At 40.3% G+C, this 71,730-nt stretch overlaps 1 protein-coding gene across 2 annotated transcripts; it reads left to right on the forward strand.

Annotated features, from left to right (window-relative positions):
- Positions 1–2,730: 2,730 nt before the first annotated feature.
- On the forward strand, positions 2,731–33,705 carry PDCD6IP (programmed cell death 6 interacting protein). Of its 2 annotated transcripts, none has more exons than XM_084215012.1 (18): positions 2,731–3,011; positions 8,975–9,029; positions 10,778–10,847; positions 13,878–14,005; positions 14,565–14,718; positions 17,845–17,945; positions 19,570–19,701; positions 21,257–21,479; positions 22,210–22,333; positions 22,965–23,142; positions 23,554–23,665; positions 24,750–24,919; positions 25,659–25,907; positions 27,170–27,304; positions 28,174–28,268; positions 29,572–29,704; positions 30,072–30,271; positions 31,136–33,705. In XM_084215012.1, exons 1-18 carry the CDS (start codon positions 2,806–2,808, stop codon positions 31,299–31,301), a joined length of 2,631 nt encoding a protein of 876 aa, XP_084071138.1. In that variant the 5' UTR covers positions 2,731–2,805; the 3' UTR covers positions 31,302–33,705. The 2 variants fall into 2 exon arrangements, with proteins under 2 accessions (XP_084071138.1, XP_084071139.1); XM_084215013.1 differs by having other exon boundaries at positions 19,585–19,701.
- The last annotated feature ends 38,025 nt before the right edge of the window (positions 33,706–71,730 follow it).

The raw sequence follows: 71,730 nt of genomic DNA on the forward strand, positions 1-71,730 counted from the left end.
GTGACTGTGGCTTCTTCATCTTTCAATTGGGAAATAGTACTTAGCTAGGTAACATGGAGACAAGTCATTACTACTTATAACATTGTAATTGTAATAATCAGAATAAAGCCTTCCGGAGTACTGATTTATTAAGAGATCTGTGGGAAAGAAACAAATCACTTGTTTGAAGTTCTGGAAACTTGTTCTAAGTGAAGTTCCTCTGCTGTGTTGATGGATGTTCAGGAATGCAAAGTACTAGTCATTCCCTTCATTAAGCAACAGCCATCTAAAGGTCACTGGGGCTCTAAAGTAGAACTATGATCTCATATCTGCAGTTTTTGCCCTTCCTTGGTCACACCCTTTCTGTGTTTGAGTGCTATGCTGGAAGGTATTGATGGCTTCCATCTTCCATATATAGGCAGCCATGTATCTTGTAATGAATGATGTGTAGGTAACTATACTCCAAAAAGTCTTGATAATGGAAACTGTCCAAAGTTAAGAGTATATCTTAAGACTCATCAGAATGCGAGCTTACAAGGGAGGAGGTTTTCCCTGAACCGGAAAGTGTGGCCAGTGCAAGGCTAACTTAAACTAAGAGATCAAAATACTTGCAAGTGTATGTGGGCAATAAAGCCTTGAGGGAAAACAAGCTCTGAGGAACTCATGCACCCAGGTGGGAGTATGGCACAACTGCCTACTTTTTGCATTCACTGTAGGATAAAAATACCCTTTTTTAATGTAAAATTAAGTAAATTATAACTTGGTTTTGATTGAGCAGGGGGGTTCAATCGGTGCAGGGGTGCTAGAAACTGTTAACATATAGTTGTATAAACTATAGACTATATAACATATAGTCACATTTTGTGACTACCGCAATCTGGCAGAGCTCCAAGGGCACCCACTTGGGCATCACTGAAGGTGACTGGATGCTGCAGAATGAGGCCAAACTCCATAATCTCCCTCCCTATGCCTGTCCCTGGGAAGGCCTGGCTGCTGTTGCCACAGCATCTTTGGATTGCATACAGGAACGTTTAATACTGGACAAGCTGCCCCTCCCAGTGGTGACAGGAGTGGTTAAGACTGATTTCTCAGGCTCTACCCTTTTCCTCTTACGCACCACCACTTTAGACATTTATGACAAGGACAGCTCTAATTAGTACAGAACACTTTCAGAATGGAGTGATCTGCTTTACAGCAAAACTCGTAGTTTGCTACAACATGAGAACAAATACGTAATTTTAAAAGCACTTTTACCATTCCTTTTATGGTGTCATCACCTAGTAGCTTATAAAAATATCAGGCTTGGAGACTTATCTCCTCCTTTCTTCTGCCCCTTGTTCCTGATAGCTGGAACACAGAGCACAAGGGCTGAATATTCCCTTTTGGTCCCCAGACCAGTGAGCCTGGCAGGCTGAGTGCCTGTTTTACTCCTCTGAGCCATGCTGGGCTGAGTCAGCAGAAAACAGGAGTGATGTGAACAGCTGATCCATGATTACACAGCATAGAATCCATTCCTTTTGCTGCCAATAGAGACATTTCAACTTTTGCTACAGAGAAGCCCTGTTTCACTTTAATTCAAGGCAGCAACCCTTAGGGTGGGTTGAGAAAGGACCCTGTGAGGCATTACATGCCTGTCTTCTGCACCACCTTTTTCAAGGCCATTATTGTCACTGCCATGTCACAGCTTGTGTTCCCAGCTGGTGAGATTTTCCCTTGCCACAGCCAAGCTCCACAGTCACATCTCACATGCTGGAGGTCACTGTCTTCCTGGGTTCCCACTGGATTGCTGGGCCTCTTACAGCCGGGGGTTATTTGGGGAGGGAGCACTATGCCCTTCAGGCAGCTGCCCCAGGGATACCAAACCTTGCATCTCATAGTCTAAAATAGTCTTAAATGAGGGGATGATACTGAGCCCATCAAGTTTTGAGTCCCTCCAGGTTTTAATTAAATTTTGTACCTTTTTTGAAATTGTTAATCACTAGCTGTAGCTGGACAGGTATGATTAAGTAATTGCATAGTGAGCATCAAATGGTGCCAGACTCTTTTCGGTGGTGCCCAGCAACAGGGGGAGGAGCAATTGCTATAAACTAAAACACAAGAAGTTTCACATCAACAGGAAGAACTTCACATTCAGGGTGGTGGAGTACTGGAACAGGGTGCCCAGGGCAAATGTCTGGGGACATTCCAAACTGACCTGGACATGTTGCTATGTCACCTGCTCTAGGTGACCCTGCCTTGGCAGGAGTGCTGGACTAGATGATCTCCCTTCCAACCCTAAGGATCCGGTTGTTCTGTCTGCTTGCACGCTTGGCTAAGCTTTTGTTTTGAGAATAAAAATAATCCCAAAATGTTCTGTCTGGACAAGAGCCACTACGAGTGAGGATGCCAGAACTCAGCAGACCCCAGACTCAAACTGAAGGAACAATTGCGCCTGCAGATTAATTAGCACCACAAGCGACAGATATAACCAGCAAATAGGAACTTGATTACTAATTAATAAGAAAGTTATTCAATTTAGAACCAGTAAATGCTGATGCCTTTGTTTCTTAATATGTGTAGACAGCATAAAGTTTTGATGACGGGTGAGCCCGCCTTTCGCGGGTCACCACCCGCCCCCTTGCTTGGCGTAGATCGCGGCGGGGTGTTCCCCTCAGGAGCGGCTCCCCTCAGGAGCCTCTCGCTCCGGCAGCGGCGCCGGAGGCGGGAGAGAGCGCGCGCATGCGCGGCGCTCCCGGAAGCGCGACGGCGCCGGACCGGGAAGGGGAGCCCGAGGCTGCGGCGAGGAGCGGCGGTGTCGGTGGCGGCTCTGCCCGCCCGGCGTCGGCCATGACGAACTTCATCTCGGTGCAGCTGAAGAAGGCCTCGGAGGTGGACCTGGCCAAGCCGCTGTGCAAGTTCATTCAGCAGAGCTACCCGGGCGCCGAGGCGCAGGCCGAGCACTGCCGCGCCGCCGAGGAGCTCAGCAGGCTCCGCAAGAGCGCGCTCGGCCGCCCGCTCGACAAGCACGAGAGTTCGCTGGAGACCCTCCTCAGGTAGGGACCCTCTACCACTGTTATCTCCCAGTTCCTCCGTCTCCCCGAGCTCTGATTCCCTGCGGGACCCCGGCGGCAGCTCCGGGCCCTGGGCGTGGCGGAGCCGGAGCCAGGTGCGGGCGGGCCCAGGCGTGGGCGGCCTTTCGTGCCGGCAGGAAGTGGCCGGGGCTGCCGGGCCGGCTCCGGCGGCCTGTGCGATGCAGGCGCCCTGGCGCCCGGCTGTCTTCCAGAATCCTGGTGTCCTCGGCCCTTGCCGCGCCGCTCGAGTGTCGTGGGGTGTCACATGATGACAGCACAGGGAGGGGAAGGCTTGTCCCCATCATTATCCCCTTCCCAGTGTCGTGCCAGTAGCTCTTAGATGTACGTAGAAATTGTAAAACTAGAGAACGTTAAGGGTTTGGAAGAGAGTTTAAAGATCATCTAGTCCAAACCCCCGCAGCCGCCATGGGTATGGACACCTCTGCTTAGACCAGGTTGCTCAAGGCCTTACATCCAGCTTGGCCGTGAACAGTGTCAGGGCTGGGGCATCCACAACCTCCCTGGGGAAATCCCTCTGCCAGTTCATCACCTCCCTCACAGTAGGAAGTTTCTTCGAATGTAAATTTCCGCTCTTCCAATTTGTGCCTATGACAGACTGTTTTGCTTTCCATATAGGGTTGGTGTTTCTTTCTCTTCAGTGTTACCTTTTGCTTTAGCTTTTTTTTCACTTCTTGTTCAGTTCTGTGCATGCATATGTTTCTGTATTTTGTTACCAGCATGATTTCCTTTTGTTTTCTATGTTTAGCAGCTTCTTAATGTATTTGTGAAGTCACATCCTTTCTTTCTTTCTGGTTAACACAGTTAGTTTGTTGTCAGGAAGTTTAATAGAGTTTCTGTGGTGCTGGAGTTACCACAGGTTAGATGTGCAAAAGATTAATCTGTGCCTTCTGCCTGGTGAAGTGCATAAAGCCTGCATTATGACTAACTGCTCCATTGTCCTATCTCTCTAAAACACTTAGGGATTGCAGTGTTGAGAAGAAAGAGAAGGAGCTACTGGAGAGGGTCCAGAGGAGTGCCACAAAGATGATTAGGGGTTTGGTGTATCTCTCTTACAAGGAGCTGGGCCTGTTTAATCTGGAGAAGATTGGAAAGGATCGCATGGGTGTAGAGAAATATCTCAGGCGAGTTTTAAGAGGATGGTTCTGGTCCCTTCTCAGTGGTGCCCAGTGACAGGATGAGGAGCAGTGGCCATAAGTTAAGGCACAAGAAGTTCTACTTCAACATGAGGAAAAAATTATGTTAAAGGTGACAGAGTATGGGAAGAGGTTGTCCAGGGAGAATGTGGAATCTATCTCTGGAGATGTTCAAAACCCACTTAACAAGTGCCTTGCCAAAAAGAAGGCAAGTTTTGTGAAATAAGTTACTGATGATTATCAACCCTTCACTGGGTATTTGGGCTGTAAAAGCTCTGACTCCACTGATTGTGTTTTACAGTAGCTTTGTAGTTCCCTGTTCTATTTCTGTCTACTGTTTTGTATGCTTTTGAAGGTACTTGAGTTTATGCCTTTGAAGGTTAGGGAAATTGTGAGCATCTGTGAACTGAAAGAGGAACTTTGCTACCCAAATTGAAAAGCATATTATGTTCCCTTGGACTTGAGCTTCCTTTTCTGAAGGTGCCAGTCAGGTTTGTTGTTAGTCTCTGTCTGAAATGCCTGTTTGGCCCAGCCACATTGTGCGACTTCACCCAAACAGTTGCTCTGCAGAAGCAAAAGACGGCAGCCCACTTTTCAATTCTAATCCTTACACCTTTTCTGGAAGGCAGAATGTATGCATGGCATTCTGAGTAACTTGAATGAGTTCACTGGAGGGTCAGATAAACATCAGAGATGGTGCAAAAATAAATAAAAGTAGTGTTTTGGAAAGCCAAGAGGCTGAGCAGGACCTCCCTCTTTCAGAGCCAGCCAATTAAATGAAGTTATCTGTACTGTGTGACTTCACCTCAGGTTTTCCCTCTGAATAATCAAGGGAAACCACTTACAATTGCATAATTACCAGCTGTGAGTCAATTCCATTTGCAGTGATCTGTTCTCTCTGCTGGTGATCGGTGATCAGCAGATGATTTTAGCTGCCCCAGATGCTGTTGCAGTAGACTGGAGCTGTTGGATGTAGCTCTGAACTGATGTAAACATGAAGTGATATCCCTCCCATGCTGAAGTTCCTCTCTTAAAACATCTGCATTTTTAATTGTATTGCTTGAGACTGTTTGTTCTTTTTATAGTGGAAGTGAGATAAGATGAAGGTCTAAATTAATTGTAAGTTAGTGAAGATAAAACAAGCAGATGTATATTTTCCCTTATTTCTAAGAAGTTATGCATGTTTGGTCCATGTCTGACCATTTATACTCTTTACAGTTGCTAGAAAATAATTTTGCTCTTACTCTGTAAGAGCATTCTGACATATATTCTCTTAATTATTCTGTAAGGCAGTTATTTTAAACTGTCTGCACATCCAAGAGTTTGAAGTATCCAGCTGAGATACACAAGTGCCTAAATGCCTTGTGTTTCCTCTGAAAATCTCCTTGCCTCTCCAACTTCCAGAGTTTTCCTGTTCTTATTTAAGAGCAACACTCAGTCTTAATGTTTAATTTCATTGGAGTTTAAAACTTCGTTGGTGAAGTAAGGTTAGAAGAACTAATTAGAACATTGCATACCATTTGCATAGTTTTACTTCCTTGTGGCTTTTTGTAGACCTTAATACCTAGTAGAGCATTGTAGACCATTTAGCTGTTAAGAAATGAGGGCTTAGGCTTCTGCCAACTAATCTAGGATTTGCCGATGGTTTTGTAATTTCTAGAAGCCTTGTTTTGCTGAGTAGTCACTACAGGCTTTTTTTTTCTTTTATGAAAGAAATGAGCCTTGTTGTAGCCACATTTCCTAGACAAGCATTGACCAATGAAGCTTGAAAGCATATGGTGTGCTGTTGTTCAGCTGCTGAATGCAAATACTTCTCTTGGAGAAGCATTTGAGATAGATGGTGCCCCTTTTCACTGGGTAACTGGGAAAGACCTCAGCCTGCTTCCAAGCCTGCTTTGTTTTGTGAGAATTGGAGTGCTCTGAAGGTGATGTAGGTGAGCTTGGTACAGATGTTTCCCCTTAAATTCTGTCATAGCAGATTTGATTTAGTGGTGTTTTTCTTGTTTTTTTAGTTCTGAGTATAATTATAGCTTCAAGGTATTCCTTGTTTCCTCCAATATTAAAGATAGCCTGGATTTTATTTTCTTTTTCTGGAGACATGGAATATTGGTACAAATTTAATTGGTTTAATTTTGCTAACAACTCCTGCAATTTTTTTAAAAAAAGAAAATCGGGGAAAAAGAAGGGGGGTGGGTGGGAGGAATGCATGGTTTTATTTTGAATGCTCAAATTACCTTAGGATTGAAAGTTGCAGTTGTTGTTTCCAGCTCTGAGTTCAGAACTCTGGTTCTTGTCTTGAAGAGCAAAGACAGATCTTTGGTCTTTTTGATGTTCTTTTGAAGGAGATTTTTCTTTATGATTCTTTGGAGGAGGCACAGTGTTTGAGTTTAATGCAGTACATAAATTTTAGTTAAATTCTAATTTAAACCTTGACTTCCTACTCATTTGATGACCTTTTCTTACTAGCGCTTAGGAGTGTATAATGCCAGTTTTGATGAGAGATTGCTGTACTTTGAGCACTAGATCTGCTGACATGCACCCCCCCCCCCCTTCACTGCTGCAGTTGTGGTTCCTCACTGGCACAGCCAAACACACCACTCCTCTGTGTTGTGCCCTATGTTCTCTATATCTTGATAGTGTAAATTACTGTAAATTTAGTTTTAAATTACACCTTTGCATTTACTGTCATCTTTTGTGTGTAACTGACTTGTGCATCCATTGTGGCTTTTCCTTCTGTAGTTACTTTCTGGTTTTGTACTAATGGTTTTGTGTTGTTCTGTGGTTAACATCTACATTTACCATTTTTGTGGTTAATTTCATGCATTCTGTTACATTTATACAATTTATATTTATAAAAATAAATAATTTTTCGTGGTTGTGTTCTGGGATTCTTTTTTTGTCTGCAGAGTTTTAAAGAGCTCTTAAATCTTGAGTAGATTTTCAAGTTCTCTAATAAGAAGAAATTACATCACATACTTAAGATAGTAAAGAAAGCAGTGACATAAATTCTGAACTTGTTTAAAACTGACTGGAAAAAAAAGCCCATTTTAGGAGGAGTATACACCTCTCTGGCTTATTTTGTCTGTGGTAATGTTGACACAAAGAATAGCCTGTTTGCAGGGAGCCAAGGCTTGGGCACACCCGACTTGACAAGGACGTTTGACAAGCTGCACCTTTACTCCATCCTCATGGCAGATGAGGACAGTGTAATTGTGGAATGTGGGAGGTCAGCTTGGCTTTAGTGGCAGCTTTTGGATAACAAATTAAACTGAGTCAAGAGGAGACAGCGTGCAAAGTCTCCTTTTCTTTGTGATACTGTGTTAAAGCAAGTGTGTTGAGACCAGACCAGGGCAATGGAGGAAGTATATTTAAATATATATTCAGGGCTAGTTATTATTTTTAACTATACCTTTCGCAGAGTTGGTAAGTTGTTTAATCTTGATAAAATTGCCATCACAGTACATATTTGCAGACTTTTTTTTTGCCTTAGAAACAATTTCTTTCAATTCCTTTATTGGTGGAAGTCCTGTTGCTGTTGCAGATTATTGTAGTTTTTGACATGGCTTGGTATATTGTGTCTTAAATTGCAGTGGCTCATTTGAGGTCAGAAACCTGTAGTCTGGTATACATTGGCAGATACAATTAACTGAAGAATACACTAACACTGTTTTTATTGTATATGAGTTTTGAAAATTTTTCTTGAATTTTTAAACAAATGTTTATTGTCTGTACAACACAGGCTTTTACATGCATCTCATGCCTGTATCTGTTGTGATCAGTATTTAATAGTGAAAGGAGCTGGGAACAATGTTAGTCCTGTTTCATAGTCTGTGAAAACCATTACTGCAAGGTGTTTTGTATATTGGGAATATAAATTCTTTATAAAACAATTTGACTGTTAACAATTTAATGTTGAGCATATAGCTGTATGGGCAGTGCTACAGGAAGAGTATAGGAAACAGGCTTCATATGTTATATGTTTTTAGCAGTTTAAGGGTTTCATGTTCTGCATCTAGCCTGTCATGTTTAATAAATGGTGCAGGTGTAGGTCACCACTCAGGAAAACTTGGAATTCCTTACTGTTGCCTGGATAGACTATGTGAGAGACTGTGCTATATTCAGTATATTGTCTTTCTGGCATCCTTCCCTAAACATCTTCCACTGTGACTAGATGAAATATTGGCATATAGAAATTGTGGGCTTAATTCGCTGTGACTACTAGAATATATTCCAATGAAAATTAAGTTTACAACTAAAGAATTTTATCAATGATTGGTCTCTCCAACAGATACTGGGCAAGGCAAATGGCATCTATTTCAAATACATTGAAATTGGGTTATAATGGTAAAATCAGGAGAGTACAGTGTAGCATGTTAATATTTTGTTAAATGCTGTACTTAATTTACTTTTGCAGCATGACTTAATGTAGTCATTGTCTGCCTGTATGTATACAGGGACTCCTTTGCATGGTGTTCTTTTCTAATCCACCATCCATCAGGTAGTGATATCTGGATCAGCTTTGTCTGTGATACTGTTTTACTTCCGACTGAGACAGGGTTCCCATGTTATCTGTGAAAAACTACCTCCTGCTGAACTTACTCCTCTACTGAAAGAATCCCTTTAGACAGAAATTGTCCATCCTGCAAATTCTCCATTTCTATGAAGGAGCTTTTTAACTTACTTGTGTGTAGGATTTTTGTGCCCTTCTCCCTACTTTATATGCTAGTTTAATAAACCAGAACTATTAATTTCATTAATCTAATAGCTGTGTTTCTTTTTTTTTTTTTGTAGATACTATGATCAGCTGTGTTCAATTGAACCAAAGTTTCCATTCTCTGAAAATCAGGTAAGAAGTAACCAAACCAGTTACTGAATCATGGCACCTATGATGTGTGACTTCCAAGCCTATACCTAATCCTCTGATGAGTACTTTTATTGAACAAGACAGCTAATCTCTCTGAGCCTTATTTTCCTAATCTCTGGTTTTTTTCTCGTTGGTGCTTACATACAATCTATCCTGAAACTTCACCTCTAGTGAAGTTTTACAGATTAAGAAACATTTTGGCTTTGGCTAGGTGATCGCTGGTCTGGGGCAGAAAAGGTTGGGCTCTGCTGATTCCTCTTCAGCTCTACTTTCTAAGAAGTATATTTCATGCTATGTTCTAAAGGATTTTAAATTCATGATTTCTATGGGAAAAGCTCAAGAAGTGGATGGAATATGATCTTTGTTTTCTGAATCAGGAGAGATCTTTCCTTCACAACAGAATAATCCATTTAAGAGCTTATCACTTTATTCGTGCCTCTGCATGACATAGTTTTTATATAGTTACGATGTTCATTAAGGCGTGGGGTTTTTTTCCTGCCATATTATTTTAGAATCATGTCTCTAGAGAGAAATTCAGCTGAACTTCTCCCTAATGAAGGCTTCTTCAGGTGGAGACTGGAATAGATTTGTAGGCTCCTGTATTTTGTTGGAGAAAGGTGTGGGGTTTTCTTTCAATGTGTTTACAAATATGGCAGAATTTATATTTCTTTATCAACAAATCATACTTAAATGGTAATATTATGATTAAAAGAAGAAATTTCTTAATTTATTTCAGTCTTACAGATTATAAGTAATGTTAATTTGTTTGTAACTTCTTAGTGAGTTTTGCATGTAGCTGCATTTGCTTGCAGCCAAGAACTGCACATTGGTTTTCAGCGTGTAGATCCTTTGCTATGTTAATCTGCAAACCCTGAGACAAGGAAAACTGGGAAACTTAAGACAGCAAGATCTGCATGTCTCTAAACTGTTGCACCTAAATGTAGAAGTAGTCAGTGGAAACAACAATGCATCTGGGGACCAGAACATCCTGCACTAGCACTGCTGCTAGAGGAAAATACACTCTCAAGCAGTACTGTTGCTCTTTCTGAAATGATTCTCCCCAAGCACTTTAAACTGAGGAAGTTTGCCATCTTTTCTGGTTTGATACCGGTTGCCTATTATTTGATCAGGTGAATAAGGAATCAAACTGTGGAACAAGAAAGCAGGTTCAATGAAGTATTTGCATTGCCTCTGAGGTATATCCTGGAAGTATAAATAAAGCACACTGTTTCTGCCTCCATTCTCTTTCCTGAGGGCATTTCGCGACAATGCTGCTATTGAATTCACTCATAATAATGAGTGGATTTTGGTATTGCACAACAGATCCAAATACACGGGTAATTTGGCGCACTGGAAGCTGCCTGGTTGGGTGGTTTCCTTAAACTGTGATTATACCAACCATCAGCCTTACTGGGAGAGGCGCATCTTGTTCAGAAACAAATTTATCTGTTGCTCAGAATATGAACAGAGCTGAAAAATGATTCTGACAATATCTGTCTTGTCTACTTGAAATGTTTTGAGCAAACTAACAGGAAGGAAAAAATGTAGCATAATTTTGTTTTGAATACTTCTTCATGATTTCCTGCAACTTCCAGAATGTTTGTAATGTTCCAAAAAGTAAATGAAAGATTTTATGCAATTAGAATATAAGGGTTAAATAGATAATTTGGGGTATTTTAAGATTATGTTTGTTTTTAGAGGTAAGGATCTTTGTTTTTCTCAATTTCCAGGTCTGTGTAACATTTACATGGAAAGATGCTTTTGATAAAGGATCGCTTTTTGGAGGATCTGCCAAATTGGGTATGTGAATGTACCAAAAAAATAAGTATTAATGATACTAAAGTTTGAGAATATTTTTATGTAGTTGAATTAATGTCTTTCTAGCATTTTCAACATAGCTTTCAAGTGAATTCAACTGTATTGGTAACGAATTAATCACTTCAACATTGACAATGAACAAGTAAGCACCATGCAAAAAAGTTTTACAAAATTGAGATTTTATATTAGATTTCCAGAGGCACAAATAGATGCGCAGTCTGATAGTAGTTGTACTGTTTGCTTCTCAGATGTTTTCTGGGAACAACTCCTGTTGAAACTAATCAAAATTGTTCATGTTAACATTAAGATCCAGTAGATTTTGAGTAATGCAGTTCTGCCTGTTCTAAATGAGTAAGATGAAGGGGTGCTTAGGAGTGAGTGAGTCCACTCCAGAAGAAGAGTGATGGTAGCTGGCTTCAGTAACCTAGTCCTGATACCACATTTTTAGGAAAATAGAATTATTTCCCTGTACTCCAAAATTACTCTTCTATCACTTCTTTTTGAAATATTTTCATACAGATTTAAGCACTTGTATTTTTTTCCCCATGAACATAACAATCTGTTTAGTCATAGAGGGACAATCCTGCACACAAATTCAGGGTCATGAAATGGATTTGAGACACTTGCCAATATAGAAGTAAGACTAAATCCTTTGAGTTACTGAGGACCAGTTCAGTTGTGTGTCATCATTTTTTAGTATTTCTATTTTTACCTAAGTGTTCATCATGATCAGCACTGCAAGATGACCACTGCAATTTTGAAGTTCCAGACAAAGCTTGAAAAAGATGTTTGAACTGTACTCTGGTTTTATTTTCATTAAAGATTTTGCCTGCTTGATACAGCTCCCTGTTAGCAACTACTGGATGTCTTTCCAGTTTTCTGTGTTCTAACTGTTGTGCTTGTGTAAACTGTGTCTGTAACAATACACCTATGCATAGTCAGGTGATCCTTGCTTTCTGTTCAAACTGTTGTAAGAAGTCCTGGATAATTTGAAACCTTCCTGAAGATGCTTTGGTTTTTTTCTCAGAATTTGGCTTGTTCTTTCTTCTTTGGACCTAATATTTAATGAGGATTGAATCTATTTCTTTGTAAAGTTCAGAATGTTTAGTTATGATGTAAACATAGTCTGTAAATCACTAGAGATCTGTAATAATTGTGAGAAAAAAATCAGTAACCATAACAATTATGATTACCATAACAATTTGAATAAATGTGATGTTACTGCAGCTTGAGAAAGCTTGTTTGTCTGCAGGTTAATTACATGCTAGTCTAAATAATATCTGAGGTAGATGACCAAAAATTTATGCAGCAGTCTGTGTCAAATATCAAAGAAGTTTTTAACTGAGATATGAGTAATGCTCAGTTAACAAACAATGGGATAAGGGTAATTTTGAAACTTTAAAGCAGATCTTGGTGGAAAGAAATTAACAAATGGAGATCAGAATTGGTGGTGAGGTTTCTCAGTGTAAAGTGAAGCTATCAGAAATCAAGAAAATTTCTTGTGACTTCTAAGAGGAGTTTCCAGATAGAAATTCAGCATAAAACTCCTGAGATATCCATTGCAACAAGATGCAGGGATGCTACTGGAGTGTTCTGGCTCTTCCTGGGGTGCTGAACTGTTTGCTTCCCACCTTCCCCTGGATCCCAAGTCTGTATCACAGTGGTAGCTGACAGACACTGTGACTGCTTGAAAAGTGACTGAGTTCACAGTGTGACACATAATCTGAAATATATTGACTTAAGTTAATACGTAGTGCTGTAAAGAGATGAGTCTGTGGAAAATCTGTGTTGCTATAGGAAATTCACACTTGTGGTGTAGTCCAGAGTGTAAAGTAGTTCTGCACTTCAGAAACTTTCAAGCCATATTTTCTGTCCTGTCTTGAGTTTTAGTCTTTTCCAAGTCTAAACAACTTTTGTCTGAGTTCAAGACCTTATTCTTAGAAAAATTCTGGAAAATAAACTTAGAGAAGGGAGATGATCTAGGTAAAATAATAACTGTGACCGTGTAACTCACCTGGAAACAAGGGGGGAATATGGTGCCTCAGATTTAGCCTTGCTTGCTGAAAACTTGGTGCAGGTTCCTGAGCACTAACATAGAAGCTTCAGAGAGGTGTTAGATAAATATGTAGCTGTTTAAGGAGGCTGGATGTCAGTGAAATGAAACAAATGTACATCTTGACTACCTTCATGTTTTAATAACTGCCTGGGTTTGTGAAATTGAAAATTCACTAGTTGTCACTCCTGTATTCTCCAAGGGACTGTCTAGATAATTTTTGACGCTGGTAGGAACTAATATCTAGTATTTGTTTTTTTCAAGTACTTGTGTAGGGCAACTAACCTTCTGAAAGCAATTAATATTCAAAATGGTTCCTGTTCAGGTATTTCGAGTTTCAGAAGTGTGGGCTCCATCTTCTGGGCCTATGAAGTACTGCAGGAGTCACTTCTGGACAGTCTACACTGTTGTCTAGTGAGATCAAGTTTTAATTAATAAATCCTTAACTGTTTCAGTACATGCATAAAGAAGAGATTTTTCAGCATTTTCAGCCTGAAACAATAGGTTTAAAAGTGAAAATTTCCTTACATTTAAGTAGATAGAAAACAGAACATGTCTTTGTAATTGGTCAGTTATTGCAAAGTGATTAATGTGTGGAAGTTCATATTTCAGATGACCACTTGGTTTTGCTTCAAGAGCCAAAAAGCTGCACTCTAGTTAGAAAGACTTTGAAATTATTTTGTATACATTTTCATGCTTCTGCTTTTATGTTTTGTGTTGCTTTCTGTAGTTGCTCACATGGAAACATTTTGTGGTAGTACGAAATTAGACTTTGTTAAGTCTTCAGATTGAAGATGACTTAATCTTGAAAAGTTCAGTAAGATTGGGGTTTTGTTTGTTTTTACTTGAAACTGTTGATACCTTTACTGATAAGAGTAGTGCTGGCCTCATGTGTAGGATGCTAGAGAACTGAAGTTTATTTTCTTAACACTCTGGTTAACTGCCTGTCTTGCCTGCAGCTCTGGCAAATTTGGGATATGAGAAGACCTGTGTTTTGTTCAACTGCGGAGCATTGGCAAGCCAGATTGCAGCAGAACAGAATCTGGATAACGATGAAGGACTAAAAGCTGCAGCTAAGCACTATCAGGTACAGAGGCTCCCTGCTTCTGCTTATGAATTCAGAATTTGTATTGTTAAAACAAGTAACTCTCAATTTTAAAACTATATGCGCATTTATAAGAATATATATATATACGTATTTTCTCGCTCGTAATTGCAAAGATGGATTGGCTGTGTACCTGGTCTTATGTCATATTTGTTTATCAGTTTTGGAGGATATAATTCTATAGAGTTCTGCATATTCCTTCCGGTGAGTTGGTAGCTAAACATTCATCTTAAGATGTAATAATTTTAGCTAGTACAAATTTTAGTTTTCACAAGTATTACAGTAATAATCTTATGTCTTTCTGGAATGCGTTAAAATCTTAGGCTGTTAGGTGTAACCAATATACCATTATTTATAGTCTGTCATGATAATAGTGGCTACAAGAACAAGAGGTGACAAGGGGTTGTTTTTAGTGGCTAAACAATAAATGGGAGACCATACACCAAAGAAACTTAAAAAAAAAATTATATGTATTATATTTGTTAGTGGGAAAATGTATATGAAAAGAATGGATGATAATATATTATTTTGTTTTACTTAGTTTGCTTGTGGTGCTTTTCAACACATTAAAGACACAGTTTTGTCAGCCTTGAATCGAGAGCCTACAGTGGACATCTCTCCAGACACAGTTGGGACTCTCAGTCTTATTATGCTGGCTCAAGCCCAAGAAGTCTTTTTTTTGAAAGCAACAAGAGGTATGTTTTAGTTTTTGGCTTGTATATTTAAGAGCATGTTACAAGTTGTCCCCAAAAACTTAGTGTTTTAAGTTATTAAGAGCCTGTCAAGGGTGTTTCAGAGGTTTTTATGTTTGCCTTTTCTGATCCTTCCCATGCTTTGTGCAGGTCATTAAACACAAAATACAGATGTCCCTTAAGAATTTGTCTAAGGTTCACCTGACAGTGCAGTCTTATCTGCTTTTTTATGTTCTTCATCTTTACAAATGATATTACTGAATATATTTTTTCCCTTTCCCCCTTGAAGACAAAAGACTCTCTGAAATAACTGAGAGTTCTAAAAATGGTGCATAAAGGCTTTTGCAAGTACTCCCCTACTCCTCCGTCTAGGTAGTGACTTCACAAGAATTTAGAAATAAATGACTGTGCTAGAAACCAATGAGATTTTCTAAGATTTGAAGAGAAACAAATTCTGTTTGGTTGCTCCTGCTTTGAACAGAGAAACTCTTTGACCAATTCTTTTAGAATACCCAGTTGATCTCGGAAAGGGAATTTCTGCAGGTAGAACAAAATATCATTTCCCTAGATATTAAGGGTTGATTATGAAATACACATTCAAAGTCTAGCTATCTTAATACAACTATTAGAGAACTTAGGCTTCAAAGAAATTTTCTGTGGAATGGTACTATATTTGATACAAGATTTCTTACTCTTCTGCTCTTCTCTCTTTGTTCAGAAAAAGTTTTTCATCTAGAAGTTACAGATACTTAAAAGTACAACTAAGGACATAGAGGTCAAATGTAATCACATAAATGGCTCTCTCTCCTGACATGATTTGGAATACCTTGGAAGAAGACGTGGGTTATCTGAGCTGCGATGTTTCTTGTCTTCACAGGGAAGATACCTGAAAACTCTTGTAGCCTTTCTGCTTTTAGGAGAAGCTCAACAAGAAACCGGTGTCCTTCAGCCAGCTGATAAATTGTTTGTTCTTTATCATGCTGGTAGTAGTATTTTAGTCTCTGGCTGTTTGGACATTGCTTTGAAATAAATTAGTACAACAAATGCCTTAAATGTTTCCTTCAGGAACAGAGGTGCTTTCCTCATTTTGTATGACAAATAGATTGTTATTGTCTCTGTTTCTTCTTTTCCAAAGCATGAAGAAAACAAAACAAGGCTAATCCAAATCCCAGTTGTGCACATGACCTGAAGACTTTTGTGATTACTCTCACAGTGTTTTAAAGATAGTAAGGTTAATAATCATCTGATAATGAAGGTTATAGATTTTGCTGGATTTAGGTTCTCTTCTCTGGGGGGAAGACATTTTGTGAAGAATTACGTTTCACAACGTGATTACCTTCAAAAACTTATTTTTCAAGCGCAAATCCTTCAAAGTTAGATCTCAAAACAGGAACTAAGCTTCTTGCTGCTTTGATGATTTACCTTACTTGGAATTTTCTGGGCTTTCTCTCATGTGAGATGGTCCATTTATCAGCTTACCAGCTGCAATGGTATTTCTGATAGAACTGAGTTTATTTAGAAGTTGAAAGAAAGTATAAGTGTTTGGTAGAAGCCACAGTCAGTAATATCTAACTTCATTACATAACTACAGGCCAGTTATTTTAATTCTGAGCCTTTCCTAATGTTTTCTTTAATTGTCTTGAAGTCTGAACATGTTTGCTGTTCTGAATCAAGTCTTACATTGTAGCTACAATATTTTAAAGATACCGGAGTAGAAATTAAAGTATCTGATGGTGAAAGATATGTTCTGAGTTGTCTGCATGGACAGATGAGTCTCCTCTAACATTTTCTTTGTTAATGTAAAAGTAGTTAGTATACCAGAATTTCTTCCTTTCTTAATGGTCTACCTATAGGAAGGAAGATGCAACTACTGCATGTTTGGTGGGGCTAGAAAGGAACGTTTAGGTTTTTTCTGTGGTTTGTACTGTACCAGACAGAAACATTCTAGCAAAGAAGAAAGGTGATATATCTCATAAGCTACTTTCTCCCAGCTTGTAATCTAAATCCTGTTCTGCAGTGAAAAGATCTTCCTGGCATACCTTAAACATGTTTACTTCATAGAAGATGAATATAGTGTATCACAGCTCATGTCTGAAATCTTGTAGATAGATGTGTGAATATGCTGGTATGAGCAGACCACTTGGGAATTCTTTTGGTCGAATGTTGGGAGATAAACATACTCTGCAGAATTCCTAATCTCCCTATAGTCCACAGTTGTGCTTATCAGTATGTCAGTACCTAAGAGTCACTGGGTGCTTGTTTCTAAAGGTAGCTATTTAGAGTGGACAGCCAGTGTTTGCATTGATTGCCTGCCTTGTCTTGGAAGGCTGAATTGCTAGTGCACGCCAGAGGTTATCTTTATCTTTTATGTAGAAGGAGATAATCTCCAGCCTGCACTGCCAGTAGTGCATATCTCCTTTATAAAAGGAGATAGAGAGTTGCAGAATGTTCCTATTCTAGCAGCTTTGGGTTCAGGAGCAGGATGAGGATGTGAGGCAGGGGATGCCACTGCAGATAATGCACTAATAGGAAGTAGTGGATATGACTTTGAGGAGCTGTGGTTATTTATGTTTAGGAGTGGTGTTTCTATATTTGCTGTAAGCTAACAGTGGTGTGGACTGCAATGGAAATGACCAGTCTCTTCCCTATTGCAGTTTTTCAGAGTGACGTGGAACTGGGTTAGGTACACATCCTGCTGAAAATAAAACCTATTTTGTTAACTAGATTTCAGCTAAATTCTTTGACCGTTGGTGCACAAGCGCTTGTGCTGGCACAAGGAAGGGCTTGGGAGCAAGCTGCCAGAGTTATGAGGGGTACTGTTGTGGCTTTTATTGGCAGCTTGCTATTGGTTTGAGGTAAAGCATCACTCAATCCTGCATAAATGCTTGCAGCTGCCAAAAGATTTCTTGTGCAACTGACTGAACCTTGGGTCATAGTTGAAGTAGAAATTCTGGAAACTGCTGCTGGATGTCAAGAAGGAAGAATTGGATCCCACCTTTGAGATGTAATGTAAAGCTGTACACTTAAAAATGCAGTTATTGCTGTTTAAAGATTAAATAATCACCTCTTCAATTGTAAAAATTGATGATTATCTTAATTGTTCTTTGCTTTTTCTCCTTCTCCCCACAGATAAAATGAAAGATGGTATCATAGCTAAACTAGCAAATCAAGCTGCAGATTACTATGGTGATGCTTACAAACAGTGTCAATATAAAGATACTTTGCCCAAGGTTAGTAACTCATGGAAATAATGTGGGATATGTTGTTATTGTGAATAACTGTTATTGTTTACAATGTACTTAAAGAAAGACACTTCAAATGTATATTCTCGAGCTGCTTTCAAGGAAAATGAACCTGTAATTTGAAAAACAGTGAAGAATCAAGGGGGCAAAAGAGTGTGGATTTTTTTAAATAAGTAAGATCTTATTACGTGAAGTGCATTTATTTGTAATGCATTTCATTAAAGTAAACTTGAAATGGTTATGGTGTTATTTAGGGATGCATTCTTAGAACTTAATGCCTTACTAAATCTGTTTTCAAACTGACACTTTCTGTTTGGGTTTAATTGGCTTCTTAGTCTCTGTTTCCATGTGAAATTTGCTCTCATGTTGAGTACAGCATGAATGCAGAGATACTGTTCACTGACCCATTAGTGAAAAGCATGACTGGAAGTCAGTGTGTGTCTTCTGCCTGCCTTCTCTTTCACTGCCCCGAAGCAATCTTGATACTTGTAAAATATCCCAATTTAATCTTGACTGTTGATTTGAATATGTTGGTTTTGGAAGAGGTAGAAAGAGCTTTCTTATCTTCCTTGAATGTTTCTCATAGGTGTTATGTTCATGAGGATTTTTGACAGGCAGTGAGATATAATAAAGCCATTGCTTTATCATTTGTTGCTGTGTACCTTTCTAAGTTGTAGATCTGCTCCTTGTTCCAGTTGCAAAGTAATCTGTCAAGAGATTATTTGAAAGAACATAAGGTTTGCTGGTTAACACCAGCTCTGAGAACAGTTACATGTTTAGGAGTGTGCCGTGAAAGTTTATTGGATGAGTTGAACTCCAGTTGCAAGGCCTTCCAGACAGCTTTGTCTTCCAAATTTACCCTTTTATAAATGTTATTTTTTCATCTCTGGGGGAGCAGCAAATTTGCAGAAATGTGAAGAAGCAGGTCTTTGTATACTGAGGTCTTTAAAACATCACTCTGGTTTTCCAGTGCTCCTTGATTTAAGAAATAAAACAGTAAGGCCAAATCCTTGATCTAAGACCATGTCTGTACTGTGCGCTGCAGCGTAATGTTTTCTTCATGTCTTGGTTGGTACTCCTGCAAAGATAAGTGCGCTTACATAAAGTCTAAAAATGACTTTTAAGTTGCTTTCCATGTCAGTAGTCACTGGTCTTCTTTATTTGTTCTTTAATAATTGTAGTTGCTTTTTTGATAGGCCTGCTGCTGTTTTAAGTGTAATTACTTTGTTTTATTAAAAACCAGTCAAAACAAAAAACTCCTAGAAGACCTATCTTTCCACCCACCTCCATTTCTTAAGAACACTGTCTTGGCTTTGTTTGGGGGTATTTGGGTGTGTTCTTGCAACTGTCCTTTCTACTACATGCATGCATTTCTTATCTTTGAAGTAAATGTTGTGACTTCATGGCTTGGATTTAAATCATATTTGCAACAGCAGATTAAAAAAAATATTCAATCCATGCAAAGCCACATGATCTCTGACATTTACCTCTAATGATTTAACCTATCTAAACCATTAACTGGGTGAATCTAATTTCCTTTTCTTCTTCCTTTTTCTTCCTGCATCCCATGTTGTCTGTGGTGGTTATTGTGGTTGGACTTTCCCCTGGTCAGTATTTTTATTTCCAGGAGGTGTTTCCTGTTCTGGCTGCAAAGCACTGCATTATGCAGGCCAATGCAGAATATCATCAATCTATCCTGGCAAAGCAACAGAAGAAATTTGGTGAAGAAATTGGGAGGTTACAGGTGAGTAACTTTCTTTACTGAAAAATATGGAAAATCTTTTAACCCTGGAAAGCTGGGTTGGAGTTCTGAAATCCAAATAACTAAGAAATGAAATGTACTCAAATTGTTGAGCATGCTTATCACATGAATTGAATTATTATCAGCTGCAAAGATGAAAGGCAGCTCTCTAACTTTTGTAAAGGTGTGTTTAGTGATTTTTGGGCAATTTGATACTGCTTGACATGTTAAATCTTTATCTTTGTGTTTGCATAAGCTTCATATCTAAGTACAGCTAATATGACAGATTTGTTGGTAAATTTTCCTATATAATGTTATTAAAAATCCACCAAAGGTTAAAATTCTGTCTGATCTATACCTAGTTCTTTTGCTGATATCTTGCTTTAAATTGGAGTAATTTTAAAAAATTCCACAAACAGTTCTCTTTTTAGTCTTTATAGTTTTTTCCCCATATATCAGGTTTCCAGAGGGACTCAGATGTTGTAATTAATAAGGTCCTCTCATATTGTAAATGCAGTAGAGAAAAAAATTGCTAAGATGAACTTCTTCATTCAAGTCCCTGGAAATTTATTTTTGGAAAATAAATATGTGAAATGCTGATTCAACTGATAGTGAAGATCCATGTGCGCTGTGTATCTACTGATATGCAGGAAATTTGACAGACTTAGATTAGATGATTGTGTTGACATCTTGAAAGTCACTGTTATGCATTTATGAACTTTGTGCATGATAGAGCTTGAAACTTTTTTTTTGTATGCTTGTGGCATTGTGTTTTTTTAGAAATAATAATATTAGTTGGTTATCTTTTTGTAAGTTAATAATGGTTTGGTCCTTGGTTCCCCCCCCATGTATTTCCCTCACAATGGGTTCTCCCTAAGTTGTTTATCCCTGGTTTTCCTGCTGGTGGTTTATCCCTCAGACAAACCCTTTATGCCTTTATAACCTCATTTCTCCCCTTTTGGTGCTGCCTGCCACCGCGCCCCCCCCCCCCCCCCCCATCGTCTGTCACGGTAACCACCCCCCTTTATTTCGAGAATTTTCTGTGCAACCCTCCCTTATTCGAGATATGATTTGCCCCTGGGATTTTACCCCTCCCCTGTGTGATCCTCAGTAGCTTAGCTGTAACCCTTGCTCCTCTCTGGGTCCCCGTTCATGGTTAGCTTTGTATCTCCTCCTGTCATGCCCACTCCCTTTATATGTGCCCCCCCAGCTTTCCCTCTGAGGCACCCATACCTGGTGCCGCCTGGGAAATAAAAGTCCTTGGTTGCTACATGGGTGCTCCACTTCTCCTTCCTTCATCTTGGAACCTCGTAGCCAAGCTCCCACTTGCACCATCCACGCCGCAGATGGTAACCACTACCCAGAGGTTCGGGGGAGAACCTGGGAGTGGCAGATCGTGCAGCCATCCACGGCTGTATTCCGGGAGGGCTAGCCAGGCTCCCGTCCAGCTCCCGCTGCCACGGAAGGGAGGCTGCATATGCTCATCTGTTTTCTTAAGAATACATGAAAGGGAGAAAGAAAACTTATTATTTTAACTGTATTTAAAATTTTTTTCTAGCATGCAGCAGATTTGGTGAAAACAGTGGCATCTCGCTACGATGAATATATAAATGTTAAAGATCTGGTTGACAAAATCAACCGTGCACTTGCAGCTGCCAAGAAAGACAATGACTTCATTTACCATGACCGAGTTCCTGACCTGAAAGATTTGGAGCCCATTGGAAAAGCCAGCCTTGTGAAGTCTACTCCAGTTGTTGTTCCACTCAGTCAGAAATTCACTGGTAAGCAAAGTGTGTGGAGTGCACAGGGTAATTGTTACCTTGTGAAGCACGTCAACAAAATTCATTTGTACCATGCGAAAATAAACATGTACTTTTTGCATTCTGTTAAGGATACAGCTGTGTTTTTGAAACTGCTGTTTTTCTTCTCCAGTTTGTTGTTGTTGATGATGAGTGTACTAAAGCACAGGTTGAAAATTCTTACCTGAAATATACAATTCTCTTAAAGATCTTTATATGATTTTTCTCAGCAATTGTATTTTCTATATTAAACCAGTCTTTTTACTTTCAGAAGGAAAGGTTCTGTAGGGGACAGTACCAAGTTATGCAATATTAACTAACCTTGTTGCTGGTCTCCTATGAAGTTGCAAAATTTCAGTTTGTTGGCTCTACAGATGAGTTAGAAAAAAATTCTCTTAACTTTCTCATATTTTTCCTTTAATGAAACAAAATTGGAAATGAAGCCTTAAGGCAAATCTAATTTGTAACCCTACAATTGGTGTAAATATATTGTCTTTAAATTGTTTCAAACTCAATTCAGCCTTAAAAACTGAAATCTAAAGGCCTTTAAAAATAGATTTTTGTTTTTAAGGCTATTTGGGGAGTAGGAGGAAAGTGTCTTAAACTGTTTAGGTCAGTCTCTGTAGTACAATATGTACAAAAAAGCTGTGTAGGTGTTTGTGCTTTTAGTTGCATAATGCAGCTTGTGTAATTTATACTACTCTAATTGCAGACCTGTTTGAGAAGATGGTTCCATTGCAAGTGCAACAGTCTGTGAGTGTTTATAACCAGAGGAAGGCAGATCTGGTAAACAGGTCAATAGCCCAGATGAGAGAAGCCACAAATCTGGCAAATGGGTAAATATGGCTTCTTGTTAAGAAGTGAGGTTGTACACAGCTTGTACTTCTTTCTCAAGTGAGGTTGTACATGGCTTGTAAGCCTTGGGTGCCTTGCAGCCTGCAGATATCCAAATTATAGCAGTGTTTTTTCATTACTGTATGGTAGGCTGCAAATTTAAACCATAACAGGGGGATTTAGAACTACTTTTCTGTAGGTGTTAAATCTTAAAGCTTATTAAAAACAAGTATTTATTTTTCTGCCATCTTTCCTTTTTTTTAGGAGTCCAACACTTGCTCAGTACCATTAATCTAGAAGGATTTTCATATCCCAATGGTCATTAAAAAAAAGTTCTTTAAAATAAATAATGATACCAAGCTGAGAGATAGCAATGTAACTTAAAGCAGTTGTTTCTTTTTCTACCAGTCACTACCTAAAATGTTTGCCATGTTTTTAAGTGCTAAAAGGCTAGGTTTTCTTTAGCTTTTTAAGAGCTTTAAAATGTATTTTTAGTGAGGTGTATGTTTGAAATTTCAGCCTAGGCGTACAATACACTCCATTTCCATTATAATTGACTGTGTGATTGTTTGTAGAGATAGCAGTGTTATTTTCAGAATAAAAGTTGTTTATTTAACATGCTTACTTTTTCAGTGTGTTGGCTTCCCTCAATCTTCCTGCTGCTATTGAAGATGTGTCTGGTGATACTGTTCCTCAGTCTATTTTGAACAAGTCTAAGTCTGTGATTGAGCAGGGGGGAATTCAGACTGTTGATCAGCTGATTAAAGATCTGCCTGAACTGCTGCAAAGGAACAAGGAAATTCTAGATGAAGTAAGCCCTAAAGCCACTACACTAAAACCTCCTTAAAATATATCTCCACTGAATGCTTCACATTACGTGATAATAGAAAAAGTGCACAATTATTAAAATACTTGTAACTTTAATAACACTTGTAAAATATGCTATTTGAGTGTTCACCCCATAAAAAACCTGTGCTGTCACATGTCCATGTTTCCATACAAATATTTTCTTTTTAAAAATCTTGGTGGAGAGGGGGAAGCATTGGGAAAACATTCTAAAGAAATCTGAGTAATTTGTCCCTTTCATGCCTGTTTTTTACTTGTCAAATTATATTTTAAAAGAATGTATAGCCAGTTTTTGTTTTCTACACTAGCTGCATATTTTTGAAGCTATTTTATGTTTAAAACAGCTCATAATGCATGTAGCATTTTACTCTTGCAGTCTCTGAGATTATTAGATGAAGAAGAAGCTACGGACAATGACCTGCGAACAAAATTCAGAGAACGATGGCAGAGAACACCATCCAATGAACTCTATAAGCCTCTGAGGGCAGGTAAAGTCCATGTTTCATGCTTTGGGTTTTAAAAATATCCGTAGTGTAAATTTAAGTAGTTTTCAGGGCTTTAATATTATCTATAAATACACTGATTTCAGTTTGAGGCAGGTAATGCCAAAATATCCCAATTGCGGTCTGCACTGTTACTTGGAGCTGAAAGAGAATGTGACAGCAGGAAATGTACTGCTGCTATTGCACTCTTGGTGTGTATGTGCATGTTGCATATAGGTAAAGTCTTAGGAAATAAGGGTCTTGTTGCCCTTGTAAAATCATGGCTCAGGCTACTTAGGCTAGGTAGAAGGGAACTCTGGGAGAGTGACTCAGCTGGAATAGGGGTAGAGAGACATGAGAGATGTGCTGCATGACTGCCACATGTCCACATCGTGGTGTATGGGGGTTGATTTGACTTGGGCTTGTTGTGCCTTAAAAGTATATAAACTGATAACTGGCTAATTGCTTAAAAAAGGCCTCATTTTTGCAATAAAGTGGCTCTCCTTTGCACTACCTGGGGACTTTAAGTCACTTTGCTTCATACATGTGCACACTAATGTTTCAGAAAACAGATGAAATGAAAAATGCCTGCCCTCCTAAGGATCTAGTTTCAATTGCCTCTTAAATACTTCAATGTATTTTTCTTTATCATCTTATTTTTTTTCCATCAGTGTGTTGTCTCTTTAATTTGGCGGGTTTTTTTTTCCCCAGCAGTTAGGTCAAACTACTTAAAACCATCACTATATCATGCTTTCTGCATGCCTAATATGTGTTGTCTTTTGAAGTTAAGAAGGGACTGATACCACTGACTTGGTCTTGCCAAGTTACAGAGGTTTAAATCTGCAGAGTAGCTCAAAGCAGTGCTTCTTCATATACCTGTATATGCTTCATGGGAGAATTAATATAGAGGCCTAGTTTATGCACTTTTTAAAACATAATTTGGAAGCTTAAGTTTATATAAAGTCTTATATATTGTGCAGGCTTATAAAAATGTATGATGGCTTGCTGAAAAGGACAAAAAGTGCTCAGGTGCAAGATTGGATGGAACAAATTTTGAAATTATATACTCTTTTTTTCCTCCTGCCCCCAGAGGGAGCCAATTACCATAATATTTTGAATAAAGCTATGCAAGCAGATGGGCAGGTGAAGGAGCGCTATCAGACTCACCGGGATACGATTGCACTTCTGTGTAAGCCAGAGGCAGAACTCAATGCAGCCATACCTTCTGCCAACCCAGCAAAAACACTACAGGGAAATGAGGTAAAGCAGAGAAATTTGTCTCTATTTTGAATAGAAATGCTTGCTTTTTGTCTAACAAAGTAAACTTGCATGGATTGGTAATTTAACTTGTTTCTGTCTCAGTTGATACGTGAGGTAACTAACATTTGGAAAAGAAGTGTCTTCATGTTTAAAATCTTCTTGAGCATAGTTTGTTACATTTAATGTGAACAAAGTCAATCACCGTGGTCAGCAAGACTGATTGACTATTATAAAAGGAGCAATGAATATTTTTGTTATGTAGGGAAGCGGGATGTAGTGCTTGGATTCTTGGGACAACATAAGACATGGCTCAGTATTTTAAAGTTTATTTTAAGTATTAGGCAATTACACCACTTTGCTTTCCAAGATGTTAATGGTTCATCTACAGCAATATTACTATTTTTCCTCATAGTAATGATTTGAAGTCAGTGGTTTTTGCTGCCATCTTAGAATATCCTATTGGAAAGTATCTGATCAACTTTAAAAAAACCCAAACAGTTTGCAGTAATGCAGCAAAAGCAAACCTTTAGAATAAGAATATAGATAGCGAAATGCTTGAAGATCTTTTGTTTGGTCATATTTTGTTCTGGTTTTTTACCTTAAACACATTCCTAAACAAGTATTCATGCAGAAATATTGCCAGTATCAGTGAGGCATGCAAGATGGAAACAAGTTAATAGGTTATACTTCCTCAGTAGTTCCTCTAAACCGTCTTACTTAGGACATTTATATTGTCTAGGTTGTTAATGTCTTAAGAACTTTGCTGGCCAGTCTGGATGAAATTAAGAAGGAGAGAGAACAACTGGAAAATGACCTGAAATCTGTAAATTTTGACATGACAAGCAAATTCCTGACTGCACTTGCACAGGATGGTGCTATAAATGAGGAGGCTATCTCTGTGACTGAGTTGGACAGAATTTATGGAAGTTACACGCAGAAAGTGCAGGAGTCCCTAAAAAAGCAGGAAGAACTTCTCAAAAACATTCAGGTACAACACTTTGCATGTTTTCCTTTCTCCTAAACTAAGAGCAATGATACTTCTACCTGTCTAGTCTCACTTTGCTTTCTAGTCTGTTTTGCTTTTTATTCTGTCGTATGTCAGTTGATTCTGCTTTATGCCGTGATCACTGAAAAATATGGAGATGTCTTCTTGTTCACTAGAAAGAAACGGGAACAGCTCCAGTGTAAATTCTCTTGGACCTTTTCTTGACACAATTCTGCAGATGGTTTTGTCCTTGAAAGAAGCTTAAGTGGTGTGTTATAAAGTTTTTGCAGTTTTTTTGTCCCCTCACTCCATATTAATTTTTCCTGGGATAACAAGAGATGTGTCCTTAATATATACTAGAAGACATTTTGGGTCTCTGAAATAGAGCTTGGTTTATTCCTAATTGCTCTTTACAATATATGCTTGACTTCCAGTATGTGCAGAGCTCTTTGAAGTAAAACTTAATAGCATTTCTCAAAGTTTATTTATAAATTCAGTCTTAATTTATCAGAAAACAGGTACCCGAAACATTGGCAAAAGAGGAGGTCTTAGTGCTTGGAGAAAAGATCATGGCAGGTTGAGTAGTGATGGACACTTTTCCCGATAGGGGATTTTTTTTTTTTTTTTAATGTACACCATATTTAGCAAGGATTTTATATTTGGATATTTTTATCACAACATAGTTAAAAAATCCTGGTGGGTATTACTTTAATGTTTGAATGTCCTGGAGTTCAAGTTTGTTGGCTTCTGGCAGTTGAAACAGTCTTTTAAAGTTTGCTTGTTTATTTTCCTGAAAGAAATGAGATGTAAATAGGTGATCCTTCTGAACGTTTTCCTCTTCCCTGTCCTTTTAATGTTTGCCAATGTCAACCAAATTTGAAGTAATGCTTCTTAAAAATACTGACTTTCAGTATGATTTTATGAATATCAATGGAAGTTAGTACAGGAGAGAGCCTAATTAGCCTTGGAAAGACAGTCTTGGATGAGCTTGAGAATTATTAAAGGCAGCCCACCACAGAACAGGTAATTAAGTGGTGATACCTACTGCCAGTGAGTTAACATATGTACAGTTCTGAAATATACATGATAATAGTCACTGCACTTGGTAGGTAGCAAGTATGGAAGTCCAGTGTGGATGGGAGATGAGAAGAAGCAGGTATTGGGAAAACAGAAGCGATAACCAAGAGGAAAAAGAAAACAAAACATACAGAATCTTACATGAAACTAGTTTGCATTATTTACACTGTTTATTCTCTTCTTTCAAGAATGCGCATCAGGATTTTTCAAAGATGAAACAATCAAACAACGAATCTAATTTAAGAGAAGAAGTCTTGAAGAACTTAGCTGTAGCAAATGACAACTTTGTGGAACTTGTAGCCAATTTAAAAGAAGGCACAAAGGTATGGTAATGCTTAAGGGACTTTTTTTATGTATACAATGAGATGTGAATCAAAAATCATAATAAACTTTGGAGACATGGTAGCTGACAAGGGCATTTTTGAGGCTTTTACTACTGAAGCAAGGACAGTGAGTTGCTTGAATTTTGATTGTTTCAAGCGCTGTGAAATGCTTCTTTGTTCCTATCTGAAAAGTAAGCTTTCCTGAGCAACAGGATAAGTTGTTAATTACAGCTGAGTAAATGATGCTGAAGCACCCAGATGAGCCATTTTATCTGAGAAATTCTTTCATCTGTTCTCCCATGGTATTTAATCACCTTATAAAATTGGTGTTTTAAATGTTGTTACTGCATACATGAGAAATAATGAGAGCTGTGTTTAGCTTTTTTTTTTTTGATCTGGGTGTGTGTTTTATGGCTTCTGTACTAAGTATTTTTTGCTGGTTTACTGATTAGACAGAAAAAACCCAACCTCTGAGATACCTATACAAATGAAATGCATGGAACTGAGAGCAATAAAATTAAAAAGAAACATTTATCCTTTACAAAAATAAATAGTTTATCACCAGAAGTGATCTAGTTTTGCTCTGGTTTTAGTATGTTTTTTTAGTTATGCTAAACTATTTTTATTTTTACGCACACACACACAAACCTCCACAAAATTCTGTATTATTACAGTGATGGGCAACAACAGCTGACAAATTTTGGTTTTGAAAAGAAAAATAGAATGTAAAAGCAAACCTTACTGGAATGACAGGTTCTGGGCACTGTTAATAGTACAGCACCAATAGTTGGATCAGTATGTAGAAGTATGCCAGCATGGAGTCTGAAAGTATTGATTGAGCATACTGTGTTTTTATTTTTCTTTACTAGTTTTACAATGAGCTGACAGAAATCCTGCTGAAATTCCAGAACAAGTGCAGTGACATTATCTTTGCTCGCAAGACTGAAAGAGATGAACTGCTCAAGTAAGAGTTCAATGTTTTGTTTAAGCATCACATAAGTAAAAGTATTTATCAGAAATTTATCTTTGGGGACATGTTTATTATGATGAAATGATAAAAGTCTTAGCACACCTATTCTTCCTATCACTTCTTTACTTGAATCCTAGTCCTACTCTCATCTCTCCTAGGGAAGTGATAGGAGAAATAAATGGAAAAATCTACTTTGAAGTCTGTTCTATTGTTCCTATGTGCAGTTCAACACAAATCTGTTTCGTGTTATGATTTCTCTCTCTATTCTTTTTGGCATGCATTTGATAGTTATTTTATTTTATTCTTTCCTTTGAGGAACTTCTGATTTCCACACCCTGCTCCTGCTGTCAGTTTAGTTTGAGAAATTAAATGTTTCATCATAAGATTTGCTTCCATGTTTTCAGTGTGATGGGGGAAAAGCATTGGTGTTCTACTTCTGCTTTGCAGTCTGCTCTAGTCTCATTCTTTATCATTGCTTAGATATGTGGATTGCTTACAATGTTGGGGAGAGAAGCACATTTTGTCCTTCATGTGAGGAAGACTGTTTGATGTCATTGTCCCCTATATGAGATCAGACCTAGTACAGTATGTTTCAGATGTGATTTTTAGGCTCTTCTCTTAAGAGGAAAGCATAATTGAAAAGGTTTGCCATTTAATTAGTGTTCGTTAGCAAAGTGTGTAGCCTTTTATGAGGACTTGTTACTAAAATCTTGGTTGGTGAAAATGCAGTTGTTCTGTGTACTTGCCATCTTAAAAATGGGTTGCTCAGCCCTCAGTTTTTACCTTTCCAAACTTGATCCTTTGTAGAATTGTTATTTTTCATTTGGGCTCTGTGCTTGTAAACAAAGAGTTACAACCCCTTCTGCCTTTATTTGGCTTCCAACAGTCATGTAGTTTGGAAGCTGTTAGGCTGCCTAGCTAAGGCAGAGGCCTGAATATCTCACACCTCTGCTGTGTTTATGTTCAGTGTTAAGGCTGTAGGGTTAGCATTGATAGAACATTCTGCTGAGTCTTGCTGTGCTCTTTTACTGTTTTGGCTAATGCTGTGATCTATACCCAGTACTGAGTTAGAACATAAAGACGTTATTAGAAAATAAATGCAACAGTTAATCAGAGAGCTGGCTAGAGGATGGTTTCTGTGGAAGTGATTTGGACTCCAGATTTAGTTTGAGCTAGCTCAGTGATCATGCTTTAAATATTAGACTTACTCTCCTGCATCTTTTTGGCTTAACTGGCTGCAGTGTATAACAAACCATTCTTAAACTAAGCTGGATGCTTGCTCTTTTGTTTTTAATAGAGATTTGCAGCAAAGCATTGCTAGGGAGCCCAGCGCTCCCTCCATTCCGCTGCCTACGTATCAGACCACGCCAGCAGCAGGAAGTAAGCCGGCAGCATCGCCCACTCCCACTCCAGCCCCAAGAACCATGGTGGTAAATACATGCTGCAGAATCAGTGGGGTGAAAATACTGAGTCTGTACTTGAGATATCTAAACAGCTCTGTAATTTGTGTGTATCACTCCTTAGTATACTGGTGTGGTCGGAAATGTGTTGAAGTGAAATAGGGGGCAAAATCTTAAGGCTTTTCAGAGAAGTATGTTCTATTCATGTTCATCATTTCTAGATTTGAAATTAAAAGCTTACTGCCTTTTAGATGCTTTGCATTATCTATATAGATGAAATAGAGAATGTGTGTCTGTTTTTTGAATGAAAATAAAAATTAATTAATCATATAACCACAGCTTTTGATTCCAAGACCTTGATAACTAAGCTCCAGCTTAATTCACTTTCTCTTGGTAGGGGACTAAACCACAGCCACCAGCACGGCCACCACCACCGGTGATTTCTGCAGCAAGCAGTTCCCCTTCTGCATTAGCACCCTCTGGAACAGCTGCAGCTCCTGCTCCAGCTCCTACTCCAGGAGCCAGTGCACCTGCAGCAAGCACTGCACCTTCACAGGCACAGGGACCACCTTACCCCACTTATCCTGGTTACCCAGGGTAAGTTGCAGGAGCACTTAAGCTGATTTCTTGTTATCCTGTTACTTAAAAGCACTTTTTCTTGTGTGGAACATTTTAATGTTAGTTATTGTTAAAGCTGAAGACTTGTTTGAGGGAAGGGGTTATTTTAATTGTTAGTTTTTTGGTTGGTTGGTTGGTTTTTTGATTGGTTGGGGTTTTTTTTGTTTGTTTGAGTTGGGTTTGTTTGGTTTTTTTGTTAGTTTTAATCATGCAACTCTTATAGGAATCATTTGCTTGTACTTCTTGTGGGAATGTACGTTTTAAGTGTTTACAGTTCATCTTTTTTAAAGGAGAAGGAAAATAGGGCTGCATTTCCTTAATCATGGTTTTTTGATTGTTACCAACACTTGCATAATCATTTGGTGGTGGTTATCTCAAAACTGTTGGCATATCTCATTTTTCAAGTCTTTAGTATACCAAGATACTGAAAAATACAGGGAAAATTCCAGTTGAGTAGTGCTTTCTTCCAATGTTTTTTTTCCATCTTCCTTGTGACATCACAAGGAATTGAAGGCAGCTGTGCTCTCCTTTGGTAGCAGGCTCAGCAAATGTTGAAATATGCACAATCTTATTAAACATTTGAGAATTAATTTAGATCAGTTCTAGTTCCAGCAAGTTGCCTTTACTCCACCTTCTGTCTGCATTTCTGTTCCACACACTGTAATAGTGTTCATGTTCAGTCCTGGAAAGTTACCACATTCCCTGCTGCACTCGAAGCAAAACGAAAAGAAAGCATTTATGGAGATTGCCTGTGTGCTTGTATCTATTAATGAGTTGTTTTTGTAAACTGCCATCACCAGTGTTTTTCAACTCAGGTATGTTTTTTTTTTTCCCCCTACACAGGTATTGCCAGATGCCAATGCCAATGGGCTATAATCCATACATGTATGGTCAGTATAATCTGCCATATGCACCCTCACCTGTGTACCAAACTCCTGGACAGCCACCATATCCACCACCTCAACAACCTGGATATCCTTTTCCTCAACAACCTTATTATCAGCAATAATGTCTCTGCAAAGAAGCTTTGCTTGTTAAAATTTGGGAGAAATTGGCAATAAGTGTACTAATACTAAAACGTCTAGCTTCCGTTAGTGTACCATACTGAACTGTATGCAGTTATAACTCCTGTCTCGTATTGACTGCTCCAAAACATCTAGATCGGTTTTTATGACACTAAACTCTTTGGAAGATCTACTGCAGTGGTTTAGACCATAGACTAATGCCAGAATTTGAGCCTAATTCAGTGGTCTCAAGCAGTACAGTACATTTTGGTTAGATCAAAATATTTGTTTGCAAAAATCCTCTAAGTAACAAATAGGTTCAGATGAGAAAAACAAAGCAGTGTGTGCACTGGGTGTGATATATTCTACAGAACCATTTCCTTCTATACTCTATTGGTTTGTATTTTGTTTAGTTAAAATATGCTATTTTGTCTAATAATCAAGGCCTTGTAAATCATCAGTAAAAGGAAATAAATTACTTAAGAACAGTTTAAACACTTGGCATTCTCATTACCATAAAAATGTGTTTTGTGTGTCTGTAGATTGTTTCATTTGTCCCTTGACTTTCATAACAAATAAGTTCTCAAGGGTTTAGCCTTACAAGTGAATTTTCACCTCTTTTCCATGATTCTGTATTTTTGTGACAGAATCTATAATTAACCCTTTAAGTGTTGGTAGAGAAAGTCTTAGAAGGTAGAGTTTTCCTATAACTTTCAAGTGTACTAGACTGAAATACATTTATTACCATTTTTTAAGAATGGTTACTGTCATCTGCAGGATACTGTATAAAAGAAGGGAAGTCAGGGTCCTCTTACAGGACCAGTGAGTAGTTCTAACTTCTGTTTTCCAAAGAAATGGTGGTGGAAAATGTGTTATGGCTCAAAATAGGGCAACTATTGATTGCTGGAGCTTTGCAGTTTGCTTTTTAAATGATTGCTTTTTTTCCCTTGAAAAAATAGATGTATTCCCTCAGGGAGATTGTTATCAGTGGAAAACCTTTTTTTTTTGGGGTGGGGGGGGGGAAGAAAATCTTGTGAATTAAAGCACATTGAATGTTTACTTTTGGATCCATCATCTCAAGGGATAAGTAACCTTGCACTGCGTTTTACATAAGATAGTGAAGAATCTGAGTTTGGGGTTAATGGCTTCTACCAAATATTTGCTAACCATTTTTCAGCCTTTTCTTTTTCTAACAGGTTTGTCTAATGAGGGACTCTCGTTTCATTTAGCCCTTGATAAGAGTTGGTTCTGTGGGACAGTTCATTTTCTGAATGCTTCATAGAACATGTTCTGGCCTTACAGAATAACTATAACGGTACCTGTGTTACAAAAAGTTACTCCTTTGTTTTTCTATTAAAGTGCCTGATTAAGATATCGAGGTATATTTTAGTGTAGGGTGTTTAGAGGTGCCAGTTATTGTAGCATCTGGGTGGAAACCTCACTGGATCATGAATATTCTTCCTCATAAAGAAAGCAGCATTTGTATTCATATGAGCTCCTTTCTTTCTGTCTCAACTTCCTATTGCTGTGTGATCATCCAGATTACTGTGTGAAGACTCCTTGTCTTTAATACTCACTAACCCCTGTAGAAAATGTGGATCAAAAGGTAGAAATGAGCACCCCTTATAGAACTTATTGAGTACCTAATTCTAAACAAATTTGTTAATCTGTAGAAGCTCAGTGATGTGGGGAACATGATGGAGTAAGGGAATCCAGCACCGTAGATGAAACTGCTGCACAAAGACGGGTGCTTTGCATTTCTTCAGAAACATTGCTGAATGGGGTGGCACAGAAACCGCTCATGCTTTTTTTTTCCCTGATGAGAAGACATGAGGCAAGCGAGGACAATGAGAAAAAGCTAGGAAGATAACTGTTTGGAAACAGCAATCAGAACCTGATTTTTTTCTAACAGGAAAAACAGTAGTTTTCCACTAATTTCACTGTGTCAATGTGCAAGTGCAAGTCTAATGCAACCTTTTAAATTCTTAAGTTTTAGTATGCCATGGGCTGTAGGTTTTTGAGTTCACAAATTAGATGCTTTTGAGCTATTGTGTAAGTTTGTTTCTACTGCCTCAATTGATAAAACTTATTTTCATGCTGTATAAAAAAAGTCATTTGTTCCAACATAAAGATGCTTAGAACTGAAATTTCCTTTTTAAAATTTCATAGATCTGGAATTACTGTCAAAACATTTTTTCCAGTTGTGTTTCTGTTTGCTTTAGTCTATTATTTGAATATGTGTAGAAATCTATGCATTATGTTCAGTTTTTCTTTTTTTTTTCCTAAAGAGAACAGAAAAATCCAGACATGTTATGTATCTGCTTTTAAGCATGCAGCTGTCATGACTTTGGTTGAAATGTTACCTTGTTCTTCTATAGTTTATTAAAAAAAATCAGTTAGAAAACCTGATTTCATGGTGTTTCTCTCAACTCCTTTGGGTTCAGACAAGTGTTATTTTGGAAAAGATGGAAACGAGTTATGGGCTACCAAGAACGTTTGTGCTGTGGTGAATGCTGTGGTGACAGCTGCTTGGTAATAACAGCCATGTTCAGATCCTGGTAGTTGTGTTTATTTCCAAAGCTGATGGAGTGTTTCTCCGTTTATATGAGGAGGAAATGATTAAGATTGATTTAATGGTTCTGTGCCTTCAGAAGCTTGTATTCCTAATTTGTTTTTGTGAACTTGTGTTCAGGCTGGGTTACATGAGACCCCCAGCATCATGGGCATTAAAGCATGAGTTGCAAGAAAAGGGTTTGTAAGGGCAGCTAATAACAGCAAATAAACGGTCCCCATGGGCACTCCAAGAAGTCAATTTATTTTTAATTTTTTTGTGTTTTAAAGGCTTTTTAATGCCATGCTTGTTTCAATTGCTGTGTGGAGGGAAAAGTTTATAACCTGTGTCCTTTCAGAGACTTTGAAGTTAAGCATTTATTTCATCTTGCATAAAAGCTTTCAATGCAATTAGTAAGAAAAGCAAGTTTTAGGAAGCAAGCTAATAGCAGATCATCAGTGAAATGCCAAACTGTTGCAAGGCTAGCATGTCTTTCCACAATCTTTATTAACATGGTTTCAGCCCATATGGAAAAACTGTCTTCTTTTCTGACCACTAATGTGACACTGCCAGCTAATGGTGATTCTTTTACTTTCATCCCATTGTTTTTGAGTGCTTTTAGAGCTAATTTGTGAGATTTATTTTGAATTAGACTGAATGAAGTCCTTTGCTATTTCCAAGTACCTTGAGGCAATATTTGAACTTTGACATATTGTAACAAGGTCACCCAGTGTCAGGTAGCTGAAAATCACAAGAAAATCATTTGGAAAACACTTTTTTCCCCCTCTGCATTACCTGAGAGATGTGCTTACTTGTTGCTAAAATGTGTTCAGTTTTGAAATGACTTGCATCTCAGAAGCTGTTTTCTGACATGCATTTATCCTAGCAGAACATTAAAATAGACTAAGTTGAGCAATTGGTTGAATTTTGGTTGTATACTATTGAGTGAAACTACCTGAATTTTCAAGAGTTCACTATGTATAGTTTAAAAGAAACTATTTGGAAAGTTTCAGTGCCTGAAAAGATGAGCTATTACAGCAGAGCAATACTCAAAATTGTTTTTTTGCATTGTTTATGGGGAAAGATTTGAGGTTCTTGCTGCTTTTGACTAACATTTCCCAATGTGCTGACTTTTTAGGTTTACTATGACTTTTGAAATGTATATTTGAAATGGTCAGTGTTTCTTTTTTTAAAAAATAAGTGACTTCTTGTTCATCATGATAGCTAAGTACTGCTAGATTAAAAAAAACGAACTAGTTTTTTTAATTGCCCTGCTCTAAGTGCTTTCCCTTATGCTTGTGTTCTGACAGTCAAAAACTTTACACTCAAATTGAGATTTTTCTGATTTGGACTTAAATTTGGAATTCTGGTAACTTTCTGGCAAGCATAGAGTTAGTGCTAATCTCAAGTTATGACTTTAATCTTGCATCTAATTCCCCTAATTGAGTGTAATAGTCCCTGGTGCCAACAGCTTTACCTCAGTTTTTATATTGTGCTGCCTTTTTTTTTTTTTAATGTTTTTAAATCCTTGTGAGAGGCTGGCCACCAATTTTATTAACCAGGTTGTGAAGAAGCATGAAAAGGAAGAAGCAACTGCCATTGTAAAATCAGCACCAAAGCTTCACCTCAAATTACTGCTTTTGATCCCTTCAGTCCTTTTACCTTTAATCCATTCAGCAGTTCTGCATGGCAACACCTGTTTGCATTTGTACTTCCAAGTTCAAGCACTCCTGGGTGCTGGAGTGCTGTTCCTGGTGCTGGTAAACTGCTGGAGTGTTTGCTGGTGTGAAGGTAGTCTGTTCCTACATTTTCCAGCCAGGTGAGGTGTGTTGTTAAGAAGGCAGAGCAGTGGAAGGGCCATTCCCAGTGGGCAGCTTGCCTGCAGTCCCTTTCCTTGGAGGCTGAGGTGGTGAGCAAGCACATGGGTATGGGCCTGGCAACCCAGCTGGTCTCGGACTGTGCTCCTGGGACACATGCATGCAACAGCTGATAGCATCCAGGTGACAAAAACGTGCTGAGACTTGGCTATGGAGTCATTGTGGGCCCTGGTGAGATTTATACCAAAACCAAATTTGTCCTCAAGTGACCTTTCACCTAGAGTAACCTGTCCCATGACCTAAAATAACCTTTATCCTAGGGTAACTTTTGTCCTGTGACTGTGAGGAACCTTTGCCGTTGAGGAACGTCTGTCCTTAGACTTCAAGGTGCATTAACCTTTGATCTTGAGGATCCTCTGTCCTGTGTCCTCAATTAACCCTTTTAACCCTTGACCTTGAGGAATCTGTCACCTCAATTAACCTTTGACTGGAAGTAAGGTTTGACCTCATGTGATCTCTGTCCCAGTGTAGCAACATTTGAAATAAATTAACTTTGGCCCTGTGACCTTGCAGAACCTTGTACCTTGTGTAATCTTTGTTCTGAAACACTTTTGACCCAGCACAACCTCTACTCTGGCCTCATGCAGTGTATGAGCTCCAGTAACCTTTTTATTTGAGGAGCACCTGTCCTGTGACCTCAATTAACTTCTGTCCTGTGGCAGAGGCTGGGCTAGTCTCATTCTGGAGATCTGCCTTAGGAAGTAGTCTTTGACATCAAGTAGCTTCTGCCCTCTGAGATGAAGGAACCCTTGATCTCAAGTAATCTTTGTCCCATGACACAGCCTGACCCAGGCTCACTCTGGAAGGATGTCTTTGAAATTGTTGGGGATAAGCAGCATTGTGTGATTTGGGCAGAAAGCACTGGGCTGTTACACAGGCACTATGAGGGCAAGTGGCTTCCTCTGCCATTGCTGAGCTCCAGCTTCTCCTGCCCCACCTCAAGCATGTTGCTAGCAGTGGGAGACCCTTCTGGCTTCAATGTCAGCAGTGGGATCCTCTGTGGACCTACACCCCTGGTGCCAAAGCAGACAACAGGAGGACTTGCTTGTGGCACGTGAGTAGAGTGTCCAGGTTTTGCTAATGATGGCTTCCACTGGAACAGAGAGGCTGCCTGAGGTAAATAACTGCCCTCTGTTTTGGCTGCTACAACATTTACAGGTTATTTAATCTAACAGATTTGCCATTGGTCTGCCTGCTTTTCGGTGTGCGACAGCAAGAGTGTGAGTGGTGTGTGAGGTGGGAGGCTGAGGTGTAAGTGCCAACTACCTTACAACTGGGGAGTTCACTGCAGTGCTGTCTGCCTGAGGGTGGGCCTACCCAGATCTTGTTTCTCTGCTATTTCCTACTAAAGGTTTTTAAATCTCCCCAAAACCACACCTGGTGGCACCTTCCACTTTTTGCTAGATTAAACTTTTCTGAGTTGAATATACATTTGTGTATACATAAACACACACACTCTGAGTAGTAAGACAGATCCACCCTGTGCTGTTTACATTCTCAGAAGATGAGCAGCATCACAGAGCTGCCTGCTGAGCCTGCAGCAGAGGGCAGACTGAAACCATGTAACCATCAGATCTTTTAGATGTGAATATATGTGAAAAGAGATTTGAAGTTTATGCTGGTGGAAGGACAGGCAAATAGTTTTTTAATTAAGCGTCATCAAGTTTAACTTTGTGTAGATACCATGAGTGCTCCTTGGTTGATGACCTGGAGCCTGAACTGTAAAACCAGCCAAATGCTGGGACAATTATGTCAGCTGCCTGCATCCATCTTCCTGATCAGCTGCATACCAAACTCAGAGCACTGTGCTGCCAAGGTGAAGGGATAGTTAAGACTTCAGGTCATCCTGAGCTGCTTAATTGGCCTTCTGGACTTATGTAGCTTTTGGAAATTTTCTACTTTTAGTTTGCGTACTTGAATAGTGTCTTTCTGTATACACCCAGTGTGATTTAAACTCATCTGGCATGTGATATCTGCTTACCTGGTGTAGTGCAAAATTAACTGATTAGGTTTAAGAGCTGCAGCAATGAGGCGATGGTGGAACAAAGTGGAGGGTAGGTGTCATCATGACCCATTCTAAAAGAAGGAGTAGAAAAAAAGAGTTGTGCTGCTGGCAGGAGAGAAGTGTGTTGGAAGTTACAGCTCTGTCACTGTCAGAACAGCTACAATGTTAACAGCAGATGTGGCAGAGGGGATGAAAAACACTTAGAGAGGGAAGATGTCCAAGTGGTCAGAGAGGAGAAGGGGCCAGGAGAGAATGGATGAAAAGCTGAGGGAATGGATCACTAATGGCTGAGGAAACAGGAGGTAAATCAAATGAGTTAAGGAAGAGGAGGAAGCATGGAAGAAAGGCCCCAAGACTTTGACAGCATGAATCATAGCATTTTAGGTGGTGCAAGGAAAGCAGACTTCAAGCTGAAAGGACTGAAATATGAGCTAAAACAGAAGAAAGATCAATGGTGGTAAAGGAGGGGGAAAAGCAGCTTTAGCTGTACAGAGAGAGAGAGAGTTCAGAAAAGAAATTTAAAGGTGAAGGAAACTCATTTTTATCCAGTTGTTGTTATCTTAATACAAAAGTTCCATACCTTCTTGGTGATTTCTCACAGCACTGACTTCTCCTTAGCAGAGTCAAGAAACTCCAGCTCTCTCCTCACCCACCTAAGCCACTCTCGTATCGCACTGATCCTTATTAGGCACAGCTGTGGCCTGTGAAGGGCAGGCCTGTTCCTAATCTTTGGTAATTAGTACAGCTGTAACTCCTCAGGGGTGAGATTACCTTCTGTGCTATCTTTATTTTCTTACATTCTATCCCTCCACATCCAGTAAGTTTAGAGAGCTGGATGAAAGCTGGGGGGGTCATGATGGGCAGAGAAGGTCTTTAGAAGGGAAGACAGAAGATGTAGCAGATCATCTGCATTTGACAATGTTGGTCGAGGCTGGCTGTAATGAGGATTTATGTTTTGGAAATAAGCAGGTTAATCCATGGAGTGACCAGAGAGAGGAATCAAGGTAAGTGCTTACATGCCAGCATCCAGTGTTGAAGTCAAAAAGGAGTGATGTGAAACTACAGGCTGTAAAGCAGAGGAGAGACAGCAGGTCAAGGTGTAAGAGCCTAAGTCCTGGTGGTAGACAGGAGTATCTCAAAGCAAATTGAGTTTCTTATTTAAGAAAGCTGAATTTCTTCTCTAATCAGCCTCTTGCAGTCACTAGTTACATTTCATTAGTGAAGGAGCATTTCATATTCTATTAGTAAATTTTTCATTAGCTAGCAGCTTCCAGCAAGTATTAATTTCCATAAGCAGGAAAGGAGTATATGATCTATCACAGAAACAGATGTAGATTCAGATTAAAAACACTTCCCTGGCGCCTTGCTGTTTTCCAATGTGGTTATACGGCCACATTGAAACACTTTTTCATTTTGCTTTGAAGTAAACAAAACTTTGCAGGGCATTTCTAATCCCCAAATGTAGAAGGAATACCTAACCAAATGTGCCTGGCAGTTCTTAGCGCTAGGTGGCATGATATGGAAAGGCATAACACCAACTCTGCTCATCCGCCGTGCATTGTGCTGCACTGCTGTTAAATCTCTGCAGCTCACCAGCATCACTGGCTTTCTGTAGAAAATTCTGAGCTGCATCGTTAAGAGTCAAAACAAAATTGATGCAAGCTGATGGGAGAGAGTTTTGTTTTGCAACAGAAAAAGACTGTTCTGAAACTATTGGAGAAATCGGAATGCTACCAGTAAGTCTCTAGAAGAAGAATGTTTTCTGGATTTTGCCATTCGCCATGTACACACACACTTTGGTTATGTTAAGCATGTGGCATGTCACCACAGGGTTGTCAGTGGGGCTTAACAATGGACCCCTTCCACCCCACCCTAGTTTTGTGTGAAATAACACCCTGTGCCTTTTATTTTTAGTTAAGAGAAAGAAAGGCAGTGAGTTGTGTAAAATACTGATAGCAATGACCCACGCTATAATTTAATAACCTTGCTAGTATAAAACACTTTTCCTAATCTCTGAAGAGGAGGTAATAGCATACATGGGAGTCTTCCTCATCCACAGTTTTGGATAGCTGTTTATTCTGTTTCATAAGGAAAAGGGTCCTAAAGGTGATTATTGAAATTGTAGTGGTTTCTGCCATGATAAAGAGCTGGCAGTAGGGCCTTGAATATGATCCATGCTCTATGAGGCTGGGTATAGTACAGTTTCTGCTCAGAGACAATTTACCTAGACTAACTATTTGCCTCCTGTTGCTCCATGGTGGCTGTGTTTTGTGTGGCCTCCACTGTGGAGAGGAGTGGGAGGGGGTGAGCTTGAAGCTCAGGTTAGTACAAGTAGTAATTTCTTGTGCCTTGGTGTGTGCTTCCCTTGAGCTGTGCTTGCTGTCTTTTGGGGTGGTCTAAGGAGATCTGCTCCCTGCACAGCTGCAGTAATATTCATATCACATGGCACAGAAAATGAGCAGGCACTTGGACCATACTCAGTTGATTTTTCCCTTTTACTGAATGTTACCTGCACACAGGTTACTGAAACTGTCCGTGTGTAGCAGAAGTTACAAAGCCTTTGTTGTGAAAAGGATAATCCTCAAACACTGCTCAACATTCATACAGGTCACTTTGAAAATGACTGTAGGTGTTTTCATCTCCTAGAATGCTGATTAATACAGGTCACAGTGATTTTTTACAGCTGGTCTTAAGCATGGGTGATTTCTTAAAGCCCGTTCAAGATGAGGCTGATGAAGCTTTGTCACAAATAACTTACATGGTAAGCTAGTCCCTAAGTCTTTAGAATAAATGCAAATGCTCATGCTTGCAGGTGTGTCCTTCAAGCAGATCCTTCTGCCTCCATATGTGCTCTGAGTGATACCTGTTGTGGCAGCTTTGCTTTGCACATTGTGAGTTAACGCTGTGCCCAGGGAAAACCAAATACAAACAGAAATTTGCAATTGGAATGACCTTGACTTCTGATTGAGAGCTGCAGAATAAGGGCAAGAGCAAAACTGGGCTCTGTGGGAAAGCATCTGGTGTGTTCCTCTGCTGACAGCATCTACTGCAGCGAGCAGAGAAATGGCTGGCAGTGCTGGTGGAGAGCAGATTAGAGATGGGGAAGTGTAGGAAAAGAAGACAAAGGTACGGGTTTTAGGCTTGCATGCTCTTGCAGCCTACTAGGGTGCAGCCTTGTGTAACAATTCTTGTAATTGGATTACCAGCTGTGACAAGGGAGCATAAAAACTATAAATACAAAGGTATGCTAAAGGATTTCATGTCTTCCTGAAATGATGAATGTACTGATGGATTCTCAGCTTTTCTCCTAAATTTACCTTGATGATCTGACCTGTTCTTTTTCTTGTGTACATGGCTGTGAAAAGCAGCATGGTGGCTTGTTTTGAAGGAAAGATGGGCCAAACTTAGTTGCCTGCTTTGTTTTCTTTGGGTGCAGGTGACAGGGCAAGGCACCGCAAGAGATTGACATACAAAGACAGAGATTATTCTGTGGGCCTCCTAAACCTTCATGCAGGTTGTCTTGCATTTTGACAGTTTCTAAGCAGGAGCCCTGAGTTGCAAACTCAAGAACAGATTTCCCACAGATCTGTGCCTTGTGGCAGGCAGTGTGAAAAGGTGTTGAATGTTCAAGAAAGGGGTTTCCTACTGAAGCACCTTCTGGAGATGTAGCAGTTAAAAGCGTGGCCTTGTTCTCCTCCTGTGCAAATTTTCTATTATCTAGTGAGATTTCTTTGGCTGGAAAACTTACAAGATCACTTTTCCTTCCATTTAACTGTCCTCAGAACTTCAGCTTTACTGGCAGGTTTATTCAAAGTTGCTGGAGGCCAGGAAAAGAATTCACAGAGGAACAGAAGTATGCATGCATCCACTCACTCCGTTGCAGGACAGCATCATTGCACAAGTGCTGTTTCCATGGAAACAAGGACAAAAATACTGAATAATAGAAATTAGAGATTCGTCTTACAAGGATTTTCTATCCTGGAAAAGGTTATTCTCATCTGTATTCTCTGTTTGTATTTTTTTTTTGGGGGCTTTTATTTTCTTTTGTTGGTACTCTTCTCCTCTTATATGCAAAGAAGGACCGTCAGCAATAACCCCTGTTGTTATTCTTTCTGAAGAAAAATGCTGCATTGCATCACTATGTGCTGCTGAAACACCTCGATGAGATCAGAAATTCATCCTAAGGATTTTTCCCTGTGTTGGCTGCTCTGCGATCACATCCTGCAGAAAGCAGCCTCTGGGGCACTGCAGTAGGTAGCCCAAAGCAAGCTGCGCATTCTTGGTCTTTGAATCAGGGACAAGAACTTGCTTCATGCCAGCACTGGGAGTGTCAAAAAGGCACATTAGACACTGATTTATCCTTGGCCTGCAGCTCTCCCAAACTGGTGTTCGGGACAGCTGGGCTCTGAGCCAGTGGTCTAAAGCACACAGCAACTGGCTGTGAGCGCCCTGTGCCCTGCCCCAAGCAAGCTGACATGGCCAAACAAAGCCTTCAGAAGCTGCCAAAGTGTTCCTGCAACTTGCATGTAAGCGAGGCTCTGCACTTTAGAAAAATCTTACATTTTATTTCATAAACATAGGCATCTGTTGCTAATTAAAGTAGCAGCATATAATTATACCCTTTCTTATTAGCAGAGATAGAGTCTGACAGTTGCTTAGATACAAAATAGGCAACTACAGATTGTCTTCTGCACTTTAACAAGCACAGCAAGCTGGAACAATACGATTGTAAACTTACTCTGTATTATCTTTGGTAAATGTGCCTGGGAAAAATATGTTTAATCTCACTACTTGCTCATAATGTCAGCTATAACGTTCTTTAGCTACCTCTTTGCTTTCCTCCACAACGTACCAACCAAACAATTTCTGTGGAAAGGGCAGGATACCTCCTTGGGGAAAACATTAGACAGAAGGAGCAACAGTGTAGTTAACAGCCACCATTTTTCTGAGACCACCTTCCCTAGCTTTTTATATCCAATGGAAGTAAGTTTCTTCTTAATGATTAAAAATCTAGGTGCTAGTGCAGTTATGCTGTGGTTTAACCTTAGCTGACAGCTAAGCAGCACACAGGCACTCTCTCCCAGAGATTGCCTGTGGATCTGGGGAGAAAACCTGAACATTAAAACTGGGAAAATTTGTTGAAATAAAGACAGTTCAATGGGCGAAGTAAAAGATGCACATGCAAGCAAAGCAAGGAACCCATTCACCATTTCCCATGGGGGTCCAGGTCTTCAGTCATCCCTAGGAGAGCATCATAAGTAACAGTGACTTGGAAAGATAAATGCCATCACTCTGAATTTCCCCACTTCCTCCTTCTTCCGCCCCTTCCCCCCAGCTCTATGTACTGCAATGCTGCCAAAAGTTATGGGTCCCTTTGGTCAGCCTTCCAACTATCTGGGCACCCCTGGCCTGCCTCAATGTCAGGGCAATATGAGAAGTAGAAAGGGACTTGACCCCTCTGGTAGCCCTGCTAAGCAGTTAATAACTAAAACACTGCTGAACTATCAATGCTGTTTTTGAAAGCACAAATCCAAAACTTAGCCCCATGGGAGCTATTGTAAAAGAAAAAAGAATTCTGTCCCAGCCAAAGCCAGCAGATAAATAGGAACATGAAAAGTGCACATACTGTAGCTACTATCTGTAAAAGGCAGGTGTTACAAAATGTGGTTGCCTTCTTTTTTATGAGTTAAGCTCACAGCCAAAGCCCTCTGGATGTGACAAGATGGATCTACAGCTTTGCTAACAAAGTCCCGATTGCTTCTTATCAGAAAACTCATGATGCTATATTGAGAAATCACTTCTCTTGCCCCACAGATTGTCAGCTGTATTCTCAGAGGCATATTTGAGTGTGTGTCCTTTTCTCACATTCTGCTAATAACCCCCAACTTTCTTTGCTCACAAATCCAAAACTCTGTTGATACACCTATAGTCTCACTGCTCTTATTATTAAACTGTAGGGAATGTAATCAGAGCAGCTAATGCCACAATAATCCTCCTGATCCATGTGGTTATCTCTGAAGATATCAGAAGTGATGCTGTCTGCAAGAGAGCTGAAGTATTTTGGTTAATTCTTCACCTGCAAACCTTTGGAGGAATACACTGAGCTTCCAGATGCTAAAACACTTGAAGCTGCAATGAGATTTCAAATGCCTTTGTTATTGACTATCAAAACTGTTCAGTATTTCTCGATGGACAGAGCTGGCTCATTCCTGAAAATAAAAAAAAGTTAATTTTTGACAAGGTCTTTCATCCGTCTGCAGCACTATTGTAAGAGACATAACAAACAGATTGCTGAGCTCACAGCTGTAGGGCTTGGGCTGCAGGGGGTGCCTGGTAAATGTCACCGCCTGCCTTACTTCTTGAAGAGCCAAACTGCAGCATTCCTTCTGGTGGTCTGTTTGAGGGATTAGGGGTTGAACAAAAGTCTCAAGTTTTTTCTTCACTTAGATATAGCAGCTTTGGCAAAATTTAGGGCACCATTCTGTGGCAACCTGCAGAGAGAGGTAATATGCAGAGAAGCAGCTGAAGCTTGCTGCTCAGCAGAGCAGGTTCAGGCAGTGCTCTATTCTGCTGCTGAATTACCTCTTGGATCACTGGTACATCAGCCTGCTTGCGCAAGGAGATGATGGGATTTTTCCAGCCACCTGCATAGTTTCTGAGATCTATAAGTTCTGCTAACTGTGACTCTTTGCCACCCTGTGTCAGATGTGAAATGACTCTCCCACATAAGAACATTTATTTTGGATTTTCTTCCTCCTTCCCAAATGCATGATAAGAGTTGCCACCTGTGCTAACAAGTACTAAATATTTAGGCAGGAGCTTGGGTTCAATATGAAGGTGGTGATGTGGTTTGTTGGTCATAGCTCACAAGTAACACATCTCCCAGCAGACCTTCCTGGTGCACACAAGTCTGGGAAACAGGTTGCTGGTGGAGAGAGAAGGATGGTTTGCTTATCATTGCCTATGCAGCCTGCTGGGGCTGAAAGGCTGGCACAGGTTAAAAAGGTCTAGAGAGTCTGTGCAGCTGGAATTGCTTTTATATGCTAAAATTTATTGTTATTGTAAAAGATTTTTTTTTAAAAAGGGGGAAGAGGAAAAAAAGTGAGGGTAAAGAAAAAGAAAAAAGGACAAATAAAAATAGCAAGAAAAAATGCATAAGGAAGAAAAAATAGATTTCTGAGCCTGATGCAGTCATTGCAAAATATGGTGCAAGTACCCTGTGATGGCTATGTGTTGGTGGGTTTTGAGCACCACTGTCTTCCTCCAGATTGCCTTTTAGTGTTGGTATGTTGTTGCTGTTGTTTTCTCTTCTGAAACATGACCAGTTTTAGATTCTACCTTACTCTTTTGGCAAACATGCCTTTCAGTAGCTGGCGTGAATAGCTAAGCAGTCTAGCTGGTGCTTTCAAGTCAGGCAGATCAATAGCACAGGTATTCCTGAAATGCAGATGAAAATGCTTTTAGGTTCAAAGTTTTTGAGCTACAAACAGCCTCAGGGTGCCAGTGGGTAAAAGTCAAGGCACCTTTTACACTTGCTGTGTCAGCCCTTGGATCCTGAATCCTCATCTTCTTCCAGTCTGTATGTGGGCTGGATGGTTTGCTCTGCTCTGCATGTCGCCTTCCAGCCCTCTGTGAACTGACATAGGAAGGACACAGATCAAAAGACACCAGCACATAGAGATGTGGGCAAAACATTACAAGAAGGTAAAGTGCTGCAGTGAAGAGCTCTTAACATCTTTTTCTATTCCCAGGTTTTGCTACTGGGTTATTTCCCTTTCCTTCACAGTGTGATAGGAGTTTTAGCATCCTGGTAACATTAATTTGCCAGATCTTTTTCTGAAAGTCTCCTGACAAGAAAGCTGCACTGCGACTTCTTGTGCTCTTTCCCTCCCCAGGAGATTTTTCAAATATTTTGATGTGGGTTCAGAAGCTTCTTTCTTCTGCTGTTTTTCTTTTCTCAGCATGAACTTCATGGTCTCAAGGGGTATATTCAGAGTACAAATGCAAGCAAAATGCAGTGTCATTGGATATGCTTCAGGCTCTTCTACATAAAACAAAGAAACATAGCATTCCCTTCACCTCTTCCAAACATAAGGATCATCCTACTTCCTGTCAAAGTCATGAAAAAGTCAGTAAAATCCTCAGCCAGCTGAGTTGACTGCTCATCCTTTTGATTTGTTGTCAGTTGACAATTGTGTGAGATGGTTTTTAGCAGCTTTCCAGAGAAGTTGCTTGTAAATTCTGCCCCCTTCAGAGCACCACAGACCCTTTTCAGGAAACCAAATTTCAAAACAAAGTAATCTTAGAGGTAGGTTGCCTACTGCAGTCTTGCTTGACATTTTGGCTTCAGGCAAGACATGTAAGTGCATTGGTGTGTTGTGCCAAAAAAGGTATTTCTCTTTTGTTTTATTTACTTGATACAAAACATCTCAGCCAAGCTTAATTTACCTGGTGGCTCTAAGATGAGTTGTGGCAGTTTGCTTTGTGCTTAGATGATGATACAGGTTCTACTGACAAAACATACATGCAGGGCTCATGTATGATCAGAAAACCAGCCTCCAGTGAGCTGTCACAGACCTTGAATGATACCTCTTTTTCTGTACTCTACAGTTCTCTCATATCTTCTTTTTTTAATTATTTTTTCTTTAAATATGAGATCCTCCTCAGATGATGTGCCTCTTTCCAGACAACACCTCAGGAATCTGGCATAATATACCTCTGAGGGGCTGTGGATATCCTCTCCAGTGGTTCAGGGTCTGTTTGCCTGTCACCCTATTGGGGGTTTTGCTACTTCAGCAGCAGAGCAACAATAAGACCTCATCTTTCTTGGAAAAGGCTTCACAACATAAGAGGAGAGGCTTTTCCCACCCATCTGTAGCTGCCAGGCTGCAGGAGAAGGCTCTTCATATGAGCACGTGATTGCCATGGACTAGTTGAGGTGGAAATGTTTCTCCCATGGCTCAGGCTTGGGGGCTTTTGGTGCAGGCAGGTGTCTGACCATGGAAAAGGAGGTAGGGGCCGGGTGGGTGAGGCTGTAGTGGAGAGGGGTGTGGGGATATGGAAGAAGAACAGGATGGGAGAGCAAGAAGCATCTTTTTTTGGCCCATCAAAGGGGCACACATGGGCTAGCAAAGGACTGGTACCACTTTGCCCCATGATGACTGTGGAGGGACAACTGCAGGGTGGCCTAAGCAGGTTTCATCTGAGAGAGCTCCCAGAGCAGATGTGTCTTATTTTACACACGTTATAAATTGCTGCAGATCCAGGAGTGAGTTCCTAATACAATATGCATGATCTAGGAAAGAAGATATCTGAGAGGTGGAGAGATGGTCTTCCAGCTGGAGTGGGTGTAAAACACTAAATGCCTTCTCATATCTCCTTATGGGCTGAAGTATTTAATTTGAGCCCTCACAAATGCACAGACACCACCAGAGCTGTAAATGTAGCAAAAAAGGAGAAAAACTGGGGACTCAGGAGCTGCTTGGAAGCTTCAACATGTCACTTTGAGAAACTGAAGGTGTCATAGTTCGAGGGAGAGCTAAAGCAGAGTCCCCTTTGGCAGACTGCTCCCTTCAGGATGGCCAGTCCTTATCCCTTGCAGTTAAAGGATGTCTGAAAGGCGCCGCTAATTGGAGTAACTTCCTCTATCCTGATGGATCTTACACCTCTAGCATCTGAAGTACCTTAGCTAAAAGGAGTTTCTGAGAAACTTTAAATAATTCCTTGGCAGCAAATTAGATTCCAAACACAGCTCAAGTCTGTCTTTACTCATGCCCTGCTTTTCTTTTGTGACTTTACTTCCAAGATGTTGCTTAAGATTTTGCCTCATTGCTTTGCCAGGGAGGAAAAAAAAAAAAAAAAAGAAAAAAAGAAAGAAAGGAAAAAAGGAAAAAAGGAAAAAAAGTTTGGGTTTTTTTCCCCCCCCAAGGTTTATTGGCTGTTCAGCATGAATTTCAGTGAATCTGACAAATCTGGGATGCTTTGGTGTCAGTGAACTATAAGGTGCCCAAATAAATGCTGTTACCCTGAGAACTGCCTGGTGCCTGCAGTCCAAGCAAAATGGGGGAGCATCCAGATTTGTCCCAATGGGGTCATGTTTTTCCCTCTATAAAAAACAAAGGGGTATTTTCAGAGTATAAGTTTCAACAATTTGTTAGTCACTGTGTTTCTGAAAAAGAATTTTCCAATTTGTTAGTGTTCTTCCTGTGCTGTAAACAGTGATGCTTGATCAAATACCCTGACACCATTAAAATGAGCTGTACCTAATACCTTAATGAAAACATCTGTGTGTAGGCTCCAGGGGAGGTGAGATGCAAGAGAGACTATTTTTTGACTGTATCAGCATGTTCACAACTCTGTAGTTTGTATAGCCCAGCTACATTCCCTCTCCTTACACCCATTAGCTTTCTTCCTTTTCTGTATCTGCTCTGGGTATCCAGCATTGAGTATCCAGTCCCAGATCACCAGCTGAGGTGGCGCTGCTGTTGCTTGGGCTGTACTGACAATTTTGGGGAAATCCAGCAGCCAGGAAAGACTGTGGTGACACTCCGTGGTTTCCCTGCAATGACATCCCACATGCCATGTTGCTCTGTTTTCTAATCCCCTTGAGCAAACATTTTGACTCCCACTCCATACTCTTCTGACTTAGACCCCATTTATATTCACCTCCAGCAGTTGGAATATCCTTCTCACATTGGCTATGCTTCCCTCAAAGCCACTACAGCACACGAGGGCATTGTTCTGCACACAGTACCTCATTCATAAATTTTCACAGGCATTCTTCTAGACCCAGCCAACAAGGGCATTTGTTAACCGAAAAGGGATTTCAACCTGTCTGATACAGTAACTATGGGGTTGACTGAACCTGCAGAAAGCTGACAAGAGATGATTTCTTACAACTGTGAAGCCTTGAAGCGTGAAGTTTGCAGCATTTCTCATCCTTTCAGAAGGCTGTCATAATTTGATGGATTAATCAGGGTTACTTAGCAGGGATGCTTACCTGGCAGGACAACTTTTGTGCCTCTCCTGTACAAAACTCAAGGCCACTGAGCAGCTGCATCTGGCTCAAACAATACTGTTAAACTTTAGTACCAAGACCTGTGTGAGTTTTATGTTTCCAATGTAAGTTTTTCCACGGTTGAAGGTACTGCTGGCCTTTGTCTTAGCTGAGGTGCACACATTTTGTAACCTGCATTGTTTCATATGATGACATGCAGAGACCATTTTGCCCCAGCAGTGTTGAGGAGGCATGTATTTTCTCTCTCTGACGCGTATTTGTTACTAATAGTCCAGTGCAAGTTAGCATGATTGTGTAAAGGACAATATGCTTCACACCCTCTGGTGCAAGTTCTGTTGTTAGCTTTTAAATCAAACATTCTGCCTTTCACCAATAAGTCTTCAAGTTTCCTAAAGCCTGCCCTGGGAGATGATCGGCTCTCTGACACAGGATCATGCAAAATTGAGTGTGCCAGTGTCCTTTGGCTCAAATGTTCTTTGCCCTGAGGAAAGGTTGTGAAATGTCTTTAGCTGGTGAAGCTGGAGCCTCATTAGGCTTGGCTGTGAGACAGCAAAGACAGGACCCTTGCTCCTACCTGTGTGCAACCTTTTCAGGTTGGACTTTATGGCTTGTCATTCCTCCTGCCCCCCTTTGTGCTGCAGCCTGACCTTCAGGTTTCCTTCTTCTCCTACCTGATGGAGGTCAGAGCAAGCCTGCTTGCTGCTTTCCCTCCTGCCTGCACTGGTCTGTGTGCCATGCTCTGTGCCTGTGGCACCTGCCTGGGCAGCTAGTATTAGTATTTTGATTTTTGTTTTCAGCCTTTGATCTGCTCTTCTTGAGCTATTAGTCATCTTGTCTCATTCATCAGTGAGACTGCTTTTCCCCTGAGAGGAGATGCTCTCTTTCTCTTCCATGTTTCCCCTGCTATTAGAGCTACACCTTGATCACGGTGCCTGAACTTAGGTACGCTGTGTGTTTTTCTCTAATGCACTTTACAGAGCAGAATGCAGCTTCTCAAATGACATCTCATCTGCAAATATATCTTTTTAGAAAAATACTTTAAATAGTCTTTTCAAAACTTTTTAAAAGTTTTTTTCTTATCACCATGCCTAACTTGTGTCAGGACCAACAGGAGAAATATGTTTTTCAGAACGGTAGGTTTGTGTTTCAGACCGGAAAGCAAATGTGAAGCAAATGACACTTCTGCCTTGGATCAAATGCTCAGACCAGAAAATACTCATCTCTCTCTTCTGTGACTACCCGGGGCTGCGAGTTCCACTTAACAGAGTCTTGTTCTTGGTAGCCAAAATCTTTGGAAGCTCTGCAGTTTTGAAAGGCTTTCCCCCAAAGAACTCCAGCAGATCAGGAGTGAGCAATAAGGTCTGATTAGGGCTTCCAGACTAGACCTCCTGACTGTTTTGTTAAACTCCAAAGCAGAAGCCTAATCTTCTTCCTAGGCATCTCCCTACAAATTGCATTCTATTAATTGAAAGCCCTTTTAATTAACATTTTCAGAGTACCCTTCTTGAATAGCCACTAATTAATGTTGGCTCTATTTTGGCATAGAACCCAGTAAAATATCTCTTTTTTAAGTGGTTTTTTTTTTAAACCATTGCATTGTGAGGAGTTTTATACCTTCTGAGTGGTTTTGTTTATCACCATTTAGGTAGCTTAACTATATATTTTGAATATTGTTGTTTTTTCCTTTTTCTTTTTTCTTGCAGTTCTGCTGCAGTCTGTCCTAGAAATATCCTGAACCATGGAGCTCTCCTCCACGCTAATTCTCTAAATGCCACAAAGTCTTCCTGCATCCACATGAAGACTTTTCTAACCTTTTCTTACCTAGAAAACAACGTCTGGCTGCTGCAGAGAAATTCAGCCTGCTCTTGGCCCTGCTGTTTCAATACCGCCACATCATATCTCATTAAATATTCTGCTTCTAAATGAGAACTGGTCTTAAAAGTAAAATTTTGGCAAATGGAGCATTTCCTCTCCTTTTCACAAGAAAATAAAACCCCTTTCATCCCTGGACACACACAGCTTGTTGCAGCCTCACTGCTGCTGAGCCTCAGCAGTGGGGTGCAGCAGAGCTTTGTTTTTCTGAGCTACAGAAGGTCTCTCTCACTCGTGCCGTGCGGGATGTCCTCCCGCTCTCTCTCTGTGCCTGTCTGTGCCGCTGCGTGTGGGAAGCCCCATCCTTCCAGCAGCTGACCCTGCTCTAAAGCTGAGGGCAGCTTCTGAGCTGGAAGAAGTAGGCTCTGACAGCATGATGCCTGGTGGCTGATTTGCTGCAGGGCTTGTGATGTGATCTTCTAGGTTCTGGAGGGTGCCAGCCTGCCACCTCCCACTGGCAGAGAGCAACTGGAGTCAGAGCCAGTTTGGAATCAAGGGTGGGCAACTATTGAGTACTCCCAGATGACTCCAGACATGGTGCTTTTCGTATCTAACATTTTTCCCATGCAGACACCCATTTTTCAAGTCCTGCTGGTGTACCTTGCTCTAAGTAAAGGTGTGTCTGGCTGCTCGTAAGTGGATGGATTATACTGTTCTGAACTCCTCTGACTTAGGGGCAGTCCTCCCTGAACCTTGCTAGATCCTCACTTGCTCTGAGATCTTCAGGTAAGAACAGACATCAGGATGTCCTCTCATTCATAGTTGTCAAAAAGATTGCAAGAACATTTTTTTCTACAGATGGATGTGAACTTGTCCTAACCATCCGAGCCTTTTTCATCTTCCTATAGATTACTTCAGCATATTTCTACACGAGGCTATGCCAAGAGCAGCATACAGCAAAGTTAATAATGGAAGAGCATAGAAGTTAAAAGTAAATCTGGTGGTTTAAAATTCATTCATGTTAATAATGCAAACTGCTACTTTTAAAAATTCCTTGCTATGTTTTTACAATGCTACTTCAAAAATCTCTCCATAAAGAAGGCCAAAAATCAAATACAACTCATAACTTTTTAATTTACTTATGATCTTAATGGAGGCTGATGTACTTTCTTTCAATAATTGTCCTGAAGACCTTAGGAGTGTGAGATGAAATTGAGGGATGTTAATGTATTTGCTTTCGTCTTTCTGTTGCTTGTGCCAGCTCTACAACACATTGCAACTCTTGGTGATGGTTCTCTGCTGCTGGCTTGTGAGAGGGCTGGCAGCTCCAAATGATGCCCTGGTATGAAGTTTGAAAGAGAACAACCAAATTGGTTCTTTTTAACCTTTGCTCTGAGATTTCTGGTCTATGTGGGAATATTTTCTAAGGCCTGAAAAGCTGGATGTTTTCTCTCTTTGTTTCTAGAAGGTGGTTAAATTTCCCATGGGACTACCTGAAGTAAAAAGCCTGAAGAGACAAAAGTCTTTGACAGTAAGCCCTGGTATGGCATCAGATGCTCTGGTGTGCGGGTAGCACTATAGTCACACACAGGTTTCTCTTCATGTGTTTTCATATTGCTAGCAGTGATCAAAAGCTGTTCTTTATTTTGTGATACTTGATGGACTCCTAGAGCCTTTGATACGGGGCATTTTGGCAGATTAACATGGACTTAGAGCAGTTTAGCTGTTCTTAGGAGCAGTATGTTCACTGAGCTGGAAATACCTTGCTGGAAAAGTGTATATGGAAGAAAGGAAAGCATTGTTAATAACTTTAAGTTATATGTGATTAAAAAGAGGTTGAAAAGGCTTGGCAAACAGAATTTACAGCTTCTAAACACCAGAACAGGTAGTTCCAGGTCAGTTCTGGGAACTTGAATTTTAATTCCCAAGGAATGCAGGCTGGAGGGCTGCAGCTGCAAACAACCCAACTTGGTGGTTCCCAATCAGTGCCTACAGCAAATGCACAAACTGCTGCAGCCACCACTGTAATGGGAGGCCCATGGACAGATCAGGAAGGTGGCCTTTTTCCTCATGTCCAATGCTGAGAAGAATTTAGCTCCATTTTGTTTGGGATCTTTCTTACTGGAGACTACCAGCAGCAAACAAGAAGCACCAGGTGGAGGCAATGCCCCCACCAGGACCACCACCAGCCCCTCAGCACCTGCTCTCACCTGGGGTCTCCTGTAGCATTCATATCTCTGAAAAAATCCCTTCACCCAGGATTTTTCTCCTGGGAAGCTGAGAAGCCTCAGAGGAAAGGAAAACAATTCTTATCTCATTTGCTTCTCCTCTGTTTTGCTCATGTGGGATGTGTTTGGAGATTGTTTACCCACAGGTGATTGTTTAATTGGATTCTGGTGTGAGTGGTTTTGGCTCTTTGGCCAATCGGGACTAAGCTGCATCGAGACTCTGGAAAGAGTCATGAGTTTTTATTATTAGCTTTTTAGCATTCAGTATGTATCTTTTCTGTATTCTTCAGTATAGTATAGTATTCTTTAATATAATATAGTATCATAAAATAATTAAGTAGCCTTCTGAGAACATGGAGTCAGATTCATCATTCCTGCCTTCATAGGGCCATTCCCAGCAAATGCAGTAGTCTCCCACCCCTGACCATGCTCCAGGAGCCTGTGTGTGTGGCAGGCCCATGACAATTTGAGTCTTGCTGGGATTTGCACAGCTCTGGCTCCATGGCTGCTGCTAGCCTGCTTGCCCTGTTACACCCAGCCTGCCTGCGCAGAGTGATGGATACTCAGGAGCTGTCTGTCCCTCTGAAAGCCATCTGCTGCCCACCTGCTGAAATATCAAGTGTTGCAGTCCAGACTAGTTGAGTTCACAAGCTCTCCCCAGGAATTCTTTGTGGATGAAGTCTAACAGGGTAAATGAAATCTCCCTCTGAGAAGGGAGCCCTGAAAAGGACGTGGGAAGAGGTGCTCTCTTTCTCCTACCTACAGAATGTCAGCCTCTAACTCTGGCTGCTGGTAAAGGGTCTGTAAGCCACCAGCCCCCTTTGCATTTGCTTTGCAACTCAAAGACTTCTTAACTTGATGCCTTACTTTTCCCTAGCGACCAAATTGCTTTGGCCCTGGAGGTGGCTGCTCTCAGGCAGTACATGTCCTGGCCATGGAAGCAGTGCAGGACTTGTCCCCAGCTCAGGGTCTGTTTTTTATAGTGTTAACTTTGTGAGCTGAAGAATTTGGAAGGAAAAGGCTAGTTTCTTCATTCATGGCTACTGATGACTGTGGGAGTCCTTTGCAGGCTTGTATTTGCCATCCACTTCCCCAGTGGGAAGCCAAAGGGAGCAAGAGGAATCTATTTCCCACATCTTAGCTGTATTTATTTTCCACTGCTTGCCTCTCTGCCTGCAGTACTGCTGATGTTCCCAATGCACCTGAAGTAATTTATTTTCTACCTCTGCCTGTGGCAGTGGTATTGCACCCTAGAAGGTTTTGCCTGGGGCCCTCTGGGCTTGCTCTAGGCATGTGAGAAAATAAATAGACTTAGGAACAGCATGTGTTAAATCCATGATGGGTGTCTAGACTGCCAAGGTTTGTATACGTTTTCACTTTTAATAAGTGTACATAGATATATTGCCAAATATCTGGTAGACAAACATACTCTAGATGCTGCAAGCTTGCTGTTGGTATGGTCCTCTCAGGAGCCATTTGAACAGCATCAGCTTCCCTTTATAAACACTAACATTTCTTTAAAAACTTAAAGGGGTTTTGTTGGTCTCCATTTAATTAGGAAAATCTTTGCTGTGTTTGTTGTGTTTTATGAGCTTTCCTGGGTAATCCAGAGTCCTCTGGGGATTAGGGGGATGCTCTGTCATTGCCAGGGCTGTTCAGGTCTTACTGCTCTGAAATGACCTGTGCATACACAGTCCAGGGTTCAGGGGTTTGGGTGAGAACAATCAAGGAAAGGGGCCAGTTGGCAGGGTTTTTGCTGAAAAATTATGAGGTTTGGCATGATAAAATGGTTACAGGCTTCAAAAGTAATAGGACTTTCATTCTTGTCTATGATTAAAAATGGCTGGGAGTCAAGATGGGTCCATTTATTTCCACAGCTGGCTGCTGAAGAAGTGCCTGGTTCATGCTTTGAATAACTTGTGTTTTCCCACACAAGTGTTTTCTGATGGTCTTTTGCAGATGTACCTATACTTACATCATCACACTTACACATTTCTATCAGCCGTGGTCCTTTAGCCCAGGTGGAACCATTAAATTGATTTCTTCACCTTCACTGGCAGATTTCTTGTCTGCTGGCTGAGTCATATTAAAAAAACCAGAGAAGCCGCTGGCTTGAAGGTGGGGTAGGTGAGCAGGGCTGCTGTCCTTGGTTTGTAGCCAATTGAACCTCTAACCCTGAGCCTCCAACTGGAGAAAGCGTGAGGAAGAAACATGAGAGGGTAAGCCAAACCAGTTTTTCTCTTATTTCACTTGGGCACTTCCCCTTATTCCCCTGTATCTTGCTAGCAAAGGCACCTGCTGCTTGTCTGACAGCTGCTAAGGCTGAAGCTGGAAAAGAGCTCATGAGATATTCAAAATTTCTGCAATGTGAGCTCCTGTGTACCTTCCCTGCTTACCACAGGGGAGAAATATCCACTTACCCAGCTGTCAAATTAGCCCAGCAGCAAAGCTGGAAGTGAGGAAATGAGCTCTGTGTGACTGCCTGGTCACCGTGGGAGCTCTGGGGAGTGTGCTTGGCCCTCTGCTTTAGAGGTGTTTTCTGGAACTTTATTGGGACCTGCAGGGTCATCCTGGGTACCCTGGCACTGAAAGGATCCACCCTGCTTAGCAAAGTCATATAAGGCGACAAAATCAATTTGAGTGATTGATACAGTTTGAAGTTACACATGAAAAAGGGAACTTTTCATCAAAAAATTGTTTTCCATCATGCTGCTGGCCCCTGGCTCACTCTCCAAACAATCCTCTGGTGGTCTGTGCTCACAGGGGTCATAAGAAAGCTACTCTTCCTATTTAGGAAGGGGTGGAGGAGGAGAGAAGTCTAAAAAAAATTTGGTCTTTTTTTCCCCCCATGAAATTGAAAGACATTATGTTTTCTGGAATAGCATGTCAGTTTGGTCTTGCTGTGGAATAAGACCAGTGCTACACACAAATGAGGCTATTTGGGTACAAAATAAATGCACACCAGTGTCTCATTCCAGTGCAAGCTGGAATGGCTGCACAAGAAACACAAAGCATCTGTTCTGTGTTCAACAGAAGCTACGAAAAGACATAAAAAATGAGACTTCCTTGCTCTTTTTCTGAATTTACTCAGAAAGCTACAAAATTAAAAATAACAGATGATTCTTATGAATTTTCATTCCTGGGAGTTTATAAATGCCTTAGGTATTTTTGTTTTGGACTGTGTTTGACATTCACCCAACCCTGTGCAGAAGGTGTATATATAAAATAAGTAGCTCTAAAATGCTTGCCACTCTGAAAAATTTTGCAGGCTTCTGAGCTGGCTCTACAGCATAACTGACATTATGACTTCTATTCCTTTCTTAAAATTTAGAAGTGAAACATAAGAAACTGATTTCTCCAGTGTACTCCCCCAGGTCGCAGTCTGAATAGGGCTGTTTGTTAGCAGTGTGGGCTTTTAAGAAAGGTACCTTCTCAGGAGGTGAGAAAAGGTGCCCCATGAACTTTGCAGCTCTTCTGGTGAGGCTGCACTTGAGCCAGCTGCTCCCCAGGTCATGCCAAGGTGGAGACAGGAGAGATGATTCATAAAGTTGTCTCCAGGAGAAAGCAGATTTCTCGAGCAAGAAGGGTATCATTGAGACCTTTGAAAGCTCTGGGTTGCTCACCTTGAATGAGGTAACTGTCTGCAGAGCAGCCATGCACCTGGAAGAAAAACTCACTCAGTAAGGCAGTATTGCAGAATTTGCTAAGATTGGGCATTTATCTGCTATTTGGTAGGCACTTATCAGGATAGCAACTAATTGAAGCCAAAGGGACCAATCATCGTGTAAGATACTGGGCAATGTGGGTAATGATAATATTATTTGGCCTTTAATTAGTCATTTAGAGTTCCTTTCAGAACTGGAGAGCTTAGGTTGGATTCGCTGCTCCTGCACACGGGTTCCTTGTGGATTAATTTGTGGCTCCTGCAGAAGGGGGCTGGTGACTGCAGAACTGCTGATATCTGCAGGTGTTTGCACCATTTTCCTACCCCTGCCATTCATCACTTAAGAAATCAGGATTTTTCTCCTCTTTTGTCACAAAATAGCTGTGGTCTCTCAAGTGTCTCAAATCTTGCAGATTTCTCTAGGTGCCAGCTAAATCACAGCAGCTTTGCTGCAGGATAACAAGGCTGGCTACCTTCCAGTTGATTTCTTTGCTGTTTGTCTGGTTGTTAACCTGGCCAGGAAAGTGCTAGGGATGGATGTCTGTCACAGCACAGTTTTTGTTGCTCCTTACCTTGCTGTAAGTATATTTGATTAGGGTTGAACCACTGAAGTCTGTGAGAATTAAATTACTTGATTATTGCCCATTAACATCTGTGCAGGGAAACTGGTTTTAATAAGGATTGCAGAATATTTTAAGTTGGAAACAATCCACAAGGATCATCAAGTCTAACTCTGTGAAGAGGAATGGATGGAATTGTTTTTCCCCTCTTCACTGCTGGATTTCTTTTAGGAATATATTTTCCTGGAAACGTTTTTTTGTTTTTGTTTTTGTTTTTGTTTTACTTGTCCTGTCATTTCCTGTATACTTTAACAGGAAGAATGATTACTGTGGTGGGTGCTGCTGAAAAATTTTGGATGAGCTGATAGAATAAGTGATAAATTTTGGTGTACCCTTAGCATGTGTCCTTTGATGTCTGATTTTTTTTTTCGTGTGTTCTGGCTATTGTAATTTGATGTGGATTGATGCTATGGCATTGTCTCTGACTGTTAGATTTGACATTGCTGTGAATTTAGAGAGGTGTTTTTGTGTTAGTCAGCATCTCTGTTTCTTTGTTAAGGTCCTATGTGCCCTGCTGCTGCCTAAAAGTCCCCATGAACTTATACTAAGATCTTTTCTTGGCTTGGTCTCCTTGTTTCTGTTTGTGCTTGGTTTGAGCAATTATATGTATTGCAGTGAGTAACATATCATTTGCTGAATCCTGCCAGGAAAAAACAGTCTCCTATTGTTCATAGTGGCTTTTTGTGTTTTATTTTTTTTTTTTCCCAATAAGCTGGATTCTGTAGTACCTGCCTTTGTCTGTTTGGTAAAATGAATTCTTCACTGAAAAATGGTTTTCACTAATACATCTACCTATACCAGTACTGAGAGACAATCTCATAATGACAAGGGTACACATGTTTTAGCAATGGTCCCTTTAGAAAGTGTGACCAAGGCTGAGGAATTCATTTTGGTATTTCTGGTCTGCTGATTGCTACCAGTGAATCATCAATGGGATGAGGTCCTGACTGAGTTTTAAATGGAAACAGTTTCAAAGGAGAACTGCTGTTACACCTACAGTGAAATCTAGAGCTTAGTATCCTGCAAAAGGCAGTGAGCTCCTTTTGGATGGAGGAGTGGAAACTTGGGTCAATGCTGAGCTGAAGCCCAACAACAGCAATCAACTTCAATATGATTGCTGCAAGATTTGCTTGCTTCCAACAAAGATGATCTCTAACAGAGCCTCCAGTATGGACTGCCAGTCCTAAGGCTGGTGGGGAAGTTGCTGAGGGGAGATGGGCAAAGCAAAAGGTACTTTTGTCTTATCTCGTATAGAAACACTAGAGATTTAGATGCTGTCTGGAGCCTTACCCTGTAAAAATAAGTCACAGCAGCACAGGAGTATATCCTCACCCAGCTCCAATTTATGAAACTTGCAGGTCTGGCTTCTCTCAGTCCCCAGCTCCTGCAGTCTAAAGCAGGAGCTGAGGAGTTTCATAAGGATGTGTAGCTACTGTTCTCCCTATTAAAATGGACAGGAAAATAAACCACAGTCATTATCAGTTAGCAGATTAAGCCTGTAAAAAGAATAGTGGCTACCTGTCCTCAGCAGTTTTCTGGTTGCATGTTCTTATTGAGCCTATTTCTCTTTGCTGAAACATAGATCTGAGTGTACAGGTTTTCATGCAGCTGATTAACATGGGCAAAGCAGAGTGTTTTAAAATCACCTTTTTGTGAAGTGAATATTTTCAGCCCTCCATTCTTTCACTTTTCTGCTTCTTCACACTGTTCTCTGAGCTGTGAAAGCTTTTAATTTCTCCGTGTTTGGCTGTCACCCCTGAGGACGTGACTCATCTGTGAAGGGACGGACACCAAATTTGTGCTCTGCAGTTTCTTTGTAGGGACACATCTGTCCTGAGGCAGTTCTGCTTTTTAAGTAGCAGGGGATTTTAGTGAGTAGAAGAAAGGTGTTTTTTGACTAGGAATGATAAAGGTTATCTAGTCAAGGCTTCTAAGAAAAAATGCTCCCCTAAATTCCTTCCATTGTATGTTAATAGGGTTTTGTGTTAGAGTGTGGTGGCTGCACAAAACAATGAGGACATCCTAGAGGGCCTTCTTTCCCTATACAGTTCTGAGTTGGGAAGGGCCACTTCTCTGCTTTTGAGCAATTCCAGAAAGATTGAGATAATCTTATTGATAGTACAGAGAAAATCAGTGGGGGCTACCTGGGCTCTGACACAGAGTGCCACAGAGAGCTCCCCACAGCATTATTCTCTGTGCAGCCATTTATTCTTTCCTTTGTCCCTTAGGCTGCTCCCACTGTCATGGTGTTGGGATACTCCAGGAATTTTGCAACTTTGGTGAGCTTGTGCTGGCTAAATTTACAGCTAGCTCACCTGGGGCACCTGGTTGTGATTTACTGGACACCACTTAGAAAAGTCACAAAATTTTGCTCCTGGACAGATCCAAATATCTTCAGAGTACTCAGTCTTGCCTGAGAATAGTTGTGTTAAGCTAGCTGGAAAGATCATAATTGTGTTAAGCTAGCTGGAAATACTGATGTATTTACTTAATTTTTTTTTTTTTTGTTTGGCTTTATAATGTTGGTTCAACTCCAAGGAAAGCACTAAGACCTTTTTCCAGATAAATCAGTTCTACTTATTGGCCAGGAGGACTCTGTCACATGAGAAATAGTTTTGGTCCTAGGGGATTTGCAGCTGGCCTCATGGGTGCAATTGGAAGGGAATGAAAAACAGGAGTATGAGACTGGAGAACAATCATGAGATGGCTGCATGATGCAATGACTTTTTCAGGTTTTCAGAACTAGGAAGGGGCTTACCAGCAATGAATCTAGAAGCACCTTGATCATGTAAAATTGAGATCAGTATGATTGAACTTGTGTAATTAATATAGTAAAGCTGTGGTATTTTGGATTTTTTGAGTGATGGTGTGTGGAGCAGTGAAGAATTTTGAAATGTCCCTTACCTTCAGACCCTTTTGCTGGCTGGCATGCACGGGAGATGATGGGTAAGAGTCCTGTGGAAGGGAAAGCTGCTCAAAATTTCTTCTGGAAAGACATTTTATGTTACAAGTTCTTTCAACAAACACATATAATGTTTCTCAAACCCTCTCACTACAGTTGAGGGAATTGCTGTGATTTTGCTTTTTCTAGTAAAGGAAACAACATGTATATAGGAATCTAACTTTGTAAGCCCATGAATCTGAAGCAAATGAATGCGTTTCATCCAGTTCCTTATGGCTTTAATCTCAATGGGTTTTGATAATATAAGAACAGGAAAAGGACAGATTGTTGTGATGGACAGTTTAATCTTTCCTCCAACCTAGAGAATGGAGAAGCATAAATTGTCTTTTTAATACTGATCAACAGTAACACGGAGGGAGTGGAACTTAAGAAAATGTTACATCTTAATTGATATTACATCTTAATAGCAATTCTCTGCTGAGATGCACAAATCTGGTTCATCCTTGAAGTTTGCTGTTTACTTAGTCTCTCCACCCCAAAATAACTATTTCTTTAACCCTTAGTAGATTGGTGACATCTTCTGTGGTGCAGCAGTGATTGTACAACAGCTTCATGATGGGACTCTTTTGTCCATGCTTATTATATGACCAAAGCAACCAGCAGGTGAAGTATCTGTCTGCCCCTTCTGTGACTTTAGGCAAACTCATAATGTAAACTGTGTTAAAACATCAAGAGAGGGAGGTTAGATACTCCCTTGTAAAGGACTAGGGGGATTAAGCTGTGTTTCTTCTTGCTTCAGCCTCTTTGAATAGAAAAGGAATAATAGGGGAACAAATTGAAAATATGGAACTTGACTTAATCACAAAAGCGTAGTACTGGCAATGACACTTGAAAGGTTCGTTACACCCAGCCTTTCATTCTGCCTTGGGAAGAGACAGATCCTTGTCAAGAACTTCTTACTGTGTCTTACTTCTCCAGGATGCAGGGCAGGCTTTTATCAGATTTTCAAGCTGGTCTGACATAAGAGAAATTAAAAGTCCTACAACCAGCCACTTGATGACCAAACAGCCAGCCTACATATGCCACAGCTTGGGAGTACAAGGATAGATATTATCTGAGAAGTTTTAACTGGGAACAGAGAATGAAATTGAGTCTAGAGTGGACATCAGGTCAATATTTCCCAGCAGCGGTGTCTAACAGATTGCAGGATGCCTCTGGGTGAACAGTACCAGAATGCTGATACATGTGGCCTCTGTGTGAGTGCTCAAAACCAAAACCCAGCATATGGCCCTGTAAAGGGCAGTGCTGTGCCATCAGGGCTATAGAGCATAGGGAAAATGATCCCAGTCAGAGCAAAGAGGCTGCTAACACTGTGGTGTTGCATAGAAGAGGTGGTGCTGGCATCTGAACTGCTTTCTGAAACACCTGCCTGGATCACTATTGGCTCCCTAGTTACCTTGCTGCTGTGACATGGGAAAGGATGACTGGACTCTATTTTAAGAGCAGCCTGTATATGCCTTCTGCAATTGTTTTATGTGAGCCTGCAAGAGCAGGCATGGAGAAATTCCTTTCAAAGGGCAAAACAGGGGTTGTTTGACATTTCTCAGAAAGCTTGATAGGTGGAATAAACTTAAATATCCCCTTCAATTTTGTTAGGAGAAATTCCATTTGCATGTTCCACCATTATTAGCAGAGACAATGGGACAAACATCGCTATCCTGTTAATTATAGACATGTTAATGATATATATTTCTGCAGTCAAATAGCATTGCAAGTCTATTTCCTGTTTTAATTTTGTGCTGTGCTGTTTGAAATGTTAATGAAGCCAGAATTCTCAAAGGTCAGCCTCTGAATGCATTTTCTTTTTTTCTTGTTTTGTTTCAGAACAATTTAAATGAGGTTTTGTACCTAATGTTGCTAACAATGTTAACTTTCCTGTTTAATTAATGAAAGTGCAGGAACATCTCTGCCCTGGTCAGTGACTTAAATGAGAAAAGCTCTGTATGCCTCTTTAAACCATCCCTTTCTGTTTTCCTTTCATGACATGTATCCTGTCCCTCCACTTTCCCCCAGGAGCTCCTACTATTTTCTTTTCATAGGCTTGTGAAAGAATGGTTAAAAACCCAAAAACATTCACAACCCAAAAATCAACAGAAAAGTGCAAATTTAGCAGAACCGAGCATTATGTTTTCCAAAGAGCCATTAATCATCTCTGGAAAGTTTTGGTTTTTCACAAATAATAAAGGAAAGGACTGGTAATTGCTGTTTTCAGCTGTTTGACAGAATTGTGTCATAACAGGGAGAATTTCAGAATTACCTTTACTGATGACACTTGAAGGTTGTTTTAAACTTTCAATTGCTACCAATTTGAGAGACCGTCCCTTGTCTGTGCTCATCATTAATCCAGTAGGTGAGTTGCATTTGTTTTTAATACTATTGGATGACAGAAAAATGGTAAATGTAAATGATGTTCTATCAACTTAGTTTAATATTGTGAAGTAGATCCTAATTTGGCCTCTGCAATCTTTCTGTGGGTTTCACTGAAAAGAAGATGGAGGCTCTTCAGTATTTGCTGGTGGAAGCCTACTATGACCCCTTGGGCACAAAAATGTTGATATAGGAAGAATACATGGCAAAAAGGATCCTACCAGGCACAAGGTAGGTGCCTTTCCCCCACCAGGCAGAAGGTGGGACACAAGTGATTGGATACAAGTCTCTGCTTGGGGTATGGGAGAAGCTCCTCTTTGACTACCTTGCCTTCCTGGGTGCCCTTATACAAAAGATAACAAGCTCTGGAATCAGAAGGACAGGGACATGAAGAGGTGGATGATGCTGATGAGGGGTCTGGAACACAGAGCTAATTAAGAGTGGCTAATGGAGCTGGGGATGCTTTGCCTGGAGGAAAGGAGGCTCAGGGGAGACCACACTGCTCTCTGCAGTTGCCTGGAAGGAGATTGTAGCAAGATTGGGGTTGGCCTCTTCTGACAAGTAACAGCAATAGGACAAGGGGAAATAGCCTCAAGCTGTACCTCAGACGTGATTTAGATTACACATTAGGAAAAAAAAAATCACAGAAAGGAATATCAAACATTGGAACAGGCTGTCCAGGGAAGTGGTTGAATCACCTTACCTGGAGGTATTTAAAAGATGTGGTGCTTAAGGACATGGTTAGTGCAGTACTTAGGTTAACAGTTTGACTTGATGATCTTAAATGTCTTTTCCAACCTACTCAATTCTGTGATTCTATGCTAGAGGAGTTGGTGAGATCAGGTCAGCCTAACCCCCACTTCATGACCATGTCCCAAAGAAAAAAATGTTGCCATACGTGGCTCCTTTCTGAAGGGAAGGCAAGATCCAATCTGCCAACCAGACTCACCTTTCAGGGAAGTATTCTCTGGGATTCTAGTTAAAGACATTGCCAGGAAACTTCCTAGACTGGTATGTTCCTATGAAGTTACACTGTCAAGTCCAAGGGACATCAAAAGAGATTTCAGGGCCATGGGGAGATTGGTAAAGTGGTCAGAAGCACAGTTCGTGTTTTCCTTTATCCCTCCCAGTTGTAGGGAATGACACTGGGTAGATTCAGCTCACCCATACCTGTCTCTGAAGCTGCTGCTCCTGGCAGAATCTGAAGGTTTTTGATCATGGGAAACATTCAACTCAGATGTTGTAATGGGAGTCGATAGGCTAGTTAGCCAGGATGGTGACACCAATGTATTGTTCTGTAAGGAATTAAAGGATATCTGTAGATCAGGTACTTTTATCCTTATGGGAGACTTCAGTTTCTCAAATTTTAGCTAGGACTCTGGATAAAACAAATGTGAACAACTCCAGGAAACTCCCAAAGCATGTTGAGGATAAGATTTTGATATGAGTTCTAAGGGAGCTGACTAGAAAAGGTAGCCTCCTAAACCTATCATTTGTCAATGGAGATGGTCTCATGGGTGAAATGATAATTGGTGGCTAGCTTGGCCACAATGAAATGCTTGATTTTAAAATGCTTGATTTTAAAAACTTTGACATGAGAAGAACTCTCATCAGAGTTGCCACCATGGATTTTTGGAAGAGCAGGCTTCCAAGGGCTGATTAGGCTTAGGCTGCTTGAAAAACTAGTTAGTAAGGTCCCCATAGAACCTGTTTTCAAGAGGAGTGGGCTGCTGGTTGCATTTTAAGAACCATCTTTAAGAGTGCAGGAGCAGGCAATTCCAATGTGTCATACTTTAAAGAAGGCTTGGCTGAACAGGGATTTCCTGGATCTTTGGCAGAAAATGAAAGTGTTTGTGTTTTGGAAGCAAGTTCAGATTATGTGGGAGGACTACAGAGATGCTGTTCACTAGTGCAGGCAGAAAATTTGTATGGCCAGAGCTCAACTGGAGATGAAGCTTGCCAGTAGTGTGAGGGATAACAAAAAACTTTTCAAACTATATTAACAACAAAAGGACCCCTAAAGTAAACCTTGGCCTGTTACTTGATGAAGTTGGTCACCTCACAGATATGGATGAATATAAAGCAAGGGATGTTCAATGGTCCTTAACACCAGTGATGGGCCCTGGTACACCGAGAAGCCTGGGTAAGAGGATTCCAGCTGGGGGAATGATAAGCTCCCAGCTGACTTTAAACTGGTACAGGATTTGCTGCTGTTACTGAATGCCCATAAATCTATGGAACCCAATGGGATTCATCCCAGATTACTGGAAATGATGGTCAATGCTACTGTGAGGCCTCTCTGATATTTGGCGACAGTCTAAGCAGTCTGGAGATGTCCTAGTTGACTGCAAACCAGAAAATGATGTTCCAGTTTTCAAGAAGGGTGAGAAAAACAATGCTGACAATTACAGGCCTGTCTACTTCCCTTTGGTGCCTGAGAAAATTATGGAGAAATTTATTCTGAGAGTTACTGAAACATCACTTGAAAGACCATGCCATCATTGGTCAAACCCAACATGTTCACGAGGGGAAAGCCATGCCTTGCTAATTTAATATCCTTTTTAATGTCTAGGTTATCCTTCTAGTGGACAAAAAGAAGGAGGTGGATGTGTTTTTTTTTTTTCTTTCTGTTTTTAGCAGGGCTTTGATTATATCTCTCAAAATATCTTGCTGGACAAAATGTCTAGCATACAACCAGATACATATGCAATATGCTGGGTGAACAACTGGCTGAATAGTTGGGCCAAAGGAATTTAGTAAATTGGATAGCATCTGGCTGGCAGCCAGTCACTAATGGTGTTCCCCAGGGCTTCATTTTAGGGCCATTTTTCTCACGCTTCAGTGCAGTGTAAGTATGCTGATAATACTAAATGAGGAGAATCTGTTGATCCCCTCAAGGGTAGAGATTCCTTACAGAGAGATCTTGATAGATTGGAGAGCTGGGCAATCACCAAGTATTTGAAATAATAAGAACAAATGGCCGCTTCTGCACCTGGGAGAGAGAAATTCTAGATGTGCCTATATAGACAGGGAAAGAAGAGGCTGGAATTTAGCCCTTCAGACAGGGATCTTGGGGATTTGGTTGATGACAAGCTCCATATAAGTCAATAATGTGTCTTGGGGGCCAAAGAACCACTTGAACCCTATCCTGGGATAGGATAAGCACAATATAGCTAATGGATCAAAATAACTGATATATCTCAGTGTTGGTGCAGCCTCACCTGGAAGCTTTAGGCTCCATAGTATAAGAAGGAATATAAAATATCAGAATATGTCCAAAGACAGGCAACAAAGATGGGGAAAGGACTAGAGGGTGTGATTTAGGTTCTGGTGTTATTACATTTTTTCAGCTTAGAAAAGAGGAGGCTGAGGGGTGACCCCATTGCTGTCCAGAATTTACTCATGATGGGGAACAGGGAGGGAGGTGCTGATCTCTTCTTTCTGGTGTTCACTAATAGGAAAATGGCTTAAAGCTATGTCAGGGGAAGTTCAGGTTGGACATTAGGATAAAGTTCTTCTCTGAGACCATGGTCAAGTACTGTAACAGGCTCCTTAGGGGAGTGTTCATGGCTCTAAGCCTGCAGGTGTTCAAGAAGCATTGTGAGAATGCTCTTGGATTTAGAGCATAACTTGTACGTTGCCCTGCATGGAGCTGTACTCAGTGATGCCCATGGGTTCTTTCTATCATTCTGAACTGTAGCCCAACTCCAAGTTTTTAAGTCTATGATATGGTGGGCTGAAGAAGAAAATGGCTGAAATGGTAATATGCAAATTTTGGTCTTTACTGTGTTAATCAAAACTGAAGGGAAAGAGCTCAGGGTTTTAATGAGGTATTTTTTTTGTTATGCTTGAGTGTACCCATAAATATATGCAGGTGAGTTAAGCTTGAGACCTTTTGAAGTAGCTTGTTATTTTTCTTGTAATTTAGATATCAGGATCAAACTGCATGTAGGGGGCCAGCATGCAGGTGGAATTTTACCTGCTTCTAATATGAGCAAACCAGAATTTACTTACTTCTTGTTTCTTCCATGAAGGTGACTTTGGTCCACTTACATTTCTCATTTCACTACTGAGATTGCCAGTGTTTTTTGTCTTCACTGCCTAGAGCTGGAGAGTTCCTCAAATATTGTTTTTATAACATGTGTTTCTACCCACATTTTGCTTGTTAGAGCACTTCAAGGGCAGCTTTCCAGGTTGGAGACTCAGCTGTCATTCAGGTGCAGAGGACACTTAATCAAGCTTCTGGGTGGGGTTCAGCATGTGCCCAACATGCAACCATTGCACAGGCACTGCTGCTTTGTCCCTGTGTGGAAGGTGGGGAAATATTTACCCTGTGGCCAAGAGCTCTGGACACAGAGGGAACTTTGTGGGAAGAAGTCTATGTTATTTGTAGCTCAAGAACGTGCACTAGCTTAAAACCAGGGTTGCCACAATACAACCCTCTAATTTAATGCAATTGCAGAGGTTGGGGACCTCTTAAAATAATAAGTGCAAACAAAAGCTGGGTTTTGCTAATGCCAGCTACAGGCAAGGTCATTTTCTGAGAATGGCACTACTGGAAAAATTAAACAAGAGTGCCGTTGGACTTGGCAAAGCTCAAGGGAGAGGTTTGTGGGAATACTTGCCTATTGAGTGTAGAGCTGCCCTAGATCTGTTTCCTGATGCTGCAGGGGAGGAAGGCTCTTTTTCTACCTTCTTCTTGCTGAGGTTTTCAGGCAGCAATTGATGCAAAGACTGATCTCAGCTTAATTTGCAACAGAAAACAGACCAAAAAACCTACAGGCAGAGATTGTCCTCTACTAAATGTTAAATGAAAATGAGGGTTTGGAAGAATATATACTGGTGTATGTCTTAGACGAAAGTTTCTTATGCTTTTGCTCACAAAATATAGAGCGGTATTCTCCTCTTCCCTCCCCTACCCCCCAAAAAAGGAAAAAGAAAAGGCAACGGCCCCTGTCTCCCAAAGTGTGAAGAAAAGGACACATGGAGGTGGGGTTGTGTTGTGGGGGAAGTCCCTAACCCAAACTACTGGGCAATGCCATCTCCTACACCTGTTTTGGGAGATCAAGCAGTTTAGTGGTGTGTGTGCTAGCCACACTGTGTTATTATCCAGCTGGGAATTCTTTTATCATTATAGATTTAATCACAAAGTCTGGCCTTGTACCCAAAGCACTAGCACATCCATCAAGATAGATTTTGCTCTCTATGGCTTTTTATTTTATTTTCTTGAAATAAAGACTGTATATTTGGTTTCATATTAGAAGTCAGCTGGGAGAGAAGATGGATGTTTTTAGCAGATCTTGGTATTTTATGATATTTACAAGGAGCAGAAAAAAAAGGTGACAATATCTTTTCCCAAGTAGCCAAAACTGTTAAATGAGAATTCTTTGTAGCTCCTTTGCAAAAAAAAAAAAAAAAAGTCTTTCTTTTTTGTGAGGTAATTATGGATTTTCATGAGCACTCCTTGCTAATCAGGTTTAATGACACTAAACCCAAATCACATTATAGTTATTTTCCAAGACCGTTTTGGAGGCATGCTGCATTAATGCAAAAGAACAAAGCAAAGCATAGAGATGACAACAAGAATAAGAGCAAAAAGTAAAAAGTAGAGAAGCAGAATCACTTGTGGCTCTACGTCCTGCACAATGAGAGTAGCACAGCACTAGAGGAACTGCAGTGGTAAAATTAATGATAGGTAACATTGTCCTTGAATCTTCTGGGAATCTAAAGCACGCTGGAAAAATATTTACTCTTAATTTTATCATCTTTATTGCAAAGTCTAGCTGATTTAGCTAACAGAAAACCTGTAATGCTGAGTTGCATTATTTTAGTATAATGTGTTACTGCTTTTTTCTTGCTAAGCTTAACCTTCAGTTATAAATCAGTAATAATGAAGTCAGTTTCAAAAGAAAGGGTTGTTCTGACCCCCCCCACCCCCCAAAAAAAACCCCAAACCCTTCAAACTCTGGAGGTAATAAAATTTTCATATTTTTCTCTTGGATGGATAATAATTTTGCAAAGCCTGTCCATATAGGCTGTGCCTTAGAGAGTTGGTAGGAATTTCTCTGAGCTGAGGAAGGTGTACGATCATGTTGGAAGTATCTTAACATTCATACACAGAACAGACTTTTGCATATACAAATCTTCTTAGTCCTGGGAAGAAAGCAAGACAACACACCGACACATTTATATCAATTTTGCTATTTTATTGTGTGCACTTATTGCTTAAAAACCCTCCTTGTCATTTCTAATATGTACTGTGGGGGATAACATAAATTATCTTGTGAATTTCCCTCTGCTATAATTTTGCTTTCTAAGCTCCATAAAACACCATGAGCACTTTGCCTGTAATTAGTATGTGAGTTATTTGTGGTATTGTAAAGTATTAACTGGCTTGTAACTGTTGTCTCTTGGCACTATGCATCTCTCACAAATGGGGTTGTGGTCCAGGATATCATCAATCTTTTTTTTGTGGTTCAGAAAAGGAATCCATTTTCTTTGATAAAAGACCCATTGGTCTTTGTGATCTATAAATCATTCTTTTCAAAGAAACCCTTTGAAATACCAATTCAAGATAGTCTCCCAGAATATCACTTTATAGATTTTTCTTAGGTTGGAAGATAATCCTTGTGCCTATCAAAAAGGAAGATCGGTACTATTTTTCACTGAATTTTGCAACTTTAGAAGAAGGTCTCTAAAGGCTTAATATTGGCATCTCTAATCTTGTGTCCTGCACAAAGTTAGAGCTTTTTTGTCAAAACAGCATTTCTGTAATGTCCAAGTATGAGATGACTGAATTATAACCCGGATCATATAAGACAGCATTCTTTACAGCATTGAAAATCCTTAGCCCTGTTAATGAGAAACTTGGTGTCCTGTGTGTGTGCTTTTTTTGTTTGTGTGGGGGTGTGTGCCTGTGGGATTGTTTACTTTTTTTTTGGTTTTGTTTTCCATCCCTATAAAACTCCTTTAGAGACCCTTCTGAATGAGCCCTTTTTTCAGAGGCCTCCCGTGCAATGATTTTGAACATGTTTTGCATTCTGTGAGAAAATACTTGATATTATCTGAACTTGTTCTGGTTGTACCTGCCTGTATAAAGACTATAAGCCAGTTCTTGATACTGCAAGGTCCTTGGTGAAACAGCTGAAGAGGAAGTGGCAAGATGTCAGTGTCATTTTGCCATCACACTCCTGCAGATGGAGCGTGCAGTGTGCTGGGTCTCCTGCTTTTGTTCTTTGTTTTTATTCTAAAAGCATTCATGTTTTCAAGAGTTTTATTACTCTGTGAAGAACAGGAACTTTTCTTCTTCTAATTTGAAAATTTCATCCATAACTTTTGGGAAAATGCCACACAGTGCAAAAATAACTGAAAAAATCAGCAGGGGAGGTCAGCAAAGCAGTCATAGGGTGGCTGCCTTTCTGTGGTATAAGAAATGAGCAACACTTAAATGTGCAGAGTTTATAATTTCTTGGAGGCCTTCAAGAACCTGCTGTACCAACTAAATAATAATAAGCAATGTAGCTCTTTTACATAAATAATCCTTTCTGTTTCTAATCTACTGGTTTAATTCCTGTGGTGGCATATGTTTGCAGTATTTATTTCAAGGTACTATTATTGAGCTCTACTGTGCAAAGGAAATGAATTTATCTGCACGAAACTACAATGTTGGAAGGGTATTATGTGGCTGTATTTACCGTTTTCTTCTGTTTAGTGATTATACTGTATCTTTATTTTTTTCCCCTCCCTCAATTTATTTCTTGGCTGGCTCAGAGCAGCAGGATATTTGGTGTGGGCTGTGAAACAGATTTAAGAAGCCAGAGGTACTTTCAATTCAGTCCTAACTTCTTCAGTCTATAATCTGCCTGTGAAAATAATATTATAGTTATCTCTTTCTTTCTTTTTTTTTTTTTAAAGTAGCTTTCTTGCAGGGATAGCATCAATCTGTACTTTAAACATTTCCAAAGAAATGAGAACAGTCATTAGAAGAGTGGAGAAGTGTGGTACAAACCTACTTAAATTGCATCCTTAGTAAAGCTGAACACCATAGTCCTAGAGGGTGAGAAAGGAACCAAGATTTGAATCTAGCTGAAGGCAACCCTGGAGGGGTGGGGTGTTATGGCAAACATTTTCCTCAGCCTATATTTCCTGCTGTGGGAAAATGTGACTATTGAAGGCTTTTTCAAAGAGCAGGGCCTTCACCACACAGTTGTCTCATCTAAAAGTGTGTAACAAACAGCAAGAAACTCCTTCTATCTGGGTCTAGGATGAGAGAATAAAGAGAAAAATCACAGTTCTATTTCTGTTCACTTGTCCTTCACAACATTAGAAACGGGGCGGTTGTTTTTTAAATTTCAGTAAGTCAATTATTTCTTTGCTTTTTACTTGGCTTGTATTATGGGTGGTGTCAAGGTAACCAGCAACTACCAAAGCTTGGTGCTGTTCCCATCAGTTTTCTCATCCTTGAAAAAGGGAACTGAACTGCTTTTGTGAGACCCAACATCCTGAGCTGATCCTCCAGAAGATCCAGAGCAACCAGTTGCAAGGCTTGGCTCAGCAGCTGGTTCCTAGGGCCTGAGAGGAAGATGAGTTTTCTGGCACTTGGCAAAGAAAAAAAAAAATAATCTCCTTGGCCTGCAGCAGAATATTGGGGAAGAGGTTTGAACTCAAGAGAGTTCTTAAAATTTGCCTTTAAAGCACTCCTTGCTTTTCCTTATGGAGCTAAGGTACCAGTTCATTTCTTTCCTCCAGTTAAGTCTGTCCTGCAGAATTGCTGTGGAAATCTACTGGCTTCAGCTTCATGTTTGACTGCCATAAACAAGGAAATCCAAATCCTCCTTGCCAGTTTTTCAGCAGAACCAACCTGCTTGTTCCTGGGCAGCAGGGTGAATTGGATTTTGGAAGGATGCTTTGTGTCTTTGAAGTCTTTTCTGGCTAAATACCATTAATCTTCAGAGTGTTTCAGTTCTTAAGGTAATTTGTGGCTTTCTTCTTTTCTTTAAATCCTTTAAAGGCATGATATGGAAAAACTTCTTTGCTCCAAGATAATCCAGTATAATTAGAACAGTGTCACTCAACTTAGCAAAGTTCTTTATGCATGTTTTTTCCTGTCTTGTTAAAATTTAAACCCATGGTAGATAGGAAAAGGTGTGATTTATTGTTCATTTATTCTTTTTCCCCACACACTGTATTTCTAAAACTATTTAGCACTTTTTTTTATTTTGTAACTGTGATTATTGAGTACAGTTACTTGTATGGGGGGGTATTAGTAGTGTCTAGTGTTGGCGCTCCCCATTCCTACAGTGAAGGAGACAGACTGGAGTGAGGGATATAG

The sequence above is a fragment of the Fringilla coelebs genome (genome assembly GCF_963513975.1).
Source record: "Fringilla coelebs genome assembly, chromosome: 1".
Taxonomy (NCBI): domain Eukaryota; kingdom Metazoa; phylum Chordata; class Aves; order Passeriformes; family Fringillidae; genus Fringilla; species Fringilla coelebs.

Excerpts from the sequence above, each read along its gene's own strand:
- PDCD6IP (XM_084215012.1), top strand. The coding sequence starts at position 2,806 with ATGACGAACTTCATCTCGGTGCAGCTGAAGAAGGCCTCGGAGGTGGAC. Across the intron at positions 10,848-13,877 it reads TGGAGGATCTGCCAAATTGG|CTCTGGCAAATTTGGGATAT; the intron begins GTATGTGAATGT and ends TCTTGCCTGCAG. Across the intron at positions 25,908-27,169 it reads AACTTCTCAAAAACATTCAG|AATGCGCATCAGGATTTTTC; the intron begins GTACAACACTTT and ends TCTTCTTTCAAG.